Genomic DNA, 70,636 nt, shown 5'->3' on the forward strand with positions numbered 1-70,636 from the left:
TTTCACCGTGTTGACCAGGATGGTCTTGATCTCTTGACCTCGTGATCCACCCGCCTCGGCCTCACAAAGTGCTGGGATTACAGGCGTGAGCCACTGCGCCCGGCCCCTATTTTCTAAATATGTAGCATTAACTGACTTTTTATTCATGCTGAAATTAAAATAGTGCAGGCATCATGTAGTTCCATGGACAACAGCTGTTGCATTCTAATGGGAACCCTGTTTATCTTGTCCTCAGTATGCACCCAAGCCTGTTTCTGTGACTTTTCAGGGCAGACACTCTTCATTCCATGGTCATGGGGCAGCTTCAGATCCAGTTGATTTTCTCTGTTTGTCTGGGCTCCAGCCTTATCCCATTTCCTGAACACACTGGGTACTGTGTGGCCTCAGGGCCTTTGCTGCTTCTGCTCATTGCCCTGCTCCCATCACCAGTCACCAAACAGGCCCACTCCTCCCACAGGCCCCAGTCACCCTGGGCTTGGGGGCCTTCTCCAACCCTGGCACTCCTCACAGGTGTTACCTTGTCATGCTGTCCTCAACTTTGACACAGTACATTTCAACAGAACTCCCTGGTCAGGTCTAGCTCTCCCACTGGCCTATGCATTCAGTGAAACTGTGGATCTTGTCTACAGGTGAATCCAGCCATAGGCCAGCTTTCCAGTCCTGACTCTACAATGGAATCAGCTGGAAGGCTTTCTCAAAGGCCAATTCCAATCATTCCGATTTAATTATTCTGGTCTGGTCATTGTGTTGTGAAAAGTTCCCTGGTGATTCTAACACTAGTCTGGTTTGAGATCCTTGCCTTAGAGGAGTATTATGGGCTTTGCCATGAACTACACTGAGTCCAGGGGGCACCTTGGTCCTGCCCCACCTCACTGGGCCCCTGGGAGGTGGGAGATTAGATTAGATTAGAACTGCCCAGGCTGCAGGCTGGCACTCCCAAGAGAGGGTGTGACTATCCTGAGAGTCCCTTCTCAGAGATTCCAGTGTGACCATCTAGGTTGATCCTGAGCACCAGGAGGTCAGAGGGTCCCAGGTGGTTCTGATGCACAATGTGGGCTGAGACACTGAGCCTGAAGAGGCTCCAAAGCCCAGGGACCTTTTTATTTCTGACAACGGACGAAAGTGCCACAGAATCTCTGGGGCCTAGAGCAGAAGATTGGGACCTGATTTAGGAAAGACTTCTTGAGCTTTGAGATTAGAGAGAAGGGTGTGAATTTAAAAGAAATGGCTTTCACACATTTTCAGGGCTGCTTGTCTTTTCAAGGGTGAGGAAACATGGGTGTTCAGTTTTAAACATTTGGAAAAATCATCTAATTTAGGGGACACTGTTTCAATGTTTGAGTGTAAAAAATTAATATATGATTAATTTTGTCTGGACTTTTGGAAACTGGAAGGGCAACAGTGTAGAATACTGGGGGAAAGTGACTGAAAGTAATGGAAGTGTGAGGTAATGGGGTGTGTGAGGAAGAAGGTCTGCACAGGTCAGAGACCGGACAGGCTTCCCTGGATTAATTTAAATATATATATATTTTTTGTTTGTTTGTTTGTTTCTCTTTTTTTAACCAAAAACTCCTGAGACTATTCCAAGTAAAAAAAAAATTTTTTTTTTTTTGAGACAGAGTTTTGCTCTTGTTGCCCAGGCTGGAGTGCAATGGTGCAATCTCAGCTCACTGCAACCTCCACCTCCCAGGTTCAAGGGATTCTCCCTGCCTCAGCCTCCCAAGTATCTGGGATTACAGGCATGTGCCACCACACCTGACTGATTTTGTATTTTTAGTAAAGATGGGGTTTCTCCATCTTGATCAGGCTGGTCTTGAACTCCCGAGCTCAGGTGATCCTCCCACCTCAGCCTCCCAAAGTGCTGGGATTATAGGCATGAGCCAGCATGCCTGGCCCATATATTTTTTTTAATTAGCCAGGTGTGGTGGCATATGCCAGTAATCCCAGCTACTTGGGAGGCTGAGGCAGGAGAATCAATTGAACTTAGGAGGTGGAAGTTGCAGTGAGCCAAGATCACACCATTGCACTCTAGCCTGGGCGACAAGAGCAAAACTCCATCTCAAAAAAAGAAAAAAAATATACATATTAAAATATATAAGAATATATCTATATAGTATATATTTATACATTACATATTTATAAATATATATATTACATATTTATAAATATTTGTTAATTATTTAAAAATTTTTTAATAATAAAAATTGCAAAGAACTTCCCTAGCTTAGTTAAAAAAAAATAGGACAAGGTGAGCCAATGGTAGTTTCTGATATGCCAAGGAAGTATTTTATTTGCAAATCAAAATGGAGTCTTTCAGGTTCCCTAGTGACAAAGGGAAATCTATCTAAGAGAGACTAAGTGTTATGCAGTGGCGTGATCTCAGCTCACTGCAATCTCCACCTCCCAGGTTCAAGCAATTCTCCTGTCTCAGCCTCCAGAGTAGCTGATATTGCTACTCAGGAGGCAGAGTAGCACACGACCACTAATCTTTGTATTTTTAGTAGAAGCAGGGTTTCACCATGTTGGCCAGGTTGATATCAAACTCCTGACCTCGTGATCTGCCCACCTCGGCCTCCCAAAGTGCTGGGATTACAGGCATGAGCCACTGCGTCCAGCCCATGTCAATTTTCTTTCTTTTTTATTTTTGAGATGGAGTTTCACTTTTGTTGCCCAGGCTGGAGTGCAATAGCACAATCTTGGCTCACTGGAACCTCCGCCTCCCAGGTTCAAGTGATTCTCTTGCCTTAGCCTCTGGAGTAGCTGAGATTACAGGCATGCGCCACCATGCCTGGCTAATTTTGTATTTTTAGTAGAGATAGGGTTTCTCTGTGTCGGTCAGGCTGGTCTCGAACACCCAACCTCAGGTGATCCACCTGCCTTGGCCTCTCCAAGTGCTGTGATTACAGGTGTGAGCCACCATGCCGGCTGTCAATTTTCACCTAAATGGTGTCAAGAGGATCTGAAATAGTAGATAAGAAGCCAGAAAAGAGACCACTCCTGGAGACAAACACACAGGGCAATTCCACTGTGCACACCGAGCCCAGCGTTTCCCATTCCAAAGACACACGAGAGATCGCCCGAGACAGTGCTGAGAGAACAGATCCCATGAGGACATCATGTTCTTCTCTCTGGACCTCAGCCTCGAGGGAGAGGCCACGTTCACTATGAACGAGGCCAGGTCAACTTATCAGGGCTGCTGCTTTGTCCACCTGTTGCTGAGGAACAGCAGGAGGGAGGCATGGGCATGCTCGCATGGCGAGCCCTGTAGGCAGGTGTGGAGGGGGCCCACGGGCAGGGTCCCATGTCAGGGCGCCTTGCCCCGCTGCACAGCGTGATGCGCTGGACTTGCAGAAGTCGCTCCCTTCACAAGTGTGAGCTGGAACACAGAAGAGAAAATCCTCAGGAGACTTGGTCCTCCATTATAGCCCAGGATTCTCTCTGGGGCCCCTCTCTAGGGCAAAGCCTGAAACTTTCAAGCCTAATGGTCCAGTATATGCCTTATAAAGGGAGTGGATTTCACTGTGGTTTAGAGCTGCTTCTATTTTCAAAGTTATGAGAGAAAAGAGGTTGATTAATGGGTACAAATATACAGTTCAGTAGAAGAATAAGACCTAGTGTCGGATACAGCAATAGGGTGACTATACTTTACGACAATCTATGGTATATTTCAGAATAGCTAGGAGAGAATAATTTCACGGTCTCTAACATAAAGAAAAGATAAATAAGGTGAGCAAAAATCCCAATTATACTGATCTAATTTTTACAAATTATATGAATGTATTAAATTATCACATGTCCCCCCCCAAAAAAAATTTTGAAAGAAAATCACCGATTGTTTCAATACTAATCCTGAATAATTCCCACAGCCACAATTTTTGAATTCAAGGAGATCTGGAATGAATAAAGTCATTGGAGAAAAGTAATTGAGAATTAAGTGTGTCACATCTGAATGCTTGTGCACCCCCAAAATTCATGTGTTGAAACCCCACGGCCTAACATGATGGTGTGAGGGGATGAGGCCTCCGGGAGGTGATTAAGACTAGCCGAGTTCATGAGGATGGAGCCCTCGTGCATAGGATTAGGGTCCTTGTAAGAGTCCAAAGGGAGCTTGCTTCCCCTTCACCACCTGAAGAAGGAGCTAGAAAGTGGGCCTTGCCCAGACACTGAATCTACCACAGTCTCATCCGGACTTCCCAGCCTCCACAACATGAGAAATACATTTGTTTTTGTAAGATAGCCAGATTGTGGAATTTCGTTGTAGCCCAAATGGACTAAAGCAAATAGGTAAGCAGTAATATCTGGGTTCCTGGGCAGAAACAGTTTAGTGACAAAATAATATAATATTTTAGGGACAACAACAAAGGTCAGGAAACAGAAGTTGAGAGCAGAGAGAGAACTTATGGTACTCTTAACCCAGCTATGGAAGGAGGAGCAGGTGCAGGGGATAAGACCAGAGAGTGGAGACAGAGGGCCCACTGACACATTTTCAGGCAGTGAATATCGCTGTGCCAGAGCGGAGTACAAGGCCCAGGGGACAGAAGCCAGCCGCCAATGTCAAGGAACAGACCATGAGTTGCAGTGGGTGCTGGGTATCAAGACCTTGGTTTTCTTTCTTTCTTTTTTTTTGAGATGGAGTCTCGCTCTGTCACCCAGGCTGGAGCACAGTGGCACGATCTCGGCTCACTGCAGCCTCTGCCTGTTGGGTTCAAGCAATTCTGCCTCAGTGTCCCCAGTCATTGGGATTACAGGCACATGCCAGCACTGATGGGTTTTTGCCATGTTGGCCAGGCTGATCTCAAACTCCTGACCTCAGGTGATCCACCTGCCTTGGCCTCCCAAAGTGCTGGGATTACAGGCATGAGCCATCGCACCCAGCCTAAGACCTTCCTTTTCAATGAAATAGTCTGAGACTGAGTCTCAGCACTTTCACTTGCTCTGTGAGCTCAGGCACATCCTCTGCTCTCTCTGGGTCCTGGTATCTTCCTCTGCAAAAAAGGAAATCTTACATCTCACCCTCCTGATTGAATCAGGTTCACCCAAGATGCGCTCCCTGACGATTAGCTTAAGGATTTGGGACTTTGATGGCATCAGCCAAATCTCTTCAGGGTGGTACTTAAACCAGTGCTGCATTGGATACCTGGGTAAGGGTGTGACTCACTTCAACTTGGACAAGGATTTGAAAGGATTCTGGGCCCCATAGCCCCAACTGCGAAATAAGAGGTTGTCTTATTAGCCAGGTGCAGTGGCTCATGCCTGTAATCCCAGCACTTTGGGAGGCTGAGGCGGGTGGATCACCTGAGGTCAGGAGTTCGAGACCAGTCTAACCAATATGGTGAAACCCCGTCTCAATAAAATAAATAAATAAATAATAAAAAATAAAAAAAAGAGGTTGTCTTATTTTGCACAAATGAACACCCATGATTTCTGAATTTTTTCTACCTCACTGAGTTTCCAGTGAAACCGGAAGTGCTGAATCAGGTGTAACTGTTCCCCACCTTGGTGTAACTGTAGAACTAACTGCATTTTGTGAAATGCTTTTTCTGCATTAAGATGAACACACTCTCCCCCACCCATTCTATTAAATGTGGTGTGGTTGATTTTCGTATGTGGAACAAATCTTGGACTTCTGGGATAAATCCCACTTGTTCATGATGTGTAATCATTTTAATATGCTGCTATATTTATATTAATTTGGCGAGAAATTGCCTATCCATAGGTGCCAGGGCCTTCAAATTCCGCTCGTATCCTTGCTTTTGTCTCCACTTGTGATTTTGAGTTTCCCCACGTGCCCCCCTCAGGACAGTCCGCGGCTCTGTCTGTTGTAACCCAGCACTGTTGCACTGCGGCTCTGTTGGGATGGTGGCAGGGCGGGTGCATTTTATAATCTTCCAGTTAAATCTGTCAGTGGGCCCGTGTCCAGGCGCTGGGACCTACTCAAGTGTTTCTCCAGCGGTATAACTTTGCCTCCTTGCCCTGTCCTCCCCTCACCAGTTGCAGCATTCCAATCTACTAAAATCCTCAAAGTCTTGACCCATGTTGACAATGTTTCCTATCCCTTAGGTGAGACAGGAAGGTTAGAGAGAGTGGGGGAATGTCCTTCCTCCAGCTAGCATAAGACTCCAGCAAACTCTTTCCCCTAGAGTGTAGGCTTTTATGGAGAACACTCTGGGTGTATTGCACAATGATTCCCCTTCTTCTGCCACAACCCTTAGGGGATATTTCTCAGATCATCACCTTGTGAATCTGTTGGGATTCCTGGAGCTAGTGGCAATGGCGGTATGCTGGACCCATTATGACTATGGCCCCCAGAAGTTTCTCATTCTCAGTCTAGTCCATATTCAGCCTCCAGCAATTCATCAAAATTACCTGTTAGTTTTCCTACCAGTTTATGGCTCCAGTATGCTCTAAGTAAATAGATCACAGCTGTGTCTCTGGATATCCCTGTCTCTCCAGACTTCATTGTCGTGACTTCTCAGAAAGATAGAAGTCACTGATTTTCAGCTTGACCAGCTTTTTCTTGTAAGGATTGGGGTGATGACTTCCAGGCTGTTTACATGTTGTAGTTGAAACTGGGAATTCCAACAAGTTTCTGAGTTTTAGAGACTTAAAGAGAGAATTGAAGATTATGGAATGACAATAAAATCACAAAAATACTTTAACTGCTCAGTTTAAACACTTTAAATGCCGAGGAAGGGAACAATTTCATGATGACTTCAGTGTCAATAGAATGGCCATCAGATGCTGTCTGTGTAGCATCATGCAGAAATGCAGAATATGGGCAGGACATCTTCCATAGATTATTCCAGGCTTTGCTTTAATCTTGAATAAAAATTGTTTGTACTTCTACACATCTACATAAATTTGGATTATATCAACCAAAGGAATACAATCTGCCTTATTAACTCAATTGTTTCTGCAAAAAATTTCATAGTTTTCCAGGTCTCATCTAGAAGGGATAAGATAGCTTTATAAGCACAATTTTTGAAAAGAAAAACACTGCATAGGCCAAAAAAAAATCTAAAATGCCTTTTTACAATATAACCCCAGATGCAAAAATTCATTGTGATTGTTTGCATATGGGGTTATATTGTAAGAAGAGCCATTTTAGATCTTAATAATCTCTAATAGTAAACAGAAAGATTACGTTTTTATTACTGCAGATTTTATTCTGACACTTGAAAATTCATTTGCAATCTTAGAACCAGGAAATAATTTTTGTTGTGTTCAATTGGTCATTTGAGCTGAAAAGATTGATGATGGGGATATACAGTGTGGAAGGTCATTTTAATTTCTGCTATGGTTGGTTTATTTTCATCTGAATTTCCTTTAATCACAAAATTTGTTACTTATCTCTTGTTTTAGTACTAGTTGAGGAAATCATATATCTCTTAGGCTTTGCTGTTAGTATATCCTGGCTTATATCTAACTTTCCAATACGCTCCGTACTGAATGAACAATTGTGTACTGTAGAGAGAGCTTCAAAATATTTTTTCTAATTTGATACCAAATGTTTTGAAAATTAATCATGAAATGTATACTTGCATTTGGGATTCACATATACATAAATAAAAATAAACTATAGGGTAGATCTCATATTAAGTATCCTTAACACAAAATATAAAATATAAAATAAAAAATAGATTACAGTAATCACAATAAATGAAAATACTGATTTTGATCATCTCACAAGAGTGAAGCATAATTACCAATAAATTGAAGCTGAACTATTGAAATGGGTGCAAACTTACAAACTAACAATAAATTGAACTTGATATATGACACAGGAAAGTCAAACTTTATGCATGCCTGCAAGGGAGAACTGTGTTTGCAGGAACGGTATCCCTGAAGAAAGCCAGAGCTGATCTTATCCAAAATTTTGAGAAGCTCAGTGTCTGGGATTGGTGGATTTTCAGAAGCAGGGGTGTTTATGGATTGACAGACTTTCAAGTGTGTTAGTGTGGTCACTGGAATAAGATGGTTGTCGACGGACTAACTTCCAGAAGCACGGTCAGTGGAGGGAGGGACTTGCTGTGGTCTAGGAGCAGCACTAAGTGGCTTTCAGAAGCTGGAGGCTGTCATTGAGTTGACTTCAGAAGCATGGCTAGTGGCAGTGAGGCTGTCACTGATTTTTCAGACCATGTGTACTGATCCAAAGATCTAATTATCGGGGATTATCTATTTACAACTTGGGAATTTGGCCAAAAGAACAGTCTTTTCCTTTCTTTAATATGGAAAACAAGTACTTTTATTCTCACTTCCTTGTCTTCTCTCAAACATGTAGGAGAACGCATAAGAGATTGTTCAGCTCTTTATTTGTGGAGGTACGATTTCCAGCTTGTATTGCCACTTCAGCGATTTAAGTGCCAATTACTGAAGCAGAACAGTAGCTCTAAGTGCCGATGTTTCATTAATGGTGGGGAGAAACCCTGAATACATTTAAGGCATCCTAACAAAGTGAATACAGGATTCAGGACAAAAATCATTAAATACAGGACTTTTGGCAATCCTGAGTCAGCTTTCTTCTCAATGGAAAGCTTTCTTTGATGCCTCCAGGCTCTCTTGATGAGTCTTTTTTCATCCTGTGCATATCTTTACAACATTCTCATATTGCAACACAGTCATAACTTATTTGCCTATTAAAACAACAAAAACCACAATATAATCTGCTTGCTCATTTGCTAGTTCAACTCCATCCCCTTACCCCCAATTCATGGCTTCTTGAAGAAAAGCATGTCTTAAAACTTCTATAGTACCTGCTCCAAAGTTAAGAAGTATTTACTGCTATGAGGAAAAACTTGGGACTGCAACATACCCCCCCGCCAGCCCCTCACCCCGCCAAACTGGGACGGAGCCAAGAGACCAAAGAATGACTCAGACAAATCCAGTTTGATGAGTAGATGAGTTTATTAGGACTTCCATATAGTGCACTTCTGGATGGCAGCAGGACAGCTCTGGAAATCTGCACCACCTCGTACCTCTAACCTGTGTTAAAACTAATTTTCTGGCTCTTTGGCTAATGTGTGTGATTGGACTGTTTCCTTGGTGTGTTCTCAGATAGTCTGGGATGTTTGGGTCCTCAGGGACACTTGCTCCTTGGCTGGGAACCATGGCCTTTGCTTACTGCCCAGCCTTCAGGGTTCAAGCAGTAGATATAATCCCCTAAGTAACCTGGTAGGGGACCTGTCACACTACAATGAGTTTATGAAATAATTCACATCTTATTTGGGTTGCTATAACAAAATACCACATCATATTAGGTAACTAACAAAACATTTCTTACAGTTCTGGAGGCTGGGAAATCCATTTAAGGTGCTAGCAGGTTAGGTGACTAGTTATGGCCATCTTGATTCAAAGCAGCTTATCTTATTGCTGTGCCCTCACAAGGCTGAAGGGTAGAACAAGCTCCCTTGGGGCTCCCTGATAAGGGCACTAATCCCATTAATGAGGGCTCTGCCGTTACAATCTAATCACCTCCCCAAACATCCCACTTCAAATTACCATCACCTTGCAGGTTAGCATTTGGACATACGAATTTGGGGGAGACATAAACATTCAGACCCCAACAATGTCCTTTTCAAGAGTTTGCCACAAATGTTAGGTTTCTTCAAGTTCTTCTGATGTGTTGCTATAAATTTAAAAAATACATATTTAGTAGCTTTAAACCTGAAATAATTGCCTATTTTTCTTTTTAATAAAGTTCAGGGCATATAACTGGTACACCTTCCTAATAAATGATTTGAGAGAAATAAACCAAAGCCAAGTTAAGATATAGCTGAGTAGAAAATTCCCAATTCACAACTACTAGAATAAGAGACCCGATTTTTCTTTTTTAATGAAATCCATGCACAAGTTTGACATCAGGGTAGGAAAAGGACAAACCCCAGACACTGAGAGGTAGTTCATAATTCATTTTTATCTTTTATTTTGGTCCTTTAAAAAGGTACAATTTGATCAACTCATTTGTACGCTATTAAAATGTTATAAAAATATTACCAGTTTGGTGGTCTTCTAATTAGAATTCTAAAGCACGCCTCCCACCCACTTAGATGTTTCTGACGATCATGTGATGACATGTAGCATATACGTCTGTAGGAAGATGGAAAAAGCAAACCCATTTCAAAAATGGCCAAAGTCAATGTCTCCAATTGTAAATTCTTTATCTCAGGTTATTTTTTAAAGTGTCTGACAGGCACACTTTCCTTATAGCTATTACATAGTCAAGGTTTATCCATGGAATTAAATACCTAATGAGGACTATAGTTTTCATATCCATTACATTTCTTACATCACTCTCAAGGATGTATTCTCTGATGAGCTTTGGTTTAAGGCTTTCACATACAAATCTACTTTCTAGGGGTCCTCTTCGATATGAATTTTGTAATGATTAGTAAGGGATGACCTATGGTTGAAAAGTTTCCCACATGTATTACATTCATAGGGTTTCTCTCCAGTATGAATTCTCTGATGTGCAATACGTGATGAGCTTTGTCTAAAAGTTTTCCCACATGTATTACATTTAAAGGGTTTTTCTCCTGTATGAATCCTTCGATGTTGAGTAAGAGCTGAACTTTGGCCAAAAGATATCCCACATTCCTCACATCGATATGGTTTCTCCCCAGTGTGAATTCTCTGGTGATTACTAAGGGATGAGTTACACCTGAATGTTTTCCCACACTCGTTACACTTATAGGGTCTTTCTCCAGTATGCATTCGCTGATGCTGAATGAGCGCTGAACTCTGTCTGAAGGCTTTTCCACATACTTTACATTTACATGGTTTCTCTCCAGTATGAATTCGCTCATGAATAATAAGCGTCGAGTGGGAACTTAAGGCTTTACCACATTCATTACAATTATAAAACTTCTCTCCAGTATGGATTATTCGATGCCTATTAAGTCGTGAAATAGAAGTGAAGCCTTTCCCACATTCATTGCATCTATAGGGCTTTTCTCCAGTGTGAATTCTTTCATGTTGAATAAGAGATGCACTTTGACTGAAGGCTCTCCCACATTCACTACATTTAAAAGGTTTCTCTCCGGTGTGAATTCTCTGATGATAACGAAGGGATGAGCTAGACTTAAAGGTGTTGCCACATTCATTACATAAGTAGGACTTCTTTCTAGAATGAATTCTTTGACATCCAGAAAGGGATGTGTTGCAACTAGATGCCTTCCTACCTGGATTATATTTATAAGGGTTTTCTTCAGCATGAATTTTTTGATGTATAAAAAGGCCTGACCTTCGGCTGAAGGATTTACCACATTCTTTACATCTATAGGATTTCTCTACAGTATGTGTTCTTAGATGTTTATAAAGGGATGTACTGAGAGTAAAGGCTTTCCCACATTCTTTACATATGTAGGGTTTCTCTCCAGTATGTGTTATTTGATGTTGAATAAGAGCTGAACTTTGGCTAAAGGCTTTTGAACATTCTTTACATTTAAATAATTTCTCTCCACTATGGTTTTTCTCATGTTTACGAAGGGATGAAGTGTTAATGAAGGTTTTTTCACACATACTACATTTATAGCGTTTATCTGCTGTAATTTTTGGTTGACTAAGTAAATCTGAATTCTGTTTGAAGCTGTTTCCTTGTATTTCACATTTTGGTGGCGTTTCTTCTCTGGGAAGTATCTGTTGCCTAATAAGCACTGACTTTGGGCTAAAGTTTTGGCTCAATTCAGTATTTTTACGGCTTCTTTCTCTAGAGGGGATTTTTTTGAGGGTGGTTGAAATTATCTGAAAACTTTGCTTTTTGTCCTGCTTTTTCTCTAATCTGCTTTCATATATGTAAGGCTTTTCCAATTTTAAATCCCAAGGTCCATTCCTGTTGGATCTTTTCAGTATCAGTCCCTGAAATGAAGAGTCTTGTGTTTGTGTTGACTTTGTGGTTTTATGACTGCTCTTCAATCCTGGAGGGAAACAAAGAAGATGTTTCATGTGATATCATAGCATTTCACTACCGAGATTAAATGTGTACTTAAACTGACAGCAATTTAAGTACTAGAGTGAGGAAAGAATAAAGCAAACCCATCTAAAGAGGGTGAGAAAATAAGAGTGACCAGAATAATTGGCTAATGAAGAACAGAGAAAGGGGTTATAAGGGGAGCATGAGTTGAGAAAGGAAGTCTGGTGTTAAGATCCAAAACCCATGATGGAATCCTAATTTTTTTTTTGAGACAGTCTCACTCTGTCGTCCAGGCTGGAGTGCAGTAATGCAATCTTGGCTCACTGCAACCTCTGTCTCCCAGGTTCAAGCAATTCTTGTGCCTCAGACTCCTGAGTAGCTAGGATTACAGGCACACACCATCATGCCTGGCTAATTTTTGTATTTTTAGTAGAGATGGGGTTTCATCATGTTGGACAGGCTAGTCTTGAACTCTGGGCCTCAAGCAATTCGCCTACCTTGGCCTCCCAAAGTGCTGGGATTACAGGCGTGAGCTACCACGCCCAGCCTCTGTGTAATTATTCTTGATCTGGAAAGTCCCTCCACCCCATGTCAAATTCCTTTATATCTTTCAGATTCAGTTCAAAAATGGACTCTCTCAATCCTTTGACTCTGAGCAGCCACAGTTCATTCTCCTTACTATAGCACTTACCAGGGCATTAAACATATGTATTAATTTTATAGTATATACACGTTTATTGCAGTTATATATCTTTCTATGTCTGTATATATCTCACTTTCCTTTTCTAACATAACTGTTCTTCACAAGCAGATCAGCAGCATGCCCTATTTTCCTACAGATCCTCTTGACAGCACTCCAATTATATATAAAAGTTGTATGTTTTGTTAATGTGCCCTAATTACTTATATATTCCTAAACTTAATGTCAAATCGTCTTATGTATTTCATATATATATATGAATATGCATATATACACATACACATTTCAGAGATTAGAGAGGTTTCAGGGCCAGTTCAAACAGGAGGAACCTGTTATTGAATTAATCGACAAGAGGTACCACAAGGTAGGCCTAGAGCCAAGAGTTGCAAGCTAGGAAGGCAGACTATTAATGCACCAAGCAAGAGAGGCTACATGGGAGGGCTGAAAAGAGTCAAAGATCAACAAATAAGACAGGTATGAATATATAAGATAAAGCAAGGTTAACATGGAAAAGTAAAGAAAAGAACTGAAGAAATATTAAAATTGGATAAGAACACAATTCAGTAAATACTAAATTCTTTCAGGGGAATGGTTATGCACATAGTCCTAGCATTTTCTCCTGGGGTAGAGGTAACTGTTTAAAGGAACCATTTGTATCTCACTGTATTTGTGATTCCTATTTGACAGTCACTTTCACACCTCTGTACAACTTACTTCTGCTTAATAAACATAATACATTCTGCTTTCCCCTTTTCTTATTAGTGTTCACTTACTAGTTCCCTTTATGGATAACTCTTCTTCCATTCTTTCTTTAAATAATGGTATTCCCTAGGGTTTGGTTTCTTTTTTTTCCACTCCACACATGCTCCTTGACTAATTTTACATGACCCGTATCTTTATACTATTTAATGTAAGGGAAAGCAGAGTTTAATTTTATGCTTAACACCTTCCTAGTTCCTTTTCCATTTCAGTCTTGCTAAATTAAGTGATCAAATTGTAATACATTATTTGGGCCAAATATATGGAGGGGGCAGTGGCAAAATGAAGTGCTTTTCCCTGTGTGTATCAGCCATTGTTTCTAGGTTTAATACATGTGCTGGGAAGAAGGAAGCAAGATTCTGCAACTTGGATTATAGCTTGTAAGGCAACGATACAAACCTGTCTTAGGTCTAGTGTAAAGAAAGGCCCCTCACCTTTGCTAGAGCCCTGAGCATGGGGATCAGGTACTTAAGTGGTATTTTGTTTGCCACGAATTACTATTTCTATGGTAATCTCCTAACTAGTCTTGTCCTCTACCAATTCAGTCTCCACACTGCAGCTGGAATAATCTTTTTTTTTTGAGATACAGTCTCGATCTGTTGCCCAGGCTGGAGTGCAGTGGCATGATCTTCACTCACTGTAACCTCCACCTCCTGGGTTCAAGCAATTCTCCTGTTTTAGCTTCCTGAGTAGCTGGGATTATATGCACGCACCACCACGCCAGGTTTATTTTTGTATTTTTAGTACAGACAAAGTTTCACCATGTTAGGCTGGTCTCGAACTCCTGACCTCGTAATACACTCACCTTGGCCTTCTTAAGTGCTGAGATTACAGGGGTAAGACACCGTGCCTGACTAATCATTCTAAGATCAGTATTTTACTATGTTGCAAACTTCCTTAAAGTCCTCCAATAGATTTTCAATGATTCACATCTGAAGACCAGAGTCCTTAACATGGTGAATATGGTACGATCTGATCTGACCTTTGTCTACCTGTCCTCACCCCTTCTCCCCTGGCTTCTTGCCAGGTATGCTGAACTACATGCAGCTTCAGGAGCACTCCACGATTTTTCCTTGTTTATCTTTACATATGCTGGAGACATCCCTTCCATTTACAAATATTAAGTGCTTACCATGGGCCAGGTAATGTTCTGGGGAATGCAGATAATGTATTGAATAAGACAGGGTTCCAGCCTTCAAGGAGCTTATACCTTGGAGTGTGTACATGGGTGTGCACGTGTGTGTGCGTGTGCGTGCTAGGGAAGGAAGGGGGATGAAGGGACAAATAACAAGTACATACATAAAAGTCATATGAGTATCTGAAGAAAGTGCTCAAGAGCTCCCTGGGCAAAAGAACCAGCAAACACAAAAGCATGGTTGACTAAGGAATAGCAGAGACTGGATGGAGTAAAGTAAGAGGAGGGAAAACGGTGAAATGATAAAATATGAGTGAAGCAGGGCCGGGCACCATGGCTCATGTCTGTAATTCCAGCACTTTGGGAGGCCAAAGCAGGTGGATCACCTGAGGTCAGGAGTTCAAGACCAGTCTGGCCAACATGGTGAAACCCCGTCTCTACTAAATATACAAAAATCAGCCAAGTGTGGTGGTGGGCTCCTGTGATCCCAGCTACTCATGAGGCTGAGGTAAAGAATTGCTTGAACCCAGGAGGCGGAGGTTGGAGTAAGCCAAGATCACAACACTGCACTCCAGCCTGGGTGACAAGAGGGAGACTGCATTTCAAAAAATAAAAAAGTGGGGGACAAATGCTCTAGGGCCCAGGTCATGGTAAGGACTTTGGAATTTGCTATAAGCCTCAGAAGAAGCTACTAGGTAATTATGTGTTCATTTCTGAGTTGGCTGCTGTGTAGACCGACTATCCTGGGGCAACAGTGGAAGCAGGGAGGGGAGAGGTTACTGAAGAAGCTACAGCAGCTCTTCAGGTGAGAAAGCGCTGGAGGTACAGGTGACTACACCAGGCTGTATTGTGAAGGAAGAGCTTGCGGGACCAAGAATAATAAGACTCAGGACTCCCAGGACGTTGAGAAGGAAACAGGAAAGTTAGGGATCATGCCTAGGTTTCCAGTCAGAAGTCTGAGTGCTGGCAGCAGTCACCAAGAATAGGAAGACCAGGAAAGGGGCAAGTCTGAGGGAGCATTCTGTTTCAGGTTTGGTTGTGATGGCTGAGATGCCCTAACAGAGTTGCAGGAAGATATTGAAGTACTAGGTTGTATTTATCATTCTGGAGATCCGGGGAAGGTCAGAGCTACAGACAGGCATTTGGGAGTCAGCAGCATGTGGGTTTTGTTTAAAGCTGAAGAAACTGAAAGGAATCACTTGGACACATTTCAGTGGAGGTTAAAAATATCAGGAGAGTACAGTGTTCTTGAAGCCAAAAGAAGCAAGTACTTCAGGGAGGAGTGAATGATAATTGTGACAAATAATTTGAGGACTAAAAACTTATTCCTGATTGTGGTGAGATGGAGGTTGTTTGGGGTTTACAGTGCTTGCAGTGGAATCCTAAGAGGGACCAACTGCAGGGCAGAGGAAACAACGGGAGGTGAGAAAATAGAAACATTAAGAGTAGAAACCCTTAAAACAGTTTTTAAAGGAGAGTAAGAAAATGAGACATGAGGAGCTTTTATTTTTTTAACAGATATAATTACCTATCAAAAGTTCATTATCAAAACTCATTCCAACTCTAAAGTGCCAGTATTTTAGTCCTGAAATCATGTTTTTCACTGAAGCAGACGTGAGTTTTGGATTGTGGACATCCTAACTTTTCCTTATGATCTGTTTAAAATTTTTTAGAGGCCTACAACAAATAGGTCTCCTGAGGTACAATTCAACCTTTGCTTCCTCCCAGAATCAACCCCAGGCCCCAGCTACCTAATGAACAAGGTTAATACCTAGGTCAGAAGCTGAGAAGCCAGAATTATCTTGCTGATAGCCAGCTCCTGCTATTAGATCTAGACTCTCCTACCTGGACTCTTACTATACCTGGAGAGCGTTTCTTCAACCTCCTCTCTCTAGATGCTTTTATTCGCTCCCACACCTCCTGTATTATGACTATCTTGAAAAATACTTCACAGATTTCTTTCCAACTGCCTGTTAGAATTTCTACTTAAGTATCTTTCTTTTTAAATTCAGCCTGTCCAAATCTGAACCCAGAGCATTCCTTTTCAAATCTTTTTTTTATATGTTTTCCAGTTCAAAATGACATCATCATCTTTTCCGTTACTTTGCCATAAATTCTTAGTTTTATCTCAGAATTTTCTCTTCCCTAGGCAGTCATCAAAAATCTTTGTGTTTTTTTGAGAGACAGGGTCTTGCTCTGTTGCCCAGGCTGGAGTGCAGTGGTGCCATAATAGCTCACTGCAGCCTCAAACTCCTGGACTCAAGTGATTCTCCCACCTCAGCCTTCTGAGCAGCAGGAACCATAGGTGCACACTGCCAAGCTTGGCTAATATTTTTATTTTTTGTAGAGACAGGGTCTTGTTTTGTTGCCCAGTCTGCAAATTCTCTTAAATCTCATCACTAAAATGTCTCTAACAAGCCATCATGAATGTCTAAGTTGGTGATCTCCTTACTGTAGAGTGACTTGCTCCTGATCCTTAAGCCATTCCTTTGACCTGTTTCTCACCTTTCCAGTATTATTTCCCACTGAATTTATACTTCTTAATACACAGAATTGTTCTTATTTCAAAAAGCATTGGTCACTCCTTATTTACTAATTTGCCAAATATTTAAAAACACCTACTATGTATTAGGCTTTATCCTAGGCATCAGTAATATACAGTTCACTATGGATCCAAAAGGAACAGCTGGTTTCTTCAGGGAGTTTACAGTTTGACATTAGAAATAAAGATATTAATAGGTAATCACAATACAACGTGACTATTTTTACAATAGAAACATAAGCTAGAAATGGACGTGAATACGAGCATATTCAACTATCCTTAGACAGTGAGAATGCAGATAGAAAAGGGGTACAGCAGGTGACTGCTGGAGTGTTTTGTAAGAACTGACATATAAGATAGGATGTGAATGGAACCGCCCGCCACAGGCTAGATGAAGAGGTAGCACGAGGGCTGAAGGCAGCACCCAAATCTGAATGCAAGCCAGTTTTCCAGACTTATTTGCTGAAGTATCCATCCCTACCTTACCCTATAACTAGTCAGAATAATTGAAGCTCCACCTATCCAAATGTCACTTGCATTTGCAGTCTCATAAGGTTTCCTAGAGTCAGAGAACTCAGGGAGCAATCTGCTGGGAATTATATCTAAACCGTGATGGGGGTAGTATTGCCTATTTGTAAACATCCTCCACAATGTTTGTGTTGGTGGTAAAGAGAAAACCTCTTCTAGAAATTTTGTTGTGGTAACTCTTATTTTTAAAGCTTTTAACATAGAAATTTTCAGCATATGAAAAGTAGTGTGAATTGTACAATGAATCTCCAAGCCAGCTTCAATAACCACCAACACTGTTCTATTTATAACTTATTATGGGCTGAATTGTGTCACCCAAAAAAGGTATGAGGAACTCCTAACTTCCAGGACCTCAGAATGTGACCTTATTTTAAATCAAATTAAGATGAAGTCATTGGGGTGAGCACTAATCCAATGTGATTGCTGTCCTTGTAAAATGGGGAAATTTGGACACAGGCATCCAGAGGGAAAGATGATGTGAAGACACAGGGAGAACACAGTGTGAAGACAGAGGCACAGAGAGGACTGATGCAGCTGCAGGCCATGGAGCGTCTCCAAGCTGGCCATCACTACAAGCTAGAGGCAAGGAAGAACTCTACCCAGTCTCAGAGGGAGTAGGGCCTTGCGAATATCCTGATTTTGACCTGCAGCACCGTGAGACAACAGATCTCTACTGTTTTAAGCCATGAAACTTGTGGTACTTCAGTATGGAGCCCTAGCAAACTAATAGAAACCCTTACATCTCTTCCACTAGATTATGCTAAAGCAAATCCCAGACAGCAATTATTTCATCTGCAAAAACATCAAAACTGCTCTTATCACATCCATCAAAATTAACCCTATTGCTCACAATTACTTTTGCCCTTGGGATATATAGCTCTAGTAAGTCAAATTGCTACAACATAAAGGCAATTCAAGTAATACTTTCTGTGGCTAAGCCACCAACCTGGAACACAATTAGGGTTCTTTGTTTCATTTTGCTTTCAATATGAAGGGGGCACATTCTCATTTTTGTTTAATTTTGTTTTATAATCTTATAAAACATTTGTATAGGTCTGAAGTCAAAATTATGAGACCTCAAAAAGTTCTAGATTCTATCTCTGTTCCATTCTTTTTCTTCCTTCACCTTGTAGATAACCACTTTTATTAATCTCCTGTATTTTTTGATTTTATCTTTCTAAAAAATATATAATCATGCGCCACTTAGTGACTGGGATATGTTCTGAGATATGCGTTCTTAGTAATGTTGTCCTGTGCAGTCATCACAGAGTGCACTTACACAAACCTAGACGGTACAGGCTACTACACACCTAGGCTATATGCTATAGCCTATTGCTCGTTGGCTACACCCCATACAGCATGTTACTAAACTGAAAACTGTAGGCGACTGTAACACAATTGTAAGTATTTGCACATCTAAACATATTTAAACATAGAAAAGGGACAGAAAAATACAGTATTACCATCTAAGGGACCAACATCATATATGTGGGCCATCACCGACCGAAACATTATGTGGTCCATGACAGTATAAGCAAATACACACACATTTTTCTTTGTATGCTCTACCCACCTTTCTTAGGTAACAGTGCTATACTTACTGTTCTGTTCTGTACGTGTTCTCACATTCTGGAGATCAGCCCACAGTGGACCTTATACAGGTCTTCCTCATTCCACTTTACAGCTGTGTGGATGTACCACAGTTTATTATCTTGGAGTACCTTAGTTTAGTTCTAGGCCCCCAATTCTTCTCACTCTGCATCTTTCCACAGGAAACTTCAATTGTAGACTCATCCTCTAGGAAAGACATCTCCTGTACTCAACTCCCCCTTACAGACAGCCTGCTCAAAATAGCACCTTAGATGCCTCAAAGTCAACACACCTAAAACCAAACCCACGATTTTTCCCTCCGACCTGGTCAACCCCTTGTCTCTGTAAATGGTACCAGTTCTGAATCAAAACCTTAAGAGTTAACCTTAACATTTCTCTATTCCTCAGTCTCCTAATCTAATCAATTACCAAGACCTGTTTATTCTGCCATCTAAACCTGCCTCATATTCCTCTACTTTGCCCCGTCTACTGCTACTGTCCCATCGTAAGCCTTGCCTCCAATGTCATCTGCCTCTCCTGATTTTCCTTATAGTACATTTTACCTGTCTTCCCTATGGGTTCATTTCTCTGCCTGGCTTCCTGAAATGCTGGGGTTCCTCAAGATTTGGTCTCATGCTCTTTCTTACTCTTATTGTAATATGAACACTCTCCCTAGGCTAAGTCACTCTCCCCCATTATTTTAGTTACCTTATAATTAATCAGGGTCTCCCAAATTTACATTTCATGCTCAGTCTATACTTTGAGGTACAGTACCCCAAAATCAATACTACTTGTCATCACCATTGGGATAACTAGGTCAACCAAAAACAACTCAATTTAATTCCTCTAAAATCAGATTTATATCATCTCCAAATCTGATCTCCTTCTAGTGTTCCTATCTCATTGAATGACATCACCAACCATTACAGAACAAACCAGAAATCAAGCAAGCATCCCTGACAACAATCCCATCTCCCTTTAGTTTGTTTTTATTTTCTTTCTTTTTCTTTTTTAGACAGAGCCTTGCTCTGTCACCAGGCTGGAGTGCAGTGGTGCAATCTCAGCTCACTGCAACCTCTGCCTACTGGGTTCAAGCCATTATTCTGCCTCAGCCTCTGGAGTAGCTGAGACTACAGGCACGCGCCACTACGCCCAGCTAATTTGTGTATTTTTAGTAGAGACGGGATTTCACCATATTGGCCAGGATGGTCTCAATCTCTTGACCTCGTGATCTACCCACCTCTGCCTCCCAAAGTGCTGAGATTACAGGTGTGCGCCACCGTGACCAGCCTTTGTTTTTATTTTATTACCCCATCTCCTTTATCTTCCATGTCTAACAGAAGTCCTGCTGGCTTTATCTCCCAGATATCTCTGGGACTGGTTCACTTCTTTCTGTCCCTAACGCCGCTAACCTAGTTCAAGTTATTCATGCATTCATTGTATAACTGGAAGCCTACTCTGGCCAGGGACTGTTTTAGGTTTTCAGAAATGCGAGTGAATTAAAGAGGCAACACCTTCTACAGAAGCTAACGATGCAGAGGAAGATACAGATCATGAAGAAATAAGTACTATTACACAGTGCTAAGCACAGGGAGGGAAAATAAAGCATGCCGAGGACACAGTGTGGAGTCTGGAGGGCTGTGTGTCAGATGAGCTATGCCTGTGTGAGTAGAAGCCTGTGCAGCACAAGGAAGTGAGCCACATGGGCACATGACTGCCACAAAGAACAGTCCCAGACAGAAAAAAGCAGTGGCAGAAGCCCTAAGTGGAGGCCTGCTTGAACCTCCCTGACAAACTGCAGGGCTGCCAAGGGTAATTAGACGCCTCGAATAAAAGGCAGGGTAGAAGTAGTTGAGGGTGAAGAGGTAGCCAGGGTCAGACCAGGTAGTGTATTTCTCCCACAGAAGTGTTAAAAAGACAGACAAGTGTGGTTCCCATATCAAAAAATCTCAACTTTCTTCAGAGAGGAGAAAGCTTTCCCTAGCACAGGGGCTGTGGAGACCAAGGCTGCTGCCCTGCAGCTCCTCACTGGGCCCATGGCACAGCGGGCTATCACTGAGTCTTCTGGACATGACAAGCCCTGGCACTGCAGCTGTCAGCCTTTCCACATGGGCTGCATGCTGGTGCCAGCAGAACACAGCCTGGGCCTGCCCTGGGCTACTTATGGCTCCTCAGAGCCTGTGCTTGGCTCTCAAGCACCAACCAAACCTTGTGACAGAGTCCGTGGCTCCCTCGGGTGCCTGTTCTGCCTTCTCCTCTCTGGCTTTGCTTCTCCAGACCTTCACAAACACCATTTCTTAGGCGGAGCAACTCTCCGTATTCTCAGATCCTGGGCCCTGCCTCAGGGAAGCCTTTGCTGACGCCACCTGCCTGCTCTGTGCTCTCACAGCACCGACTGTCTTTCCCATGTGGTCCTCACTGGAACGCATCCTTCTATGCCTTGTGTGCAAAGAGTGTGTTCACCCTGTTCCCTCACTAGATCGTGTGCTCCAGGAGTGCAAGACCTGTGTCCCTTTCTGCCCAATTCTATACCACCAGTGCTCAGCAAGGATCACTCATCACTGACCAAAGGACAGCAAAGCCGTGGGTGAGGGTTCATCCTTGATCACCCACAGCCAGAGTCCCCCAGTTCAGCAGCTCTCAGTATCCAACTGCCACAATGGTCCCTCCCTGTTTCTCTCTTCTGATTACTCCTTGGACTCTGTCACCAATTCCTCCTGCTTAAGTGCCTCACAAATGCTGGTTTCCTGGGATTTAGGCCTCTCCTCAGCCCCCTACCCAGCTACCTCTAGGCTTCCAATGCCCCTGTCATGCTGATGGCTCCCTGACTTGAGTCTCGGCACTGTCACTTACCTGGCCTGTCACTTATACACCTGCCCACCAGCAATCTCCACCTACTTCACTTGCATCTCAAGTGAAATTCATCCCACACCCAACTCCTCCTGTACCCTGATCATGCAGGTGCCTCCTCGTCCCTCACAAACCATGGTAAGTGCCTTTGTCTGGTACCTTCCATGTCCTGCCTCCCTCCATGACTGCAATCGCTCTGCAAGGCTTCCTGCCTCTTGTTTTGCTTCACTTTTTTTTTTTGGAGATGGAGTCTTGCTCTGTCACCCAGGCTGGAGTGATGTGGCGCGATTGTGGCTCACCGGAACCCACCTCCCAGGTTCAAGTGATTCTCCTGCTTCAGCCTCCTGAGTAGCTGGGATTACAGACGCCCATCACCACGCCTGTCTAATTTTTGTATTCTTAGTAGATACGGGGTTTCGCCATGTTGGCCAGGTTGGTCACAAACTTCTGACCTCAAGTGATCCACCCACCTCAGCTTCCCAAAGTGCTGGGATTACAGGCATGAGCCACCACGCCTGGAGTTTTGCCTCACTTTCAGTCATGATGTGTGGGGATCGTTCCCATGTGAGACCCCTTGTAAGCTGGGTATCGCCATATGGTGAGCTTGAGCCCAGACACAGGCCTCGTTGGAGGAAGTCGAGCTATGGGAAAGTAAGAATTACAAGAAGGATTGACTTAAAAGAAAACTTTACTAGACGATTACAGGATGAGTTGTGGTCATGGAAGACATTGTGTTCCTGAAACAAACATACTTTATGACTTTGTTTTTTTACTTATGTGTAGAAACTCATTGTAAGGACAGAAACTCATTGTAAGGGTAGAAACTCATTATAAGGGTAGATAAATGTGTTTACTGCCTAGCTTGTGACTCCTGTAAATCGTTAACATAGATAGACATCTGTTCCCTTACCAAGATAATGAAAAGACACCTGACCCATCTAAAATATACCCGATTGTGTATCTAACTTTTCCATCATCCATATCTGATGTAAGTCAGTTTGTTAATTTACTTTAAGATTCTTTGTTCCCCTTTCATCTCCTGAAACAGCATTTTGGCTGACATAAGTCATCATGTATATAACTAGAACCCTGTGCACAATAAAGCTGCTGCTTAGGCATTGCCTATCCAGCCCTCCAAACCCCGTCTGTCTTTCTTTCTTCTCTTCCGCACACTCCCCCATTCAGGTTGGGATCTTCTTGCTGGCCAAGAGTCCCCGGCAGACGTGCCATTCCCGACAATGATGCTTCCAAAGTGACCATTCTTATAAATTCAAATCACATTAAGAATGTCATGAATATATTCTCTTTGTGAAAAATTAAAACGTTACATATAAATAACATTCTCTTTCATGGGACCCATCCTCCATCCTATTCCAAGTAACTAATGTCACCAGCTAAGTGTGTCCTCCTTAACATTCTCTCTGGGCTTACGTGTACATTACACATGCACATAATTTTCATTAAACATAAATGGTGACATCGTAAAAATGCTCTGTAACTTGCAGGGAGCTCTGTGCATGTCCCTGGGCTCTCGTTTTCAGGGTGGTGATGCTTGCCAGAGGAAGGACACACTGCTGTTCTTACACTGATGGAAGCTCAACTGTTTCTAATTCAGACCAATTTTTCTAAGATACCAAGGACCATATGATTCCCTGCCCAACTCCTTCAATGATTTCCAGGGCTCCGTGGGACAGTTTCCACCTCTCAGAACTGTGCCAAAGCACTCACCACGTGGCCCTTTCCTAGCTTTCTAGGCTATTTCCTCCCTTACCTCCTCCTTTTCCCAAATACACACCCTGAGCTCAGCCAGAGTGAATTATTCGAAATTCCTTAAATATACGATGTTTGCTTAATGAATACATGAAAATACAGCCCTCTCCTGAAATAACAGGGAAGAGCAAGAAGAGATTCTGGGAGATTTATGGTGAAGTGCTTACACGGGAATAATTGCATCTAAGAGCCTGGGCTTCCCTTTCCCCACCACTTCCGAAGGTCTGAGAATCCTCAAGGGAGTTTCCCAACCAACACTCCAGGCTGTACCTCCTTCTTATTAACCAGAGTTGCCTGCCACGATTCCCGGGCACCTTGGGCCACCCACTTACTTAGACAGGGGCTGCCAGAACTGTCTTTCTCCACCTTCCAGGGGTCTTCTCCTTGCTGCAACAGGGAGATCACTTTTGGTTTGGTAAACGGGAGCCCTGTACGCAGACAAAAAAGCAAAACAAAACAAATCAGGCTTTTTGTTTTGACAGTTATCCCAAATTTAAACACAAAACTCATAGGATGGTACAAAGAGCTTCTGTGTAGTGCTTCAGTTGTGCCCCCAGGAGGTAAGGGGGTAGGGTAAGGAAAAGACAAGTGATTTGTAGGACAGGACTTTGGCATAATTAATTATATGTTAACAAAATATAATATACATGCCGTATTGGTAATTAATAGTGTGCCATTAGCTTTCTACAGAAGAGGGAATGTTAGATACAGAGACTGATTAAAATTTGTAAGTAGGTTATTTATGAAAAGGATTATGTACAGGTAGTTTGTTTAAAAGGAGAAAACACTATCTGACTTCCTTTTAAGGATGGCAACATTCAGCAAACTACGGGCCATGGGCCAAATCCAGACCACTGCCTGTTTATGTATGGCCTTGTACAAAGAATGGTGGACAAAAAGAGAAATAAATATGTTACAGAGACCATTTTGAAGCCTAAAGTCTTTACTACGTGGCTTTTTATAGTCAAAGTTTGCTGATCCCTGGAAAAGACAAGTGGGAAAGGCAAGTGGTAGGCCTAGAATCTGAATGAAGCCCTCCTTGAGAGATGAGCAAACTACAGAACAATCATTGGGAAATGATGCCTGAAACATGAAGAAACTCTGAATGTGCAATTACATGAAGGGAGGGGAATGATTATCAATACCACCTCTTCCATTCCCAGACACAGGGGCAATTCAATGCCTGTAAGGAGGAGTATGTTTTTAATATTTATTTATAAAGATCTGATTTGTACAATCCTCAAACTCAGCTCAAGTTTTTCAATGACCAACCGCTTTTATTCAGGGAAGGGTGTGCTGAGATAGCCCAACTTTTGAATTCTGTTTCCAAAAGGGAAATTTCCTTACCCAGTGAGACCAGGTTCCTATAGTTTTCCAGCATCACATCCCGGTACAAGTTTCTCTGAGAAGGAGCCAGCTTCCTCCACTCATCCCGGGTAAAGAGCACAGCCACATCCTCGAATGTCAGGGACACCTGTAAGGACAAGCCGTTCCAGCTCACCCAGGACCACCCTCAGAGTGGAGAGGGCAGTGGTGGGGAAGACAGGCTACCCAAGAAATGCTTCTGATACTATTCAAGCTTCTGAAGGTTCCAGGTCATTCATTTAATGAACGACTGGCCAGTAACAAAGATATACTGAGCAGCACACAGTGAGAGCCAGGCCTTTTACAGTCACTGTAAGAGATGGGTAGAGGGATTACGGCTATCAGTGGAAGTGTTAATTAGAATATTCTTTCTGATGGTGATTTGATAATATATATTAGAAGACTTAAGTATCAATTACTGTTTGTACTGTAATGAACAGTGCAATAAAGTACACACACAAACATATTCATGTTTGTAAGAGCAAAAAAACCAGGAACAATTAAATACTTAATGATGGAGGTTAGGTTAAATAAGGAACTCTCTGTGTGCTTACTCAAGCTTAAGGACAGTAATGATGAAAAGTAAAACAGCTGTAATTTACTGAAGGCTTTCTACAGGCCAAGTACTGTTCTAAGAGCTTTATGTTAATTTGGAGGGTATAACCTTTATTTAATATTTACAACAATTCTGTGAAGCAGGTACTATTATTGTTACCACTTTACACAAGAGAAAAAGTCACAGACAGGATAAGCAATTTGTCCAGGTCACAGAGTCACTGACCAGCTTTGTGACTTGTGACTTGTACACATTTTTTTTTTCTTTGAGACAGAGTTTGGCCCTTGTTGCCCAGGCTGGAGTGCAATGGCATGATCTCGGCCCACTATAACCTCCGCCTCCTGGGTTCAAGCGATTCTCTTGCTTCAGCCTCTCAAGTAGCTGAAATTAAAGACACCCACCAACATGCCTGGCTAATTCTTGTATTTTTAGTAGAGATGGGGTTTCACCATGTTGGCCAGGCTGGTCTCGAACTCCTGACTTCAGGTGATCTGTCTGCCTCAGCCTCTCAAAGTGCTGGGATTACAGGCGTGAGCCACTACAGCCAACTGACTTGTACAAATTTTTTATCCTCTCTGTGACTGTGTTTTTTCCTGTGTAATTCAAATCCAGGCAGATGTCTGACTGAGCCTCCATTCTTAACTACTCTGTAAAACTGCCTTTTAATGTCTGCCCCTTAGCATTAAGAAATAAAGGTGGACAGTGATGATGGTTGCACAACAATGTGAAAGTATTTAAGATGCCACTGAATTATACACTTAAAAAATTAAAACCGTAGGCCGGGCGCAGTGGCTCATGCCTGTAATCCCAGCACTTTGGGAGGCCGAGGTGGGTGGATCACGAGGTCAAGAGATCAAGACCATCCTTGCCAACATGGTGAAACCCCATCTCTACTAAAAATACAAAAATTAGCTGAGCGCAGTGGCGCGTGCCTGTAGTCCCAGCTACTCGGGAGGTTGAGGCAGGAGAATTGCTTGAACCCGGGAGGCGGAGGTTGCAGTGAGCCGAGATCACACCACTGCACTCCAGCCTAGCGCCTGGCAATGGAGTGAGACACTGTCTCAAAAAAAAAAAAAAATTAAAACGGTAAATTTTATGTTATATATTTTTTGCCACAATTTAAAAAAAGGTTAAAATGGTAAAATACATACATACATATACACACAAATAAATGCGTATAGAAAATGATTCGGGCTGTATACAGTGGCGCACACCTGTAATCCAGCATTTTGGGAGGCTGAGGCGGGTGAATTACCTGAGGTCAGGAGTTCGAGACCAGCCTGGCCAACGTGGTGAAACCCCGTCTTTACTAAAAACACACAAAAAAGACGGGTGTGGTGGTGGTCGCCCGTAATCTCAGCTATTTGGGAGGCTGAGGTATGAGAATTGCTTGAACCCGGGAGGCAGAGGTTGCAGTGAGTCGAGATCGTGCCACTGCCTGGGTGAAAGAACGAGACTCAGGAAAAAAAAAAAAAAAAGAAGAAGAACCACCAAGACATATAGATGGGGAAGGTGGGTGGTTCTCCTCACATAATCTACCACTGATGGGGGCGGACCAGCTCCTCCAAAGGAAAAGGACTTGGGCGCCATCCTGGCTGAAGATGGTTCCGGGTGAGGAACTTCAATTAGTGGGAAAATCTACCCACTGGGATCTGAGAGGGCGATGAGCTCACCTGGGGCCTCGCTTCCCGCTGCCCAGCAGCCATGTCCTCTTTCTGGGCTCTTTCCTGATGACCGTGCAGTCTTCAGAAGGCCGATCTGAGGGGAAAAAAAGGAGCCAAGAGGAAGCCCCTTCTTGCTTTCCAGCCCTGGGATCCTCAGCTCTGGATCCGACCCCGTGCGCCCTCAGAGGGAGGAGCCAAGAGCCCGCGGAGAAGCAGCGCTGGGCCGCCTGTTCAGGCCCAGGTCTCGACGGCTTCGGGCTTCCAGACGGGATGCTGGACCCGCGGCAGCAGCAGCAAGCTGAGCCCGCTAGGACCAGGGCCCACCCCGAGCCGCTGAGTCCCTCGGCGCCAGGTGGCACTGCCAGGACCCACTGCACCGCTCAGGAAACTGAGGTAGCGCCAGGGCACCTGCCCCGTTCACGCCCCTACAAGGCTGGCCCGGGATTCCCAACACGACGGCCCCGGGGACGACTTCCCTCCACCTAAAGCCTTTTTCCACCTGGTTCCTCTGCCTCCCGCCAAGGAATCATCTCCCGACTTCCACAGAAAACGGCTTTGAAGAGGAAAGCGTCAGGTGTCCCGAGTAGGGGGGGGCGGCACCGCTGGAGACAGACACGGAAACCGGGGACCCAGCTGCGTCCGCCCTGCGCTCGGGGTCCCAGCGCCCCGAGTCCGCGAGGCCCACACGGCGCGGACAGGGCGGACCCCGGAGTAAATGCCTGTCCCCGCATCCACTGCGGGCGGCTGCTAGCCCGACGCGGGGGCACCGGCAGTGGCGTGGTGCGGCCCGCTGGGGACGAGAGTCCAGGGCCCGAAGCGGGGGCCGGTGACAGACGCGGGGGTGCCCGCCCGCGCCCACAAAGGCCCTCGGAGCCGCGGCCACCGCAGGTCGTCCCCGTGCCCGGCGCCGCCTCCTCCCGGCCCGCTCGCCTCTGTCGCTCACCTCCCCAGACTAGGGCGTTCCCGGGCCTCGCCTCCCGGCCGCGCGCCGCAGGCGGGAGGCTCAGGAACCAACCGGCCCGGCTACAGCGGCGCGACCCGGCTCCGCCCCGGCGGCGTCAAGCCGAGAGCGGCGCGCCAGCGACCAGGAGGGGCGGGGTGGCCGCTGAGGCCTCTGGGAAATGGAGTCCACGGGAGGACGCTGGCCTTCTGGGAAGTGTAGTTCCACGCGTTTGAGGCGGGGTCCTGGCTGAGCCGTTAGGCGCCAACACGCCACGAGAGGGCCCCTGTGAGCTGTCGGGCCTCGGGTTCCTGGTTCTTCGGAAGAGAAGGGGAGGTTCGCAGAGGAAGTAACTTGCAACTCTGTGTCTGTGTGAATTTCGGAGAGGGCGTGGGCGGCACCAGACAACCGCCCAGAATAGACCCATTTCCCCTCAGCTATTAACCAGAGAGGCAGTTAGCACCTGCAGTGCAGCAAGCACAGTTGCAAGTGGTTTCAAATGTATCAATGAATGAAACAAACGTCATTGCCGTGGAGAACATTTTTTGTGGGGTAGGAAGCAGACAATAAGCCATAAACATAAAGCATTTTGGGGGATAAATGTGACGAGACAAAGGGTATGTGGACGGGTTTCCTCGCTGAGGTGAGAGTGGGCGAGGACTCGCAGGGGGGGGGGGGGGAGGTTCCAGCTACTGTGAAGACGATGGATGGGTATGTGTATATATATATATAAATTGTACTTTAGGCTCTGGGGTACATGTGCACATCTGCATCCTGCAGGATTGTTGCATAGGTACATACATGCCCTGGTGGTTTGCTGTCTTCACCCCCGCTCCATCGCCTATATCAGGCATTTCTCCCAGTGTTATCCCTCCCTGTCCTCCCTGCCCCCCACTGTCCCTCCCCTCCCCTCCCCTCCACGCCCCCCACCTCCTCCACCTAGCCCAGTGAGTGTTCTTTCCTTCCCTGTGCCCAAGTGTTCTCATTGTTCCCCCCCCCCCCCCCCCCGCCTATGAGTGAAAACATGCGGTGTTTGGTTTTGTGTTCCTGTATCAGTTTGCTGAGAATGATGGTTTCTGTATTCATCCATGTCTCTAAAAGAAGACATTTAAGCAGCCAACATATGAACAAATGCTCATCATCATTGGTCATTGCAAATCAAAACCACATTGAGTTATTATCTCACACCACTTAGAATGGTGATCATTAAAAAATCTGGAGACAAGAAAAATAAAAAATAAAAAAATTCTGGAGACAACAGATGCTGAAGAGGATGTGGAGAAATAGGAACACTTTTACACTGTTGGTGGGAGGGTAAATTAGTTCAACCATTATGGGAGACAGTGTGGTTATCCCTCAAGGATCTAGAAATAGAAATTCCATTTGACCCAGCAATCTCATTACTGTGTATATACCCAAAGGATTATAAATCATTCTATTATAAAGACATATGCACACATATGTTCGTTGCATGCTGTTTACAATAGCAAAGACCTGGAACCAACCCAAATGTCCATCAATGATAGACTGGACAAAGAAAATGTGGCACATATACACCATGGAATACTGTGAAGCCATAAAAAATGACGAGTTCGTGTCCTTTGTATAATTTGATACCAGTTGTCTATTTTGGCTTTTGTTGCCAATGCTTTTAGTGTTTTAGTCATGAAGCCCTTGCCTGTGCCTATGTCCTGAATGGTTTTGCCTAGGTTTTCTTCTAGGGTTTTTATGGTGTTAGTTCTTATGTTTAAATCTTAATCCATCTGGAGTTAATTTTTGTATAAGGTGTAAGGATGCTCCTACATTGGATGCATATATATTTAGGATAGTTAGCTCTTCTTGTTGCATTGATCATTTTACCATTATGTAATGCCCTTCTTTGTCTCTTTTGATCTTTGTTGGTCGAGTTTCTGCTTTCTGCCCATGGCTAGCCAGTTTTCCCAACACCATTTATTAAACAGGGACCCTTTCTCTGTTGCTTGTTTTTGTCAGGTTTGTCAAAGATCAGATGGTTGTAGATTTGTGGTGTTGCTTCCAAGGCTTCGGTTCTGTTCCATTGGTCTATGTAAGGCCGGCTGCCTCACCGGGAGTTAAATGGACACACTTATCTCTCCCTGTGCCAGCCTCTCCATGCTGGCTCCCCACACCCACTCCTATCTGGTCTCTATGCAGGCTCCACACACCCACTCCTGCATTCCTCACTCAACCCCTTCAAAATTTAAAAAGCCCGCCAAAGATTTGTCCAACAGCAGCTTAACATTGACCTCCCCAGCCGGTCAACCCACCAGTAGTCCCGCCTGGCAACCAATGGCAGCTCGCCTCATCAGCACCTTGACTTCCCCTCACTAATGAAACTGTCTGCTCTCTGTTTCCCTAATAATCAATCAACCCTCCTCACCAATGAAGCTGTCTGCTCTTTGTTTCCCTAAAGACCAATCAATTACCTCCACTCCCTATAAAACCCTGCACCCTGAGAAGCCCAGTGTGACTTCTCTGGCCCCTTCCCAGACCACAGAACCTCTCCCGGGAGCTGAATAAATTGGATTCTCATTTTCTCACACTGGCCTCAGTTTCCTCATTTTGACTCAGCAATATACCTTACAGTAATTAGGTCACTCATAGGTGGAGGAGCGTGTACCTACCGTGGGAGTGCCGCACAGTGCACCTGACTTCCCCGGCACACACTGGTCCCCTGACTGGTGCAATCTTGGCTCACTGCAACCTCTGCCTCCCAGAGTGATTCTCCTGCCTCAGCCTCCCAAGTAGCTGGGATTACAGGCACCCACCATGCCCACCTAATTTCATATTTTTAGTAGAGATGGAGTTTCACCATGTTGGCTAGGATGGTCTCGATCTCCTAACCTCGTGATCCACCCACCTCAGCCTCCCAAAGTGCTGGGATTACAGGCGTGAGCCACCATGCCCTGCCTGTTTTCATTTTTGGTTCATTCATTCATTCAACATACTCACTGAACAGTCTTCCATTATGAACAAAAAGGTACTGGTCTTGGAAGCGTTCAACAGTCAGAGGAGACAATCAGCCATAAACATAGTATGTAAGAAAATTAAATATAAGTAAGTGCTGTGGAAAAAAGAAAACTTGGAGCAGGCTAAAAGAACCAGGGGTGAGGGTCAGGCGTGGTGGTTCACACCTATACTCCCAACACTTTGGGAGGCCAACGTGGGCGGATTGCTTGAGTTCAGGAGTCTGAGACCAGCCTGAGCAACAGAGCAAGACCTTATCTCTACAAAAAAAAAAAAAAATGCAAAAATTAGCCAGGCATGGTGGCATGTGCCTATAGGTGCAGCTACTTGGGAGGCTGAAGCAGGAGGATCACTTAAGCCTGGAAGATGGAGGCTGCAGTGAACTGTGATTGTGCCACTGCACTCCAGCCTAAGTGACAGAGCAAGATCCCATCTCTAAAGAAAAAACAAAAAAAAGACTGGGGGTTGGGGTGTCAGGCTGCAGAATTAAATGGGTGGCTGGGGCTGGCCAAGAAGGGGAGACCTGAGCCGAGACGGGAGGAGGTGAGACGAGAGATGTAGGGAGGCAAAGCCCCTGGGGGAGGCTCACCGCATGACCGCAAAAAGGACAGGAGAGGTGTGATCAAGAGAGAACTCAGGCCCCTGCAAGCCACCATAAGGACTCCGGGCTCTTACTCTGGGAGAACTATGGAGATGTTCCATGGTTTTGAGCCCAGAGAAGTGACTTGATCTGACACAGTTTAAATACATCACTTTGGATTCAGTGTTGAGGATACACTGCAGGGGAGGAGGGAGAAACAGCTATCTGGCAAGAGAGGGTGTTGAACAACGAGAACACATGGACACAGGGAGGGGAGCCTCACACACTGGGGTCTGTTGGGGGGAAATAGGGGAGGGACAGCGGAAGGCAGCAAATAACGCTGCCATGTGTGTACCTATGCAACAATCTTGCATGTTCTTCATGCCATAGCAGAAAAATAAAGTACTTTCATATAGCGGCCCATCATCAGGATTGTTCTTTGGGAGACTATATTATGTCGTATTCAGCTGTTATGGAGTTTAAAAGCACAATGTGAACATCAGGCTTTTGGCTTATTTTAAATGTGCCAACAGACACATTTAAAAGCAGTCTGAACATAGTCTTCCGTGACCTGGGCGAGTGTGGTGACAAAGGACAGGTAGATGGAGACGCAGCAGAGGGAGGCAGAAGGGCCTTCCCACTCCGCCAGCTTCCTGGGGCCGTGCATTTCCTTCCCCTTGTACAGTTCTTTGTCGGCTTACACTGCCAGGCCCCGCAGGACTTGGCAGCTGCTAAGAGAAGCGGAGCACCTGGGGACTCACCGACACATTCCTCCTGCGTGAGCTCTGGGGTGGAGGCCAACCCTGAGGACTCAGTGTGCATCCTGGAAGGCTTCTCTGTGACTGCACTCAGCATTCTTCAGCACCTGGTGTGCCACAGCGGAGCAGTCGTCTGCCTATTACTGTCAGGAGTGGGGGCAGATTCTGCTGCTGGGGAAGGAAACAAGAGCCTGGTTCACAGGCGTAGTGATGGAGATATGACCTCAGCCCCAGTGGGGGTTGCTGATGACCAAGGACGGCACCCACTGTTGAAGATGCTTCTTCACCTGCTGGCTTTCTCTTCTGCAGCAGCAGGTCACCTTCAAGCCAGTGTCCTGAGCCAGTGCCTTAAGGTTTTGGTGAAATTAGCCAAAAACACTTCCTCTGATTTCTTGCCCAGGTTCCAATGTGTGTTCCAAGTGCTGCCAAAGTGCCTCAGCGCAGAGACACCCCTGCCTGGCGTGCTGCTGGCTGCTGAGCTCCCTTCCCTTCTGGCGGACCGCGAGGGGCTGGTGCCTCAGCTCTTCCCATTCGGAAGGCTGCCTCCTGCTGCTGCTGCACATGGCACATCACATCACGGCCTGACAGAGTGGCCTCGGAGACACAGTGGCTTGAGCTAGAGCAAGAGGTGGTGTGGCTCCTGGCCAAGCTTGGTGTGCAGAGCCCCTTGCCCCCAGTCACTGGCTCCAACTGCCAGTGTAATGTGGAGGTGGTCAGAGCACTCACGGCGATGTTGCAGACAGTGGCTGACAGTGCGGAGGGCAGGGGGGTCCCCAAGGACCGACCAGCAAAGGCGGACAGTGCGCTGTCTGCGGGACACGGTGCTGCTGCTGCATGGCCTGTCCCAGAAGGACAAGCTCTTCATGACGCACTGCGTGGAGGTCCTGCATCAGTATGACCAGGTGATGCCGGGGATCAGCATGCTCATCTGAGGGCTTCCTGACGTGACCGACTGTGAAGAGGCAGCCCTGGACGACTTCTGTGCCGCGAAGACCGATGTGGATGACCCCGAGGTGGAGTGTGGCTGAGGCCGCGAGCGTCCAGCCACATGATGGCGCCAGCACCACTCCTTTCTTCACCACATCACCCGATTAAAGCAGTGCCTGGCAGGAACTGCCCAGAGGAAAAAAAAAAAGAGAGAGAGAAGACAAGGATGAAGATGAAGGCTCTCCAGGGGGCTGCAATCCTGCAGGTGGCAATGGTGGTGACTTCCAGACTAGTCTTCTAATGTGAACCTGCTGCCGGCCTGACCGTTCCGTCCAGGAGCAAGCTGGGGTCTGAGAGGGAGGTAGGCCCTACCAAGAGCAAGCATGGCATGTTAGTCCTCAGCCTGAAGGGCAAACAGAGGGTCTCAGCTATGGAAACGAGACCTAAGACCCTTAAAGATTTTACACCCAAGTGTCCTGGTTAACTTGAAGCACCTGAGCTGGGCACACATGCGTCTTTGCCTCCCCAGCAGGCCCCCCACGCGGGACGATCTGTTATTCAGGAACCAGGGCTGCACTTCAGCTCTAATGTTTTGACACCTAGCAGCGTTATCCTTCACGTTCTCTCTTGAGTACCACCTCGACTTGGTGGCTCCATCTGATCACTGCAGACTCAATGGCATAGATGACTGACTTATCTATAGAACCTAATTAGCACACCTCCTTTCACAGATGAACCCCCGCAAGGCTGGAGGCGGCACTGCTGCGGCCCAGATTCTTCTGCACAAAGTGTCTGTCCTGGTCATGGTGGACAGAGGGTGACATCATAGGAGCGGCCCGCTGGCCCCCTGGGGGGGATTTAACAGCAGCAGCAGCAACAGAAATGTCTCTAACAAGGAAAAAGCTGGCTGTGACTTTCTGTACAAAGCAAAAGGTTTTTTTTTTTTGTTTTGTTTTGTTTTTTTGCTTTTTGCAGAGCACTGAGCTTTATTTACAAACTTCTACAGAATTCTCTCACCCTCCACCTCAGGGTCCTCCCTCTGTGGACCCCAGGCAGCAGACAAGCCTGAGCCCACCAACCAGCCCAACCTAGGACAGCGGGGTCTGAGCTGGTGGAGAGAGGGGACAGGCTGGAGGCGGTGGGAATGCTGTCCTCCTCCAGGGGTCAGTCCTCAGGGCCAAGAGACCTGGAGCGCTGCCCAGATTGGGGTGGGGGGCGCAGCACGTGCATTGGCAAGGCCAGGCAAAAAGGGCTGCTGCCTGACAGCTTCTGGTGCTGGGCCTCCTCCACTGGGCCAGTGGAGACAGACGACCAGAGGTCCAGGCGCTTGGGGGCTGAGCTTTTCTCGGACTTTGGAGGGAGAACGTCCCAGCCCAGCAGGCAGTGCCGGGGCAGGGCCAGCGTGTCCGAGGTGTCGAAGCTCTTCTGCAGGTGGATGCGGTACCGGTGCAGGGGGTCCAGGATCGACATGGGGATGCTTACCCTGACCTGCGCCGGCTGCGCCAGGGTCCCAGAGCCCTGCTGGTCCCGCGGTGTCCTGCAGAGGCGGCAGGGGGTGCCGGGATCCACAGGCACCGGGAACAGGCGCCGGTTGACACGGTAACAGTACACACATTCACGGTCTTCCTCCACACTGCTGCGGCTGCCGCTGCTCTCATCCGGGCCTAGGAACTGGGGTTCAGGGTGGCTGCAGATACACTCCTCCTTGTTGGTTTCCCGAAACTCCTGCAGTTTCGAGAAGAAGTCCTCCGGCTAGCTTAAGATGGAAGAGCGGGTGTCCAGAGACCCTGCAATCCAGTCATAGTCCAGGTACGGCCGGTGGCGCCAGCTCCTCTCAGGCACTGCAGACTCCTCAGAGAAGGTCACCCTGGGCTTGGACAGCTTGCTCTGTTGACCCAGGATGGACCTTAGGGCCTGTGCCTCCTGGGGCCCCGGATCACCCGGCCCCACTGATGGCTCTGGGTCCCTCAGGCTTGAGGTGCTCAGCGAGGGTGCTGAGTGGGGTCTTGGTCAGCCCTGGGGCTCCTGATGCTGGCCCTTGGCAGGTGGGAGAGAGGCCACCCTCGAGCTGGCCACTTCACAGGGGTCCCCTCGGCAGGCATCTGGTGGGCGCCACACCGGGCACCGGCCCCGTGAGCAGGAGGTGCTCGAGGAAGTTGAGGATGTCTCTGGGGTCGATGGAGTCTCTGAGTTGTAGCTGCTGCTGGATTCTGGGCTTGACTCTGAGGCTGCCTCGCCCACAGCTGCCTCGGGAGCTCCGGGTTGAGCAGCCGCAGCTGCGCCAGGGCCTCAGCCTCCCATCCTGGGCCTCCCGTAGCAGGTGTCACTGGCCCCTGGGCCGCAGGATGTCCTCAAGGCTGGGTTCCAGGCCCAGCTCTTCTACCGCGCGTAAGTCCCCCGCAGCTGCTGGAGCTGCTCCCAGTCGCCCGCTGGGGGCGGGGCCTCCTTTTTTTTTTTTTTTTTTTTCCCAGCATCAGCAGCGCCCCCTCCCGGCTGCGGTTTTCTCATCTGTAATAATGCCTCCCCCTGGGGCAGGTAGCGGGGCACAGTGTAGAAGGAATCTGCTCCAAAAACAGCCCTGGCTTGGGCGGGCAGAAGGGTTAGGGGACCTGTGACCGGTGCAGGGGCACAGGGCCTGAGCTGGGAAGGGCACCATGCTGGGCTCAACATCTTGCCCTTGACGTCCTGGCGTTTATGGGTTTTGATCGAGGGGGCTCCACATTTTCATATTTTCATTCTGCATGGGGCCCTGCAAGGGACGGACCCGTGCCAGGCTACTGGCTTTCCTCCCTTCAGCAGCTGGCATCATCTGCTAAAAACACAAAGGTGGCCGGGCACAGTGGCTCACGCCTGTAATGCCAGCACTTTGGGAGGCCGAGGAGGGCAGATTACCTGAGGTCAGGAGTTTGAGACCACCCTGGCCAACATGGTGAAGCCCCATCTCTACTAAAAATACAAAAATTAGCCTGATGTGGTGATGCACGCCTGTAATCCCAGCTACTCGGGAGGCTGAGGCAGGAGAATCGCTTGAACCCCGGGGGGCGGAGGTTGCGGAAAGCCGAGATGGCGCCATTGCACTCCAACCTGGGCAAAAAGAGCGGAACTCCATCTGAAAAAGAAAAAGAGAAAAAAAGACAGAAAGAAAGAAAGAAACACTTCCCAGTAACATCACCTCCATCAGTGAACTGACGGCAAATCTGGCTTTGAGCCAGAGGAACCAAGGAACTCTGTTTCCAAGCACCTATGTGAACACCTCTCTTTTTGCCAATAAAAGCTTCCTCTCTTACCTTTCCCTCACTGGGTGCCCCTGTGGCTTGCCATAGTGCATTCTAGATTATAATCCTATTTTCTATCCACAACAAATTCAGCACCTTTGGAGATAGTTTTCTCTGAAGTCTTTTTTTAGGTTGACTTGATCCGGTGTCAGGAGCACCCCGGAGGCAAGATGGCTTTTGGAAGGGCCTGGCGGCACCTGGGGCCCGGGAGGTGCCACAGTTAAGCCCTTTGCGCTCTCCACCGCCCCGGGTCACCTTTTCTTGCCCAGGTAAATCTTCTTTCAGGTCGAGCTTCCGCCCTTCGATAGCAGCATACTGTTGGCCTTATTTGGGGTCTGCGCTGGCTAAGGCGCCTTCACAAAGAATCTTTCATCCCTTCTAGGGCTGGAAAAGACTTTTTCTCTTTTCTGGCAAGTCCTTTCTGGCAACAAAGTTTCTCTTCTGGTCCTGGTGAGTGCAGTTGGGGTTTCAGTTTTTGTGTGCGTGTGCCTACTTCCATTTGTTGCTAGACTTCTCCTCTCTATTTCTGAATATCTTTCCTTTATAAAAATGGTGGGCTCGGCCGGGTGCGTGGCTCACACCTGTAATCCCAGTACTTGGGAGGCCAAGGCGGGCAAATCACTTGAGGTGAGGAATTCAAGACGAGCCTGACCAACATAGTGAAACCTCGTCTCTACTAAAAATACAAAAATTAGCCAGGCGTGGTGGTGCGTGCCTGTAATCCCAGCTACTCGGGAGGCTGAGGCAGGAGAATAGCTTGGACCCAGGAGGCAGAGGTTGCAGTGAGCCGAGATTGCGCCACTGCACTCCAGCCTGGGCGACAGCGCAAGACTACGTCTTAAAAAAAAAAAAAAAAAAAAAAGGTGGACTTGAGGCCACCCTTTAAGAAATCTTACGGCTGTCACCACCTTTCTATGAGGGACCCTAGTCTCCGGAGAAAAAGCCGCCTGTGTTGAGGATAAACTGGTACGCGGATGACCACCAGGGGGCCTGCCAGTCTAGAAAAAAATCTGTGCGTCTAGGGGAAATCTAGTTACAGGTCTTAGAGCACACGCTGTCTGCCAAGTGAGACAAACATCCTGGCCCAAGGACACTGTAAAACAAACCACCAGTCAACCCCCTAGCATTCTCCAACAGGGCTTACAGGATTTTTCTTTTGCTCTTGAGAGATTAATAAGAAGCAGAAGGAGATCCCCCAAATTCCAAAAGATGCAATAATCATTCCCCTTCTGGGACTCCAGCTGGCTACATGTTCTAAAATGGTGGTCCTCTCTAGCGCACATTTAAAAAGCAGTGTATGGGCCTGGCGCGGTGGCTCACGCCTGTAATCCCAGCATTTTGGGAGGCTGAGGCAGGTGGATCACCTGAGGTCAGGAGTTTGAGACCAGCCTGGCCAATATGGCGAAACTCCCATCTTTACTAAAAATACAAGTTAGCCAGGCGTGATGGTGGGTGCCTGTAATCCCAGCTACTCGGGAGGCTGAGGCAGGAGAATCCCTTGAACCAGGGAGGCAGAGATTGCAGTGAGCTAAGACGGAGGCACTGCACTCCTTGGGTGACAGAGCCAGACTCTGTCAAAAAAAGAAGGAAGGGATGGATGGAGGGAGGGAGGTCAATGGGTGGACAGATGGCTAATTTTGTTCTTCGATGAAAAAAAATTTATTCCTTTGTTCTTCATTATGGAGGTCTTTTGAGTTCCCCAAACTTGTCTTTCTTAGGACAAAATTAGAATACCGTGGTCCTAAAATCAAACTATCTGAATGAGAGGCATACTTCAATTGATACCTTGAAGCATCTAAGTGCATCCAGGATTCTGAAATTGCCTCCTGATCTCAGGCTAGGCGTGGTGACTCATGCCTGTAATCCCAGCACTTTGGGAAGCTGAGGCTGGCGGATCACGTGAGATCAGAGAAGTTTGAGACCAGCCTGGCCAACATGGTGAAACCCTGTCTCTACTAAAAATACAAAAATTAGCCAGGGATGTTGGTAGGCTCTTGTAATCCCAGCACTCTGGGAGGCCAAGGCAGGCGGATCACTTGAGCTCAGGAGTTCAAGACCAGCCTGACCAACATGGTGAAACCCCTATCTCTACTAAAAATACAAAATTAGCCAGGCATAGTGATGCATGCCTGTAATTCCAGCTACTCAAGAGGTTGAGGCAGGAGAATCGCTTGAACTCGGGAGGCAGAGGTTGCACTGAGCCAAGATTGTGCCAATGTGCTCCAGACTGGGCGACAGAGTCAGACCCTGATTCAAAAAAAAAAGAAAAAATTGCCTCCTGATCTCAAAATTAACTGAGAGACCTTAAGGTCCCAGGCTCTTTTCTCTCCAGAAGAGACTTTCCTTCTCTGTCCTCTGTCTGCTTTGGCTGAACTGCCATTCCCTCTGATTCCTCAGCTCTCAGCACCCCTGAACCTTTCCCTTTAAACTCACAAATGATTCTTCTACACCCAAATTTAATTTGGTTCCACAGAGCATGGCTGAAGTTCAAGCCGTTGCCAAGGAACTCCCAAAGGCCATTGAAGACCCTCACCGATTTGCTGATGAGTTCAGCACAGTGCTCGGGTTTATCAGCTGGTGTTTCTAACCTACGCCAGTTGGGTCGCATACTTTTTGGTGAAGGCCAGGCTTGACACCGGATGGCCGAGTCTTGTTGGCATGACCCTGAGGAAGAGTTAGGCAAAAATGCCAAAGACTAAGAAAAAGTCCGAGGCATGGCAAAACAAACACCACACACACACGCAAACATGCACACACACATGCGCACACACGCACTCATACGCACACGCACACACACAACAAACACCCCAAAAGTCTATTCTTGAGTATTTTCCTACAACCTTAGACTGGAATAAAATCCAGGCCTGTACCCAAGAACCTGACGAGCCCATTTACAGCTACTACAGTCGGCCCTAGAGTATATTTAAAGAAAATTCTGGATGACCCATGGATGTTGAATCTACTCAAGTAGGCTTTAATTCTGTTTGTGAACCGCTCTTCTAGAAAACTTTCCCAGCTTGTCAAGAGGGCCTGCCTGGAATGGGAAACTATGCCCACTTCTGATCTAGTTAATTTGGCAAATCAGCCTGCCCACACACGCGAGGCCAGTGCCTGTTTAGCTGCAGGGAAAAGGAAGAACCTTGTGGCCAGGCAAGTGGCTCATGCCTGTAATCCCAGCAGGGCTGAGGCGAAAGGATCGTCTCAGGTCAGGAGTTTGAGACTAGCCTGACCAACATGGGGAAACCCTGTCTCTATCAAGAATACAAAAATTAGCCGGATGTAGTGGCAGATGCCTGTAAGCCTATCCAATTGGGAGGCTGAGGCAGGAGAATCGCTTGAAACTGGGAGGCAGAGGTTGCAGTGAGCTGAGCTCACACTCCAGCCTGGACCACAGAGCGAGACAGACAGAAAGAAAGTAACATGGGGGGAGAAGGAAGGAAGGAAGGAGGGAGGGAGGGAGGGAGGAGAGAGAAAGAAAAGAAAGAAAGAGAGAGAGAAAGGAAGAAAGGAAAGAAGGGAGAGAGAAAGAAAAAGAAAGAAAGAAGAAAAGAAAACCTTGTGGCTGGTACAACATTGTTTCTGCTTCAGACAAGTGTGGGGCTCCCTGACTTATGCCTAGGCCTCCCGACATAACAACAGGAAAAGAGATAAATCCTGGCTCTGCCACAGAAGAGAGAATTTCCAGTTCTCTCACTTAATCATTTGGGTGAAACCAATTTGGGAATGAGGTCTTCATTGTTCTGAGAACTAAAAATCTTCAGCCTCCTATCTGACTGCGTGGACCCCACCCCCTCCCTGGTCTTGGCCAAGAAGATCCCAAAGAAGCCTTAAAAGCTGAATTTTTAGCCAAAACTGGAGAGGAGGCCAGATATACCTCATTATACTCTTTCCCTTTCGTGGTTTAGATTCAACAACAGCCCAGCATTGAGGTTAAAGTAGATGGTAATACTGAGAGAACTGACTCTTGGTGGCATCAAGATACTAAATTATAAACAGGACCTAAGGCCATGCCAGGCAAGGGCTGAGTCATGCAGCCCTGCAGTCAAAGAAGAAACAGTGTTGTAACTGGGCAAGGTTTTTCTTTTTCTCCGCAGGTAAACAAGCATTGACCTCAAGCTGTGCAATACTGAAACAATTGCAGCTCGTGGAGGCTGGAGGCTGACTGACTGACCCTGCCCCCTTCAACCTGCCAGAGCTACAGCTTTCACTGGGCAGGAGACTGACTTCAGCAGCTTTCTCCTGATGAGAGTCCCGAACCCGGTTCTGGTTACACTGGCTACACGTTTGAGAGCCTTCCTGTCCACGCTTCACCTTTTGACACATCGGCTTAATTGTGATGTATTTAAATGTTGACTCTACTTCCAAGTGAACATGGGTCATATGTAACATGCATGTTTGTTCACCCTCCATGCACACAACACCCTTCTTGAATACAACTTGCTAAATATGTATACTTGGCCAACCTTTTCAGCCATAAATTCCTGTTCCATCTACCTTGTCCTCCCAGCCCCCCAGTGTCTGTTTCTGGTGTCTGCTGGAAGTGGAGGCTGTACTTTCTGGCCTGTCCGAATGGTCACCAAACTCTCCTTTCTGAATTTACAAATGTGTGATTTTTAAGTTGTCCAGAGCTACTATCAGTCCCTAACCCGAGGAGCCTCGATCAGCCCCCACTGAAGTGTAACAAAAAGATACAAATGGCAGGCGTTTCCAACGGGCCTTTAGCTGCATTGTTTCACAGCACATTCCTTTCTGCCTTGACCCTCTTCAAGACACCCACTCTTTTTCCTACTGCCCTGTCCACCTCCTAGGATGTGATTTTCTGGAAAAATATTATGCTGGAATTTCTGTTTTCCAAAAGTTGGGGTTGGGGCGGTGGTGATAATTTTGGAATAATGTTTACTCCATAATGTATTAAGGTTCCCTCTTTTATTGGTTCTGTTTCAGGACCCTCTGTTCTGCTCTGTTAATCCTCTTTACTATTAAATATTTCTGCCCAAATCTGTCTTTGGTGGCTCATGCCTGTAATGACAGCACTTTGGGAGGCCTTGGCTGGCAGATCACCCGAGGTCAGGAGTTCCAAAACAGCCTGACCAGGATGGCAAAACCCTGTCTCTACTAAAAATAAAAAAATTAGCCGGTGTGGTGGCACACGCCTGTAATCCCAGCTACTTGGGAGGTTGAGGCAGGAGAATCACTTGAACCCGGGAGGCAGAGATTGCAGTGAGCCGAGGTCACACCACTGCACTCTGGCCTGGGTGACAGAGCAGGACTCTATCTCAAAAAAAAAAAAAAAACAAAACAAGAAGCAAAAATTCCACCTCTAAAACCCTTTTGATATTTGGGAGGACAAATTCCTTCCTCTTGTTTTTTGTTTGTCTGATTATTTGTTGGTTTGTTTTTAAAATAATTTTGGCTTTTTTGCACCTTTACTTTTCCATACATATTTTAAAATCAGGCATTGAAAATCTATGACAAATCTTTTAGATTTTGACTGAAATTATATCAAGTATAGATTAACTTGCGGGAGAATTGACACCCTTCAATATTGAGTATTCTGTCAATGGAGTATCTTCTAATTTGTTTGAGTTATCTTTCATGTCCTTCAGTATAATTTTTTTTTGAGATGAAGTCTTGCTCAGTTGCACAAATTGGAGTGCAGTGGCACAATCTTGGCTCACTGCAATGTCTGCCTCCTGGGTTCAAGCAATTCTCCTGCCTTAGCCTCCTGAGTAGCTGGGATTACAGGTGCACACCACCATGTTCAGCAATTTTTTTTTTTTTTTTTTGTATTTCTAGTAGAGGCAGGGTTTCACCATGTTGGCCAGGCTGGTCTCGAACCCTTGACCTCAAGCGATCCACCTGCATTGGCCTCCCAAAGGTCTGGGTTTACAGATGTGAACCACTGTGCCTGGCCTAGTATCATTTTTATAACTTCTTTATCCTCTAAATTTCTTTTTCTTTTTCTTTTTTTGAGATGGAGTCTTGCTCCATACCCCAAGCTGGAGTGCAGTGGCACAATCTCAGCTCACTGCAACCTTCGCTTCCTGAGTCCCGGTTCGAGCAATTCTCCTACCTCAGCTTCCCAAGTAGCTGGGACTACAGGCATGAGCCACCATGTCCAGCTAATTTTTGTATTTTTTAAAATAGAGACAGGGTTTCACCATGTTGGCCAGTCTGGTCTTGAACTCTTGACCTCGTGATCCACCTGCCTCAGCCTCCCAAAGTGCTGGGATTACAGGTGTGAGCCACTGAGCCCGGCCTATTCTCTAAATTTCTGACAAATGTTTGGTAATATCGCTAGTTATGTACTATTATGAATTTTTTTCTGTTGCATTATTTAATTGGCTATTGTTGGTATATATAAATGCAATTGATTTTGTTTTTAATCTTGTATTTTGAAATGTGTTGATCTGTCTTGTTCTAACAGTTTTATGTACATGCTCTTGAATGCTTTATATGACAAAGATATGATCTACAAATAATGAAAACAATTTTCTTTCTTTCAAATCCTTATACCTCTTATTTTTTTCTTGTCTAGTTGGATTGGCTGGGACATCCAGCACAGTGCTGCATAGAGGGAGTAAAGGCAGCCAGCCCTGTGTTTCTTCAGATTTTAGGAGAATGCTAATTACATTTTGTCATTTAAGAATGGCAAGTATTTGACAGATCACTTTTATCAAAATATCTTGTAGGTTTCAATGGATAGCCTTTATTAAATGTTTTACTAATAGCTCTATCATTTAAAAATTTTGAATAAGGCTGGGTGTAGTGGCTCATACCTGTAATCCCAGCACTTTGGGAGGTTGAAGTGGGTGGGTCACTTAAGGCCAGAGTTTGAGACCAGCTTGGCCATTATGGCAAAATCCTGTCTCTACCAAAAACACAAAAATTAGCCAGGAGTGGTGACATGCACCTGTAATCTCAGCTACTGGGGAGGCTGAGGCATGAGAGTTGCTTGAACCCAGGAGGCAGAGGCTGCTGTGAGCTGAGATCGTGCCACTGCATTCCAGCTGGGCAACAGAGTGAGACTTGTCTCACAAAAAATAGTTTAGGCCAGGCGTGGTAGCTCACGCCTGTAATCCCAGCACTCTGGAAGGCTGAAGCAGGCAGATTACCTGAGACCAAGAGTTCGATACCAGCCTGGCCAACATGGTGAAACCCTGTCTCTATTAAAAATAGAAAAATTAGCTGGGCCTGGTGGCAGGCACCTGTAGTCCCAGCTACTCAGGAGGCTGAGGCAGGAGATCACGTGAACCTTCGAGGCAGAGGTTGCAGTGATTCTGAGACTACACCACTGCATTCCAGCCTGGGTGACAGAATGAGACTTTGTCTCAAAACAAAAATTGAATAAATGTTGAGTTTTATCAAATACTAGATAATCATATGGCTATTTAATTGGTTGATGTGATAAATTATCTTAATATGAGCCTATTCTCTTCTTTTTGCTAAGGTTAACATCTGACTTCTAGGACCTCATTCTACTCATATATCTAATGTATTTCCTTATTTCAATATACTAATGTCTTTGCATTCTCTTTTCTGAACAGATGAGCTAAACAAAAACTTGAGTTCCTTTCTCTGATAGAGTCTTCATAAGGCATTCTTCATATCTGCCTGAACACAGAAGGAAAGTTCTAGTATTGTGATCATTTTGCAAATAATGAAGATGAGGCTTCCAGTGATGAAATAACTTGTTCATGGTCACACAGCAAGTAAGGGCTGGTTCTAGAATTTGAATTCAGACAACCCAACTTGCAGGATGTTCTAGGATCAGAGTGTCCTTAAGGGACAGAATTTCTTTCCTGTCCAAAAAGTGTTGTGCAGCATCACAGTTGACTAGGTAGGGACGGTGTCCTGATGGGGCTGGAGTTTCCTGAGGTGTCAGAGGCACTGGAAGGCCTAAGTAACTGGATGACTAGAATGCTCTAGGAATCAGAGTGACTTGGTACACTAAGCTATTCCTCTGGGCAGCACGGGCATTGTAGTGAGACTGCATCTGATTAGCTGGATGTGGTGGTGCGTCCCTGTTGTCCCAGCCATTCAGGAGGCTGAAGTGGAAGAACCACTTGAGCCCAGGAGTGTGAGGCTGCAGTGTGTTATGATCACACCACTGCACTCCAGCCTGGGTGACAGAGCAAGATCTTATCTCAAAAAAAGTGTATACATATATGTGTGTGTACACACACACACACACACGATCCGACCCTATAGGGTCGAATAACCTATAGGGTGTTCATATGCTCAGAGTCAGCTAGGATTTATGGTATTCAGGGCAATCAGTGTGTCCTCATAGAGACCTGATCCACTGGAGACTCGGGGGTCCTTGTATGGTCAGAGTAGTGTCTTGTGGGTTTGCCTTGTAGGATCCTTTTTTTTTTTTTAGACCGAGTCTCACTCTGTCACCCAGGCTGGAGTGCAATGGCATGATCTTGGTTCACCGTAACCTCTACCTCCCAGGTTCAAGCAATTCTCCAGTCTGAGCTTCCCGAGTAGCTGAGACTACAGGTGCATGCCACCATGCCTGGCTACTTTTCTTTGTATTTTTAGGAGACAGGGTTTCACCATGTTGGCCAGGCTAGTCTCGGACTCCTCACCTCAAGTTATCCACCTGCTTCAGCCTCCCAAAGTGCTGGGATTACAGGCATGAGCCACCATGGCTGGCATCTTGTAGGATTCTAAAAGGTCAGAGGACCCTGGGGAACAGGGTATTTAGAGGATTCCAAGAAACCACATAGGATCATATGAGATCTTAACAGTGAAAGTCAGAGAGTCTGGGCGACTTAGAGAATCCTGGGAAGGCAGGGGCATTGGAGAGACAGGGCATCAAGGGAGGCAGGTGTTCTGGGCCTACAGGCATTTTTTTTTTTTTTTTTTTTTGAGATGGAGTTTCGCTCTTGTTACCCAGGCTGGAGTGCAATGGCATGATCTCGGCTCACCATAACCTCCGCCTCCTGGGTTCAGGCAATTCTCCTGCCTCAGCCTCCTGAGTAGCTGGGATTACAGGCACACGCCACCATGCCCAGCTAATTTTTTGTATTAGTAGAGACGGGGTTTCACCATGTTGACCAGGATGGTCTCGATCTCTTGACCTCATGATCCACCCGCCTCGGCCTCCCAAAGTGCTGGGATTACAGGCTTGAGCCACCGCGCCCGGCCCCCTACAGGCATTTTTATCATGTCAGAACACTTGAAGTATCCTTACATCATCACCAGCTTTGAGGTCAGCCTGTTCTGGAAGATCACACTGCTCGCATGCGTGTTTTGAAGGTTGGTCTGTCTGTGTGATTCAGAGACTCCTAGATGTTCTGGGAGTCGGAGTTGTGAAGATTTCCAGGTGGGACAGCATAGCCTTTTGGTATCTGAATGTGAGAGATCAAGGTTTTCTGGAGCTCGGGTGGTCCTTGAAGGTTTGGGTAGACTTGAATGGACCTGTCATGGAGTAGAGTGTCAAGGTATTCTTGTACAATCAGAGCATTTTCAGGAAATCGGGTTCTAGATGAGCAGAGTGTGCTAGGCAGGGGTGAGCGTATGCAGGAAGTCACCATGTTCTGGCAGTTCTGGGGATATGTATTCTGCGGAGTGTCTTGCAGGGAATAGAACCTTGAGAGGACAGAATTTCTTGAGGGTTAGAATAATCGCCTGTTGGATTCAGGGGGTCCTAGTTGAAGCTGTGCTGGGCTGTCTGCGTGTTGGGAAGGCGAGGAGTGACAGTGATTAGGGTGCTTACTGACAGCTCTAGGGCTGAGACGTCCAGAGCACACTGGAAGGTTGGAGAGTGCTGGCATTAAGACATCGCATGTGTTAAAGGCATGCTGGATGGTCAGAGTGCTTTGGTAGGCCAGGAGACCTCTTTACTTCGTCAGCATGTCCTGCAGGCCAGGCGAGTGTGGTCAGGGTACTTCCTGGCTTGGGAAGAACCACACTGAGTGGTTTTTCAGTGTCAGTATTCACTTTGGAAGATTCAAGCAAACTGGGGGCTCTGAATTGGCAGGAAGGCAAGAGGCCCTTGACTGTCCAGACTCTGTAAGGTCAGGAATTCCTTAAAAGGTTAGAATTTCCCAAATCTCACCATGTCCTTGTGGTCTGGGTGTCTTAGAGGGTCATGGAGTCCATGTGAGCCCAAGCTATCGTGCTGACTATCAGGTACTGAGGTCAGTGCACCTTCGAGGGTCTGTGTGTCCTAGAGAGTGAATGCATCCTCAGTGTTCTTGGGATTCAGGGACCTGACAGGGCCAGAATGGGTACTCCCAGGCAGCAAGGTGCATTGTAATTCAGTTTTCTCTTGTGAGTCCGAGCTGACTGCATGTCACTGGGTCTTGCTAGATTAGGACTGCTGTGGGCTTCATGGTGCTCTAGGTGGTCGTAGTGTGTCCTAGGGTAGGAGGAGAAGGATTGGTATTAGAGCGGTGCTTCTCAACTTCACTGTTGGTATGGACTGAACGTTTGTGTCCCTCCAAAATTCATTTTGAAGTTCTAACACCCAATGTGATGGTATTTGAAAGGTGGGGATTTGGGGAGGTGATTAGGTTTAGATGAGTTCATGGGGGTGAGACCCCATGATGGGATTAGTGCCCTTACAGGCAGAGGAAGAGAAACCAGAGCTGGTTCTTTCTCCACCATGTGAAGGCAAGTGAGAAGGTAGCCACCTGCAAGCCAGGAAGAGAGCCCTCACAGGTAAGCCTAATAGGCCGACCCCTTGATCTTAGACTTCCCAGCCTCCAGAACTGTGAGCAATAAGTCTACTGTTTCAGCCACACAGTCTATGCTATTTTGTCAAGGCAGCCCCAGCTGAGTAAGATCCACGTACACTCGGTTCTCCTGGAGATCTTGTTACAGTGCAGACTGTGACTCGGTGGGATGGAGGTGGGGCCCTGGGTTCCGTTACTGCTGCTGCTGATCCATGGACCACACTGTAAGCACTGAGATCCTAAAGGATTATGATTTCCTGTCTTGAATCATCAGGATGTTTCTAAAGGACCTGTATGATGGCATGACTGTGGGAATCAGACTGTCCTGTGGGCACAGTGTGTCCAGGGGGGTCCGTGTGTCCTCATCAGGTCCGTGTGGCCTGAGAAGTAGAGGCGAAGTGTTTGGGTGTCAGTGTGTCCTGGGCTGTCACACTGTTCTTAAATGGCCAGGGTGTCCTGGGGATGTCAGAATGTACTTCCTGGGTCTAAGTAACCTCAAGGGGCAGAGGACTATGGGACTGGGCTGTCCTGACTGCTCAGGGATTCCCGGTGTCAGGATCTCCTTGAAGAATCAGAATGTAGTGTGTCACGGGAATCTCAGTCTCTTTCTGAGTCCTGAAGTCTGAGGTGGAGTGGGGGTCAGGATGCATCTGGAATGCAGGTGTTCCTTAGGTCAGGGTTTTCAGAGGGTCCAGGTGACCTTGGAAGGTCACGGTGTCCTGGGAGTCCTGGGTGAATGAGGAGGTGGTGTTTGAGGGAGGAAATCAGAAAGTACTTGAGAGCTAAGGTGTCCTGGAGGCCCATTCTCTGGAGTGGGTTCAGGTTGGCCTGAGCGGTGGCTGGTGCATTCTGAACTAGCAGGGTATCTGAGAGGGGCCAGCATGCACTTGTGACTTCTCCTTTCTTAATTTCCTGGAAACAGGTCCTTGGGTGTCACCCCCATGCTGAGATGCCAGGCAGGCCCCGATCCTGGGTCCCCTTCCCCCACTCTTTGTTCCTCTCCCCACAGTGGGGTTCTGAGGAGGGGTCTCAGGAGGAATGCATTTTCTCCTCCTCTCCCTGCCTGCTCCCAGGAGGGGATTTAAAAGGACAAAAGAATCCAGTCCTCTGGGAATACGAGCCCTTGGCCTCAGTCCCTGGACCCTCCGACAGAACACCTTCCCTCATCCGGCTTGTGATCCTCCCTGAGCAAGGGGGCTCTGGTGACCGTGTGGTGATTGGATGGGCCCACAGGGGCGAGGAGGAGGTGACTCCTCCAAGACTGAGGAGTGGTATGGGAAAATAGGCAGCTGACAGAACAGAGCAGCATCCCGGTGGAGAGAAGGGGCAGGCAGAGAATAGTAGAGTCAGAAACAAAGCAACCTGTGAGGCCGAGCCAGGAGAATGAGATGACACTCAAGCCAAGGAATGGGGAATTAGGAAATAATTAGAAAAAAAGCAGAGACAGTAAAAAAGTCAGAGAGAGCTACCTGCACCTACACACATATTCAGAGACAGAGACCCAGGGAGTGGCATACCCAGAGGGAGAAGTGGGGACAGAACAGGTGTGGGGAGGACCTGCCGAAGCCGAGAAATCTCCAGTCAGAGATTCAGGGACACTTGGTCCCCACGGTGAGCCATGGAAGCAGAAAGGAGGAGCCAGCCAGGGAAGCCGAAGAAGGGGCGAGTCTGCAGCAGCCTCTCGCTGGAGAGACACCCGGCCGCTGGGACCCTGACCACCATGGTGGGTGAGTGACTGTCCCAGTGTGCATGGGTCCCTGAGGACGCAGCGGGTGTGAGGCTCAAAGCATAGGCTCCGTGAAGAAGGTTAGGAGGAGAAATTAAAAACAGAATCTAGGCCGGGCGCGGTGGCTCACGCCTGTAATCCCAGCACTTTGGGAGGCCGAGGTGGGCGGATCACAAGGTCGAGTTCAAGACCAGACTGGCCAACATGGTGAAACCCTGTCTCTACTAAAAAACTGAAAAATTAGCTGGGCGTGGTGGCTCGTGCTTGTAATCCCAGTTACTTGGGAGACTGAGGTAGGAGAATTGCTTGAACCAGGACCCGGGAGGTGGAGATTGCCGTGAGCCAAGATCGCACCACTGCACTCCAGCCTGGGCTACAGAGCGAGACTCCATCTCAAAAGAAAACCAAAAACCAGAATCTAGCATGTGAAAACTGTGGGAACCTTTGGAAGTAAGGGACTGGAGCACCCCTTGGCTTTATAGACTGGGGAACTGAGCCTCTGGCAGGAGGGGCGGCCGAACAGCTCGCATCGCAGTGGGGGTGTGAGACAGCTGCCTCTGTCCCCTCACTGCTGACCTCAGAGTGCGTTAGCCCAGGGCACTACCTTCTCTGATGAAGGGATCTGGAGGGGCCAGGGCTTTGGGGCCAGGGAGAGCAGGCTCAGTCTGTGTGTCCCCATGGTGGACAGTGAGCTTTAGGAGGGGCCGCACCCTTGGGTCCCCATGGGGATAGTGCCTCAGCTCCAGACATCTTTTCTTGGTGTGCGCCCTCCAGGTGTGTCCTTTTCCCTCCCCATTCTCTCCTCCCAGCCGCTCTCAGACTAATTAGTGTGGGGGCTTAGGGAGCCTGTGGGGAGGAGAGGCAAGCCTTTCCCACGAGCTCAGGTTCCTGCAGCCTGGTGGCTGGGCCAGGGCAGGGGTAGGAAGAAGATGAAAAGCAAGTAGGGAGGGTGTGTCTGGGTGGAAGAGGGGGGTGCTCATCTTCCCAGGTAAGGGGTGCAAGAGGATGGCAGCAGTCTGAAGAAGGCGCAAGTTGAACATGAGCCTCGCCAGCAGGGGACAAGCACTGGTGTCTTCCGTGAGCAGCTGGGATGGTTGCTGGGTGCAGGTCCAGGCAGCAGACCCGCAGAGTGAGCCTCAGGTGGTCGTGTGTGTCCAGACAGGTGAATGCACATGGCAGGGCATGTGTCTGGAGGTGCAATAGGAAGTGGGCAGATGACAGAGTTGCCAGGTAGACAGGGCATGAGGCCCTGGGGCCAGGAATGAGTCTGAGGGTGTGCCCTATGTAGACAGCACAGCCTGGTGTCAGGGACTAAGAGGCAACCAGGCTGAGCAGGGTGCAGGAACCAGGCTATGGCAGTTAAAAGATTCCTGGTGGGGCAAGGCAAATGAGAGTGAGGCAGGGCTGGGTGTGGTGGTTCAGGCCTATCGTCCCAGCACTTTAAAAGGCCGACATGGGAGGACTGCTTGAGGCCAGGAGTTGAGACCAGCCTGGGCAACAGAGCAAGACCCCATTCTAAAAATATATTTTTTTAATTGGTTAGGTGCGTTGGTGCACACCTGTAGTCCCAGCTACTCGGGAGGCTAAGGCAGTGGGATCACTGGAGCCTAGGGGTTTGAGGCTGCAGTAAGCTGTGATCACATCACTGCACTCAAGCCTGGGTGACAGAGTGAGACTCGGTCTCAAAAAAAGAGAAAATAAGGAAAGAGTGGAGCTGCACAGGAAGCGCTGAGCGGAATCCAGGACCGGCGCGTGGTCCAGCACCGAGGCGCGCCCTCCTCAGAAGCCGCTTCTCCCTTCTCTCCCTCCTCAGACTCCAGCGCTCCACCCTCCAGGAAGCCCCCCGATGCAGGAGTCGGGAGACCAAGGTTCTCCCCGCAAGGAGGACAGAGGGGCCACCCGCACTCCCGGCGTCGCCACCGCACCACCTTCAGCGCAGTGCAGCTGGAACAGCTGGAGTCAGCCTTTGGGAGGAACCAGTACCCGGACATCTGGGCCCGAGAGAGTCTCGCCCGGGACACTGGTCTCAGTGAGGCCCGAATCCAGGTGATGCTCAGGATCCCTCCTCCCTCGGGGAAGAAATGCGGATTTCTTTGGTGCTGTCATAGAATGTTAGGCATTATGACCCTAAGCTGAATGGTCACCAGAACACAGGCCTCATCTGACCGCCAGCATCAGAGCATCTGCCTTGAGAATATCCCTTGAGTTCAACCCGAGCTGTAAGCTAATCTAACTTGAATTTCAACGCCTTCCCCCAATTTTTAATAGTGATGCCGATTCCGGCTGGGTGACGTGCTCACACCTGTAATCCCAGCACTTTGGGAGGCCAAGCTGGGTGGATCACCTGAGGTCAGGAGGTCGAGACCAGCCTGGCCAACATGGCGAAATCCCATCTCTACTAAAAATACAAAAAACATTAGCCGGGCATGGTGGCGGGTGCCTGTAACCCCAGCTACTCGGGGGGCTGAGGCAGGAGGATTGCTTGGACCTAGGAGGCTGAGATTGCGGTGAGCTGAGATCACGCCACTGCACTCCAGCCTGGGCGACAAGAGCGAAACTTCGTCTCAAAAGAAAAAAAAGAACCACAATAATGATGCCAATTCCAACAGAAATTCAATCCTAACTGTTCACACATATGGAACCTTGTCCCTAACCATAGCCTTGAAACTCATCCGGCCCGATGCTCCCTCAATCCTAACCACAGAGTTGGTTAGCCGTAAGGGTAAACCCTACCCTAAATCCAAACTTGTCTATAATTAGATTTATCCGCAGTCTTAATGGCTAAACCTAACCCTAGGGGAAACTTCCCATTCTTGGGGGAAGGGAAATGTCATTGTTACCAGAGTCATCTCCTTGTTGGAAGCTGACATTTCTTACCCGCCCAGAGTGGTATAAATGGGTACATTTGGATGCAGGTTGGGGATAAGTCTGTGGGTTCCTGAATCAGCAGACCAGGCTCAGCCAGGCCTTGTGGAAGGGCTTTACCTCCTCTGGCCATGCTGAAGAGGCCTGCTCCCCGTCCCTGCACCTCTTGTCATTGGAGCAGGGTGTCTGTCACCACCTGCTTGAGGCGTGGGCTCTGATGTGTTTGCTCGCCCCTTTCAGGTCTGGTTCCAGAACCGCAGAGCTAAGCAGCGGAAGCAAGAGCGCTCACTGCTCCAGCCCCTGGCCCATCTGTCTCCTGCCACCTTCTCCAGCTTCCTGCCAGAGTCCCCTGCTGGCCCCTACTCCTACACAACGCCACCTCCACCAGTGACCTGCTTCCCTCACCCCTACAGCCACGCCTTCCCATCCCAGCCCTCCACAGGAGGCACCTTTGCTCTGCCACACCAGTCTGAGGACTGGTATCCTACCTTGAGCCCAACCTCTGCCGGCCATCTGCCCTGCCCCCCGCCCCCTCCCGTGCTCTCCCTCAGCCTTGAGCCATCCAAGTCCTGGAACTAAGGTCAAACAAGCACAGCTGATCCCCAGCCTGTGGCTCTCGTGAAAACAACAAGAAAATGGGGTGGCTTCCTTTTCTTCTATGGGTGAAGCAGATGTATGGTGAGGGTCAGCTCAGCGATTGGAAATTTAAAAATGGGAGATCATGGTGAATTCTCAGTGCAGTGATTAATGGAGGACATCTGGGGAGGTGAGCTACTGGAAGAGGCAGGGAAAGATGTCTCCATGGAGCTGCCTGGTGAAGGGTGATATTGATGGAGACAGTTGCTGGTGAGTAGAGACAACTGAAGGGCTAGGATGTTGGGCCTTCCTTAATTGAGATCGTGATTGAAGAACATCCAGCTCTTTCTGGCTGATTTCAGTGAGGCTTTTGACTTAGAGTCTACCTATACATCCCTTCCCCATCGCCCACCCGCCATCCCAATCAGCCACTCACTTTTGTTTATTCATCTCTTGAGAGCGTCCCCTCCTTTCCGTTCCAGCAGACCCTTGGCTTTTTCTGGCTCTATATTTCCTGACTTATTGTCCGCATCGATTCCCTTAGCTCTAGTCTGTCCCACTTCCAACAAACCTGTGGAATTTCTGAACATCAAGGAATGCTCTCCAATGTCTTATAAAAAATACATAAATAAGATTTGATTAGTTTGGCCTGTAGAAGTCTTCAGCATCTGCCTTCGACTAACTTTTTTTTTTTTTTTTTTTTTTTTTTTTGAGACGGAGTTTCGCTCTTGTTATCCAGGCTGGAGTGCAATGGCGTGATCTCGGCTCACCGCAACCTCCGCCTCCTGGGTTCAGGCAATTCTCCTTCCTCAGCCTCCTGAGTAGCTGGGATTACAGGCACGCACCACCATGCCCAGCTAATTTTTTGTATTAGTAGAGATGGGGTTTCACCATGTTGACCAGGATGGTCTTGATCTCTTGACCTCGTGATCCACCCACCTCGGCCTCCCAAAGTGCTGGGATTATAGGCTTGAGCCACCGCGCCCGGCCTCGACTAACTTTTTAAATCAGTGGCACATTTTAACATATGTGGTTTCTGACAGAGAAGAAACCATTCTATTTAGGGCAAACATTTCTAAGACCAAACCATCTGAGGCTGATAAGGGGTCATTCCCAGGAAGGGACCTGCCTTGTCTGGAAATGCCTTGGTCTGAGCCTTCTCAAAAGAAACACCATGGAGCCTAGTTCACGGCACAATTTTTATGCCATGTTGCTTACGAGGCACTTATTTTACTCATTATTTACTTACTTGTATGCAGACTTACCTCTCTTATTGGCAGGTTCACAGAAGAATATTTTTAACCTTTTTTCTTTTTATTTTTGAGATGGAGTCTCACTCTGTCGCCCAGGCTGGAGTGCAGTGGCAAGATCTCAGCTCACTGCAATCTCTGCCCCCCGGGTTCAAGCAATTCTCCTGCCTCAGCCTCCCGAGTACCTGGGATTATAGGTGTGTGCCACCATGCCTGGCTAATTTTTGTAATTTTAGTAGAGACAGGGTTTCATCATGTTGGCTAGGCTGGCCTCAAACTCCTGACCTCAGGTGATCCACTCACCTTGGCCTCACGAAGTGCTGGGATTACAGGCGTGAGCCACTGCGCCTGGCCAATTTTTAAATGTTTAATATTTACTTCTTGTGTCTCTAGATATGATTTGTATTCTTGGGTCTTTTCCCTCCCCCTTGCATCCCTCTCCTCTCTTCAACTCCTCTCTCCTGTCCCATCCCTGCTACCCATTTACTGGGAAGGAAGTTTCCCTGTGCCTGCAGCCTGGCTCCCCAACCCTCAGCAGGGTTACCTTCTGCAGAAGCAGGGCAAGGGGTAGGGGACAAGGGACCCGGAGGCAGCTTGAAGGAGCTGCAATGGCGTGATCTCAGCTCAATGTAACCTCCACCTCCTGAGTTCAAGCAACTCTCCTGCCTCAGCCAACTGAGGTGCTGGGATTATAGGTGTGCACCACCATGCCCACCTAATTTTTTTTTTTTTTTGAGATGAAGTTTGGCTCTGTCACCCAGGCTAGAGTGCAGTGGCGCAATCTTGGCTCACTGCAGCATCTGTCTCCTGGGTTAAAGCGGTTCTCCTGTCTCAGCCTCATAAGTAGCTGGGACTACGGGAGCCTGCCACCATGGCCAGTTAATTTTCGTATTTTTAGTAGATATGGAGTTTCACCATATTGGTCAGGCTGGTCTGAAACCAGTGACCCCAGGTGATCCGCCCACCCAGGCCTCCGAAAGTTCTGGGATTACAGGCGTGAGCCACTGAGCCCAGCTTCACCTAATTTTTGTATTTTTAGTAGAGACAGGGTTTGACTGTGTTGGCCAAGCTGGTCTCAAACTCCTGACCTCAGGTGATCCACCTGCCTCGGCCTCCCAAAGCGATAAGAGTACAGGTGGGAGCAACCACGCCTGGCCAATAGAAGAATCTTTAAACAAGCCTTTAGTGATGGATACTCAAGTTGTGTGTGTTTTTAAACATATATTATTAAAAAGTCTGGAGTCACAACTCCTGTATTACACATTTGCACTCATACCTAATTATCTCCTTGGGCCAGACTGCCTTCTAGAAAGATTACACTGGTTTGAATTCCACCAAAAGAACCTGAGTATTGGTTTCAGCACGTCCTTGTTAACCTGTACCATTTTTGACAATTTGTTAACTGAGAGTGATGTCTTCTTGTTATTTTAAAATGTTCATTAATTTCTAGAGAGAGTTAAAACAGTTCATGTTTATTGGCAATTTACATTTTTTCTTTCCTGTATTGCTTCTGAGTTATTTGTGTATTTGTATATTGATATAATCATTTTTTATTAGCATTTGAGAGCTCTGTAGATTAGGAATATGAATTCCTATTCATACGTGTTGCAACCTTTTTTTTTTTTTTGAGACAATAGTCTCGCTCTGTCATCCAGGCTGAAGTGCAGTGGCACCATCTTGGCTCACTGCAACCTCTGCCTCCTTGATTCAAACGATTCTCCTGCTTCAATCTCCCTAGTAGCTGGGGCTACAGATGCATGCCATCATGCCCCACTAATTTTGTATTTTTAGTAGAGATGGGGTTTCGCTATGTGGGCCAGGCTGGTCTGGAACTTCTGAGCTCAAGCAATCCACCAGGCTTGGCCTCCCAAAGTGCTGGGACTACAGGAATGAGCACCGAGCCCGGCCACATGTTGCAACTATTTTTGACAGCTGGTTATTTGTCTTTTAGCCTTTCTCAATGAAGGTTTCCTGAGAGAATTAGCAGTAATTCCCTACATCTGTTGTATGTAAGGAATTAACTTCTGTCTTAAACATCTAGAATGGTACCTGTTTTGTAGAACTGGTAGATGTTTTAGAAATTAGTCACTCAGTTCATTTTCTGTGTTGTGCGGTTCAGATGAGGAAACCCAGGTGGGAAATCTGTTATTAGTGGTTTCATCTATCCCACTTTATTATTTTGTTTTCTTTATTATTTGGATCAAAGTGTTATGCTTTGAATCACCTGAAATTTATTTTGCGAGGTGCAGCAAAATAGTCATGGAATTTCTTTCAATCAGCTAAATAGTTATTCCAGTGTCATTTACTTAATAGTCAAACGTCACCCCATTGATTCATAAAATCATAACTTTTCATATACTGAGTTCCCGTATGTATGTATGCATGGGACAGCCAAGGAATCCTCGTTCTTTTTCATCAATCAGTTTCTCCTTTCCGGTTCCAGCACCACAGTGTTCTAATGATTGAAATGTAAGAATTATCCATACCTTTAAAATGCCTAATTTTCTTATCCAAACACAAGGTGTGTCTTGTCGTTTCTTCCAGAATTCTCTTATGTCCTTCAGGAATTAAAAAAAAAAAAAGATTTTTTCGAGACGGAGTCTTGCTCTGTTGTCCAGGCTTGCGTGCAGTGGCAAGGTCAAGGCTCACTGCAACCTCCGCCTCCCAGGTTCAGGCAAGTCTCTTGTCTCAGCCTCTAGAGTAGCTGGGACTACAGGTGCATGCCACCATACCCGGCTAATTTTTCTATTTTTTTTTTTTTTTAGTAGAGACGGGGTTTCACCATGTTGGCCAGGCTGTTCTTGAACTCCTGACCTCAGGTGATCCACCCCCCTCAGTCTCCCAAAGTGCTAAGATTGCAGGCGTGAGCCACCGTGCCTGGCCAAAAAAAAAAAAAAAACCACATGTTAATAGGCATTTTATATATTGCAAAAGTCATATACAATCTTTGTAACGAGTCAACTCAGGAAAAAAAATCATACATACACACACCTGGATTAATCACAAAAACCTCATGTTGAGAAGAATTTTTCTTTTCTTTCTGTTTTTGAGACAGGGTCTCACTCTGGCGCAGTCTTGTTTACCGCAAACTCCGCCTCCCAGGCTTAAGCAATTCTTCTGCCTCAGCCTCCTGAGTAGCTGGGATACAGGCATGCGCCACCACATCCGGCTAATTTTTGTATTTTTAGTAGAGACGGGTTTTCACCATGTTGGCCAGGCTGGTCTCAAACTCCTGACCTTAAATGATCCACCTGCCTCAGCCTCCCAACGTGCTGGGATTACAGGTGTGAGTCACGGTGCCTGGCCAGAATTTTTCCTTAAAAAACAATTTCAATATATCATACCTTTTATATAAGGTGTTTAAATGCGCAAAATAAACATTATTTAAACGTTTAAAAATGCATGGTATTGTTAGAGTGCTGTTTGAGGTGGGCAGGCCTATGCAAACCCACTCCAAAGTCCGAGGAAGCTGAGAGGCCAAAGAAAGAGGCTGACAAATCCAGTTTCTTGGAAAGAAATATTAAACAGGGCCTGACAGCAGAAGCCACATCTGTACCCCGAGCTGTGGCCAGACAAGATGGTGTCTGCCCCTCAAGACTCAGGAGTTCTATACTGGAGGGGAGGAGTTCCCGTGTTTCAGAGGGAATGGATAGGACTTTGCCCTAAGTGCAGATTTACAGTAAGTACCTACTTACCTACTCTTACACAAGGAACCAGCTCGGAGGCATTCCCAGAACGGGGTTAATCAAAAGTCCACTTGGTGGCTTAGCATCCAAAAGAGAATGTCTAGTCCCTCATCTGAGACAGAATTCCTTTAGCCTCCACCAGCGCATGCATAGGAAGTAAACTCACAAGACATGCACACAAATGACGGCACGTTTTAGCAGCGGAGAGTGTAAGGTCTGTTCTCGCCGTGGATAAAACGAAGAAACTGAGGCCAGCACGAAAATAATCTAATGCGAAGGAATTTATTCAGGCTCCCGGGTGAGGTTCTGCGGTCCCACAGGAAGTGCCGGAGAAGTCGCGCTGACTCCTCTCAGACGTGGGGTTTTATAGGGAGTGGAGGCACTTGATTGGTTGTGCCCAAGGTGAGTGGGACAAAATGGCGGGGAGTGGGGCCCGGATGGAACAAAATGGCAGGGAGTGGGGCCCAGATAGGACAAAATGGTAGGCAGACAAAATGGCACGCAGGAAGACAAAATGGCAGGCAGGGAGTGGGGCCTGGATTGGACAAAATGGTATCAGGTAGGTCCTGGCGGGGCTTTTTTTCCCACGGGGGGTGGTGTCCAAGCTCCCGGCGAGGGGAGGGGGTGTGTTCGAGCTCCTGGTGAGGGAGGAGGGTGTGTCTGAGCTCCCTGCGAGGGAGGAGGGTGTGTCTGCGAGGGGAGGGGGTGTGTCTGCGAGGGGAGGGGGTGTGTTCGAGCTCCCGGTGAGGGAGGGGGGTGTGTCCGCGAGGGGAGGGGGTGTGTCCGCGAGGGGAGGGGGCGTGTCCGAGCTCCCAGTGAGGGAGGGGGGGTGTGTCCGCGAGGGGAGGGGGTGTGTCCGCGAGGGGAGGGGGCGTGTCCGAGCTCCCAGTGAGGGAGGGGGGTGTGTCCGCGAGGGGAGGGGGTGTGTCCGAGCTCCCGGTGAGGGAGGGGGGTGTGTCCGCGAGGGGAGGGGGTGTGTCCGAGCTCCCCGCAAGGGAGGTCGGGGAGTGTGCGCGAGCTCCGACGCAACCAGCCTTACAGAGAGCACAATGTGACACAGGAGCTGAGCCCAGGGGCACTCAGTGCTGTCTGGGTGGCTTTGTGTTTTTACACTAGCCCATGCTAATGGCTTTTTCCTTTTTAAAATTAAAAATGGGATCCTGCCGGGCGAGGTGACTCATGCCTGTAATCCCAACACGTTGGGAGGCTGAAGCAGGCAGATCTCGAAGTCAGAAGATCGAGACCATCCTGGTCAACATGGTGAAACCCCATCTCTACTAAAAATACAAAAATTAGCCAGACGGGGTGGCATTTGCCTGTGATCCCAGCTACACGGGAGGCTAAGGCAGGAGAACTGCTTGAACCTGGGAGGCGGAGATTGCAGTGGGCCGAGATTGAGCCACTGCACTCCAGCCTGGCCACAGCCTAAGACTCCATCTCAAAAAATAAAAAATAAATAAAAATGGGATCCTGGGCTGGGCGCGGTGGCTCACGCCTGTAATCCCAGCACTTTGGGAGGCCGAGGTGGGTGGATCACGAGGTCAAAAGATTGAGACCATCCTGGTCAACATGGTGAAACCCCGTCTCTACTAAAAATACAAAAAATTAGCTGGGCATGGTGGCGCGTGCCTGTAATCCCAGCTACTCAGGAGGCTGAGGCAGGAGAATTGCCTGAACCCAGGAGGCGGAGGTTGCAGTGAGCCGAGATCGCGCCATTGCACTCCAGCCTGGGTAACAAGAGTGAAACTCCGTCTCAAAAACAAAACAAAACAAAACAAAACAGGATCCTGCTATGTATATTAACTCCTTAATTCTTTTTAAAATAACAACCTATGGACATCTTGCAAGTGGATCACACAGATTTTACTGTTTTTGTTGCTAAGTGGCTGTTCCATGGGCTGCTCAGCCGTTCCTCTGTCAATCGAGTCAGAGTTTGTTTGGTGTTTCGTTTTGTGCCTCTGCAGTTGTATTGGTAAAGGATTGTTTTTTTAAGGTAAAATCATGACTCACCTAGAGATGCAAAATAATTGTGTACTAAATATTTTACTCAATTCATTGTTAACGAGGCAATAATGTTACAGAATATCCAAGAGACCAGAGAGACCAATGGGTGAAACAGGAGGATTTTAAGGCGGCCACTGGCTCAGAGGATTAGCACCCAGGTCTCAGCTGCAGAGAAAGAAAATGGGGTACTTTTATACATCCAGGATGACGTAGCAGCTAACAGGTTTACAGAAGTCAGAAAAAAGAACTGTTAATTAATTTGCAGCATGTCTTGTGATGTATGTTACATCTGAAAAATAGCCTTTTGAGAAACATTGTACATTCTTTGGGTGTTATCTTGCCCTGTGACCTTGCAGCTGGTTAGCAAGAAAAACAGGAGTCTTGAGATGCCTGGGAACTTTGCTGAGAATGTGGGGAGAACAGATAAGGTAGGTTTTGCAGGGAGTTAGTTAATTTCAAGCAGAGCTGGGGGGTTAGGTTTATATTAAACAGCACATAACACAGCAAAATTTTTTATTATATAGCAACTACAAATTATAAGGTTTTGTTTGCACTATAACACTTTATTGTATAGCAACTATAAATTATAAGGTTTTGTTTGTACTATTACTGCTATTATTTGATTCCCTTCTTCTGTAATGAAGATGTTTAAACCAAAGACAATTCAAAGAACAGGCACATTTATAGATGAATATCAAAGTGAACGTGTAAATGGACACAAAACTGGCGTCTTTCACAGGTGGGGGAAATAGTCAACTAAATCTCCAAGGAACAGAATTTCTGCATGTGCATGTGCTATCTTCTCATTGCAATCAATTAGCCACAATGTTGTAAAACAGCCCAAAGGCCAGAAAGGCCTCAGAGACCCCAGTACCGAAACTGGAAAGGAGGGCCTTAACAATGCAGTTTTCCATCAGAACATTTTCCCCTACTGTTTCCTCTTATACAGGCGCTTTTCTTTTCGTGAGATAGCTGTCCCAAGGTAGGATTGCTGTGTTAAACGTTTGTGCGTTTAAAATGGTAAGAGAGACTGCCTGATTAGCTTGCCACAAAGTGTATTTAGAATGTTGTGTCATCTAATAATAATAATAAAGCCTAGAAAAACGCCCCCTGATATTTAATGACTAAAAGCAAAGCAAAACAAAAAAGACTATAATAAATCTGGAACCAATTTCGTGTATACCGAAAACCAGAGGACTGAGTGTCTTCTAGTTCGACAGCTGTATCAGCACTATTTATTAAATAAACTACCATTCTCACATGGAATCAAACTGATCCGTTTATCATATACATTAAATTTCCACAGGTGTTACAGTCTCTTCCGGGCTTTATTTTGGGGCTGGTTCTCTCAGCAGCTTTTCAGGCTCACGCGACCTGGGGTCTCCCTCGCCCTCCCCACACTCGCCCCTGAGCTGGCCCTGAAAGCGGAGGTCAAATTCTCTGCGCCCTTCCCTTCTACATTCCCTAGTCCTCGCCCACCTCCTCTCCTGCGTTCCTGACCCTCCGACCCCCTGCGGGGGAGGGGAGAGGGCTACAAAAAGGGAGGGGTGCGCACTAAAGGGCCCTTCTCGACGCCCACGCTCCGGAGTTCTGGCGCTGGCAGTGCCCTGGACTGAACAGGCGGGAGGTTTTGGAGCTGAACGCCGCAGCCTGGCGCCCTAGCAATCCACCTTAGGCGATAGGGCAGTGCGCACCCTACCAACTCCCCCGTCTTCCCTTCTCGGGAGAGGAGATGCTTTTAAAGCTTAAAACTGGCAGAGGGGGCCGGGCGCGGTGGCTCACGCCTGTAATCCCAGCACTTTGGGAGGCCAAGGCGGGTGGATCACGAGGTCAAGAGATCGAGACCATCCTGGTCAACATGGTGAAACCCCGTCTCTACTAAAAATACAAAAAATTAGCTGGGCACGGTGGCGCGTGCCTGTAATCCCAGCCACTCAGGAGGCTGAGGCAGGAGAATTGCCTGAACCCAGGAGGCGGAGGTTGCGGTGAGCCGAGATCGCGCCATTGCACTCCAGCCTGGGTAACAAGAGCGAAACTCCGTCTCCAAAAAAAAAAAACCCTGGCAGAGGGTTGGAAGTCGTTGCCCCATTTGCGATTAAAAACATAAAACGACTCTCCTTCAAGCAGCTCCACCCTCGCTCCATCCCGTTCCTGCCAAGGGGAGAATGCAGCTCGGTTGAAGGTGAAGTCATGAATTCGACTTTGCGCTGGGAAATCGCAATCCCGGGTGTTTCAGGGAGGGCCTTTCCCAGCAGGATCCAACTTGGAGTTGAGAAAAGGAAGGACTTGAAGCTGGAAGTGGATGTGCGGGGCAGGAGCTCTGAGTGGCCTGGCTGGTCGCACAGCTCCGGGGGATGCAGCGATCTGGGCGCCCCTCACCACTGAAGACCCCTGGACTGGCGCACGGAGACCTGGCGGGGAGACGCGGTCCCCTGCGCGCCCCTGCGGGCAGAAACCCTCTCATCTTGCTCGGGAGCCGAGGCGGTCGCGTTGCCAGACACACGTTTAACGAGGACAAAGCGGAGCCTTAAAATAGGCAGCTTCTGTGCAAGACCTCGCTTGCCTGGAACGTTCCTTCGAGGGTTCCAGGCAACCCGCGGGGCCCCTCCTGCACCCCAGGAGACACCGGGCCGGCTTTACCCGCTCATCTTCACGGAGCCCGAGGGCAGCGCCTTGCGGTGTGCTCCAGGCACTTCTCGGTCCCGGACTCCGGCCCATCTCCGCGCCGTCGGCCCAGTGAAAACTGCACCTGGCAGCCCGCGGCTGGGACGAGCTCTCCCGGGTCGGAGCTAGCCCGGCTCTACCCGCCAGCGCCTCCCGGCTCTCCCAGGAGCTGCTTCCCCAACGCGCCACGTGTGACGTCCGGGTCTCCAGCTCGGCTCCCCGTGGTACCAGGAGAGAGCTCTCCCAGCTCCAGGGCGGACGGCAGTTCCAAGTCCCGCAGCAGTCTACACCGCTCACCTCCGCAAACCGTACCCCTGCCTGGTTCCCTGGGGACCAAGGCTTGGCCTGCCCTTGGGAAGATGGACTCAGGGAACAGCTGGATGGGCTAGAAGCGGGACCCTGGGCTAGAAGCGGGAGAAGGGGCTGCGGCTCCGGGTGGCTCGTGCCCTGGACCCTGAGAACTACCCACCCTGCTCCCGGCACCACCCGCCCTGCTCCCCAGATAGGCGCTACAGCAGGAGGCCCAGGGCTCTCCAAGGCTGGCCTCAGAGCAGGGGATCTGCCTGCTTTTGGGTGGGCATGACAAGGGCTCCTTTTTTCCAGGTTTTATTGAAATTATCTGAACCTCTCCCCTGAAATTGGAGCACCCACACCCTCTCTTATTAGCTGGAAGAAGCTGAACTCAAGAAGCTCTCTGAGACTCCTCTTTTGAATTTGAGCAAAATTAGCCTGGAAGTCTTCCAAGTTCCCACCCCACCAAGATCACCCCTCCCTCCAGCCTGCCCCTCAACTCACCCCCTCACAACCAGCATCTGGACGGCCAGTGGGCTGCTTACTGCTGTCCCAGCACCCCACAAGCGGCCCAAGGTGGAGGAGGGGAAAGGGTCACAGAATGGCCATTGCCCAGGTGGGTGGTGCCCTGGACCATCTGGGGAGGTTGGGGAGAGAATGACTGTGCGTGTTTGGGGGAGTCTTCGGTATCTGTATATGGCCAGCGTTTTCTAGAGCATATGGGCCCGTGTTGCCCCGGGGTAAGGAGGACACAGGAACTCTGGGAACCAGGACCCGAGGCCTAAGCGCTGGCAAGGTGAAGGGGTCAGGGTGGTAACAGCCAGCTCCCGACCACATCGGCTGTCCAGTTTCAGGGAAGGGACAAGTGCCAGGGTGAAAGAAGTCAGGTCACCTCACCCATCTCCAGAAGGCAAAACCGACCTCCCTGAGCAGCAGTGGACGAACTGTTCAGACCCCGAGTCCACCTTCCCTCCCCTCGTATAACCTCTTCCGCTTTTCTGTCGAACTCCTCAGATAGCACAACTGGAATTCTGATTCTTACAGAATCCTGCAGATACTTATCAGCCACCTACCTAGTGCCAAGCAAGGAGCCAGAAGCTGGAGATTGGATGCAGGAAGTTCCTGCTGGACACTGGACCATAGCCGGGCAGGATCACGTGAGCCCAGGCCAGGCTTCTAGTGGAGATCCTCTCCCTCTCTCCCGTGTCGGAGACTTGGCTCCACTCTGCGGAGGTCCTCTTCTGAGCACACCTGCAGGCACTGCGTTTTGTACATTGCAGGGTGTTGGAGGGGAAGGGAACGTGAGGGTCAGAGAAGCCCTGGCCCAGGGCACCTGCGGAAGCCCGTGGTCCTGGAAGACCTCCTGCTACACACTAATGGGCAGGGGACTTCCCTTGTGTGCTGACCGCCCACAGCCACCACTCTGCAGATCCAACTGTTTTCTGCTTCCTGAGACATCATCCCAGCTAAGCTAAGTGTCTCCAGCAGCCTTGCTGTCCCAGATCCGGGTGGAGGGCAGCAGCAATGGACCTGCCGGGGAACGCTCTTGGCTGCTACAAGCAGTGCCTCCTTGTAGCCTTGGGTGGGGCCCTGGGTGCTGGCAGCTGTCCTTCCTTTGCAAAACCTTAGGTCTGTGGTGCCTCCTGGCTGCTTCTTCCTTGGAGGCTGTGCAAAAGGTCCCAGGCACTCTTTGCTCCTCTCTGGGGACCATGTTGGAGGCGAGGGGTCAGATCCCAGGGGAGGTCCTGTGCCCTGGGGGTGGGAAAGAGAGTGGTGTTGTTGGCAGGAGAAACGGTGTGGTGGGCCAAAGACAGGACTACTGAGCCCTCGTGAGGCAGCGGCTGTGCATTTCCCCGGATGCCTGAACGCCTTGCTCATTTGGGATGGGGTGCAAGTGTCAGGTGGTTCAGGGAGGGAAGGATGGCAGGGCTGCTGCTCCTACCCTCTGACTTCTCTGGCCTTTGAAGCAACTTGTCAAACTTCCCATTCCCCTGGCAGAGCCATCCATCCATCCACCATCCATCCACCATCCATCCATCCATCCATGCACCCATTTGTCCATCCATCCACCATCCACCTGTCCACCATCCATCTTTTTATCCATCCATTCCACAAATATAAATCGAGCCCCTGCCCTATGCCACTGTTGTTCTAGGCACAAGGGATACTTCAGCAAGCCATTCATTCTATTTGGGGGATAAACAATAACTAAGCAAATAATGAAGCAGACAATAACGATAATGCTGTGCTGCAATAAATAATGGATCCACACGCCCCAGGACAGCGCCACGCACACCATGATGTACAAGAGGGATGCACAGGAGGGCCAGAGCCCCGGCCCCTCCCGCATCCTCCTCAGCTGTCCCCATGCCGGCACTGACATCCCGCTACCCACTGAGCAGTCCAGAGACCTGGGAGTCCCCAGACTCCTTTCCTCCTCACACTCCCGCATGACCTCAGCAAGTCCAGGGCAGGTGAGGTCACGTCACACACCCAGTCTTCCTTCCCACCATGCCCAGCCCATGCCATCATCATGCCCACTCCCGCCACAACAAAGCCGCCTAACATCCATCTGCTTCAGCTTGTGCTCGGCACAGCAGCTGCCCACGTTTCTCAAGTACGACCAGGTCACACTGCTCTTGGGATTAAAACCTGCAGCCAAACTAGAATCTGAAGTGGCCACCGGCGCCCATGAGGCCTGGCCTGACCGGGCCCCTGGTCGAGCCCCACCCTGCGCCACTTCTCTCCAGCCCTGGTTCTCCTCTCTAAGCCCCACCGAGGGGTCGCCTTTCACTCTCAGGGCTCTGCACTTGCAGCTGCCCGTGCTATGAACACGCTCTGCCCGGTCCTTTCACAGCGGGCTCCCTTACTCGTCAGAGGCTCTGGCCTCCCCCTCTAATAGATCCTGCCCCATCTCTCTCCCCTCCTCAAATGGGAGAGCCACCCCCTTTCCAGTCTGGCTTCCACCAACCACTGAGTCTTGGCAAACCAGAAACTCCCCACTGGCTGGAGAAACTGACTCGTCTTATTGGCTGGGGACAGAAAGAGCCTGGCTAAGGCCTGGCCAAGTTGAGGAGCTATGTGAGAAAAAATGGTTCCAGTAAGTGCTGGGAAACCTGCAGTTTGGGGCAGCAGCAAGCTGGGGACAGGCCAAGGCTGAGAATGGGACCATGGGTATTAGGACTCAGTTGTGCCAAAGAACTTGGATCCTGCGTCACCTTGCGTGTCCCCATCCCCCATCTGGAACCAGGGAGAAATGAGCCCCCATGTGCTCTGTGTCTCTGTCTCTGTCTGTGTCTGTCTCTCACACACACACATGCACACACACACACACACACACACACACACACACACGCACAGAGGTCCAAGACCTCCCATGAGGCTGACAATGGCTCAGGGCAGTCGGCGAGGTGGGCAGGAGGGCAGGGCAGGCTAGGGCAGCCAGGGAGGTGGAAGGAAAGAGAACACCCAGGCTTCCTGTGTGCTCTCCACATGCTTTAGAGCCGGCCAGAGCTCTGTAGGGGTCTTGACCTGTTTAATCCTCACAGGCCCTCAATGACGACCACAGAAACCGCCCTTTCCAGAGCATGAACTCTGTGCTCGACTGTTCGAGGTTTCACCTCAGATCTCCACGGGCACTCCACTGATGGTGACTTGGAGCACAGGGGTGGAGTGCCAGGCGGGGCAGGCTTACCAGCTTCTGCCGAGTGCTCGCGGGGGCCTGCGCTTTCTTCGCCTCCTGTCCCACCTCCTGCCTCCTGAAAACACTTCCCAAAGAAACAGTCTCGGTCGATGGACGTTTCGGTACTTTCTACTTTTTGACGACTGTGAATGGTGATGCTAATGAATAACCGTGTAGCAACTTTCGGGTGAAAGCATTTCACTTCTGTTAGGTCGAACTGTTGGGTGGCATAGCAATTCTGCTGACTGTCTGAAGGACTGCCACACTGTTTTCCAAAGCAGCTGCACTGACGTCCCTTCCCACCAGCGGCGAGAGGGCTTGGATTTCACCACATCCTTGCCACCCCTCGTTAGCCCAATGTGTGGTTCCGGCCATCCCAGTGAATGGGAAGTGGTATCTCATTACACCCTGGATTTGCATTGCCCTGGTGTCTTTTCATGTGCTTACTGTGCATAGCTTCTTTGGATATGGACATAGACATAAATACAGATTTTGTGTGTGTGTGTGTGTGTGTGTGTGTGTGTGTGTGTATCACATCATGTGATTGTGGGGGCTGGCAAGTCTGAATTATGTAGAGCACACCTGCAGGCTAGAAATCCAGAGGAGAGTCGTAGTCTTAGTCTGAAATTTGTAGGCTGGAAACCATCAGGGTTTCTACGCTGCAGTCTTGAGGCAAATTGCTGCTGCTTCAGGAAATTTCAATCTTTGCTCTGACTAATTGCATGAGGCCCTCCCTCCCCCTCATGTTATGAAGGGTAATCTGCTTACTCAGTCTCCTGATAAAATGTTTTTTGTTTGTTTGTTTGTTTGTTTGTTTGAGACAGAGTTTCGCTCTTGTTGCCCAGGCTGGAGTGCAGTAGTGCGATCTCCGCTCACCGCAACCTCCACCTCCTGGGTTCAAGCAATTCTTCTGCCTCAGTCTCCCGAGTAGCTGGGATTACAGGCATGCACCACCATGCCAGGCTAATTTTGTATTTTAAATAGACACAGGGTTTCTCCATGTTGGTCAGGCTGGTCTTGAACTCTTGACCTCAGGTGATCTGCCTGTCTCGGCCTCCCAAAGTGCTGGGATTACAGGCGTGAGCCACTGTCTCCGGCCTTAAAATGTTAATCACGTATAAAACATACGATTACAGCAACAGCTAGACTAATTAGCCTAGCCAAGATGACAAAATTAACCCTCGCGTGTATACACACATAGGTGAGCATCCACACATGGATTTTTGTGCTCTGGCCACTGAGAAGGCCTAGAAGCAACAATGCCCCAGTAGCAGTGAGCACACAGCACCCAGCTCTTGTTTTCTGATGCCATTCTCCAGTGAAAAGAACCAGAGATCCCTGGAGAATGGTTGGCTTCTAGCACTGGGCCAGGAAATACACAAGATGAACCTGGAGCATCAGAAAGTCAGGAAATGGTAAAACAAGTAAACGAACCAAACGACCCATCAACCCCCTAGGATAAGGCTGTGTCAAAGAGACATGGGGCTCAACTGGAAGGGTTCCCAGCGGCCAACACAATACATCAGGTGGTATTGGATTACAGCCCAGAGTATACCATCAGTGTCCATGAGCCAGTATTTATATGAATATAAATAAATTACTGAATACAGAAATTAATGAAGGAGAAGGACAAATATTCTGTGGAGGAAAATTCCAAACAGGTTATGTACCTACCCCACCCTTGAGAGAGAATGTAGATCCCCACTCCTGAAGTGGGAGCTGTGCTTAATGACTTCCTTCCGAGGAGTACAGTGTGGAAGTGGGGAGGAGTCACTGCATAGCAGGGACACCTGACGAGCACCATCCCAGCCAGGTGGTCAAGGTCAGCATCCACAGTGGTAAGCCCAGCACTATCCCCAGTAGCAAAGTCATGAATGAATCCATGTGCCTATCAAGGGTGGATTGGATTAAGAAAATGTGGCATATATACACCGTGGAATACTATACAGCCATCAAAAAGAACAAAATGGTGTCCTTTGCAGCAACGTGGATGGAAACACCTGAAAACACCTCCCAAATAAACACTCCCAGCTGATGGACATTTCGGTACTTTCCATTTTTTGAAAACACCTCCCAATAAAAAATGGAGGCCATTATCCTAAGTGAATTAACACAGGGACAGAAAATAAAATACCGTATGTTCTCACTTATAAGTGGGAGCTGAATCTTGGGTTCACAGGGACATAAAGATAGGAACAGTAGTCACTGGAAGCTGGGCACCGTGGCTCGCGACTGTAATCCCAGCACTTTGGGAGGCCGATGTGGGCTGATTACTTGAGGTCAGGAGTTCGAGACCAGCCTGACCAACATGGTGAAACCCCATCTCTACTAAAAACACAAAAAGTAGCTGAGTGTGGTGGCACATGCCCATAATCCCAGCTACTTGGGAGGCTGAGGTAGGAGAATCACTTGAACCCGGGAGGTGGAGGTTGTATGGCACCGAGATCATGCCACTACACTTCAACCTGGATGACAGAGACTCTGTCTCAAAAAAAAAATGACTGGGGACTCAAAAAGTGGGGAGAGCAGGAGCAGGGGAAGGGCTGGAAAACTGCTTGCTGGGTACTGTGTTCACTGTTTGAGTGACAGGTTCACTAGAAGCCCAAACCTCAGCACCACACAGTTTATCCATGTAACAAACCTGCACACGTACCCACTGAATCCAAAATTAAAAAAAAAAAAAAAAAAAAGTGGCTGGGTGCAGTGGCTCATGCCTGTAATCCCAGCACTTTGGGAGGCCGAGGCGGGCAGATCATGAGGTCAGGAGTTCAAGACCAGACTGGCCAACATGGTGAAACCCCGTTTCTACTAAAAAATACAAAAATTAGCGGGGCATGGTGGCTCATGTCTGTAATCCCAGCTACTTCGGAGACCGAGGTAGGAGAATTGCTTGAACCGGGACCTGGGAGGTGGAGGTTGCAGTGAGCCAAGATTGCGCCACTGCACTCCAGCCTGGGCTACAGAGCAAGACTCCATCTCAAAAAAAAAAAAAAAAAAAGAAAAATGGGATAAGCCATGTTAATAGCAGATACCCTTGGTGTGATGTGATGTGATGTGATGAGGGTGACATTTTCCCTGCGGGCTTCCTCCCCATGACACAGGGACCACCCCAGCTGTGTTACAGTCCCGGCCCTGGACAGTATTGAGGCCCCGAGCCCCCAGCACTTGTGTGTACAGCCCCTGTCCCTGGACCACCACACCTAGACAGCTCACCTTATTTTGACGTACAGCTGAGCATCGTGCTGGGAGGTAGCCATGGTACAGCCTGTAAGTAGGGCTGTAAATAGTCCAGCCCCAGCAGCACGTGCTGGTCCAGCCAGCTGGCTGCAGGCAAGTTGTTTCTAGAACCAGAGTTTATTTAATGAGAAAAAAAGAAGGGATAGAGAAGTGTGTTCCCAGAACACAACTGCAGCTCCCACAGGCTGGGTGGGGGTCCGGGGCCTGGCTCTGCTGGCTCAGTCACTTTGCTTCTCCTCAAGTTCCCTCTGCGGGACTGCGGGCCACCAGCACGTGCTGCTGGGGCTGGACTATTTACAGCCCTGCTTACAGGCCGTACGTGGCCACCTCCCAGCACAGTGCTCACCAAACCATCTGCTCTCAGTTCCACAGGGCGCTGCTGTTGGTGATTCTACGGCCTCTCCTCCTAGGCTTTGACTGATTCGTCGTTCTTTTGCTGTATTTTTCTTTGTAGGTTTCAGAATTTACTATTTATTAATGATAATTTTGGAAGGATCCTGGGAGAGTGAAAATAAATGAAATGCTCGATCTGCCAAGTTTCACCGGAGGCTCCGCTGATCCTTCCACCATGCTCAAAGCCTGCAGGAAATCTGGGGAATCATCTTTCCTACCCTAAGACCCTGGGGCTTAGCACTGGCCCTGAGGCCCCTGACAGACATAAACTAATCAGCAAATGTGCAGGAAAAATGCGGGAGCTGCAAGATCAAAGTCGGAGTCCCAGTCTCCCTAAAGGCCTGGATTCCCCTAGAAACCCACGGCCCCACTGCCTGGAAGGAGGGATGAGGACCCGAGGGAACGGCTCTGGGCATTAACTGGTCCAGGCAGGAGGTGGCTCCCCATATCCCACCTTTCCAGTCCCAAGGGAGCCTCTCGGGGACCCTCATCACCTTCCCCCACCATCGCAGAGCAGCCCATACCTGGCCTGTATCAAAACACTCTTGGGGGCGGCTGCTCTGGGTGTGTTCCCCTTGCCCTGATGCTCCCTAGAACTCTGGGGAGAAAGGCTCGCCAGGGTCACCCAGAGAGTCCCTGAACCCACATTGTCCCAACACATGAGGCTTCACTCCAGAGGAAACAGGAAAAGGGAGTGAATCCCATGGGCTCCCCTCACATAAGGAAAGCTATATCTGTCACT

General features: G+C 47.9%; 2 protein-coding genes and 2 pseudogenes across 3 annotated transcripts; 2 read left to right on the top strand and 2 right to left on the bottom strand.

Annotated features, from left to right (window-relative positions):
* Window positions 1–9,893: 9,893 nt before the first annotated feature.
* ZNF354A (zinc finger protein 354A) lies at window positions 9,894–27,532 on the bottom strand. 2 transcript variants are annotated; one of them, XM_012451478.3, is made up of 4 exons: window positions 27,377–27,532; window positions 25,130–25,256; window positions 24,115–24,210; window positions 9,894–11,912 (listed from the first exon to the last, which is right to left on the bottom strand). In XM_012451478.3, exons 1-4 carry the CDS (start codon window positions 27,407–27,409, stop codon window positions 10,351–10,353), a joined length of 1,818 nt encoding a protein of 605 aa, XP_012306901.2. In that variant the 5' UTR covers window positions 27,410–27,532; the 3' UTR covers window positions 9,894–10,350. The 2 variants fall into 2 exon arrangements, with proteins under 2 accessions (XP_012306901.2, XP_021531979.2); XM_021676304.2 differs by lacking the exons at window positions 25,130–25,256; window positions 27,377–27,532 and adding an exon at window positions 22,545–22,653 and having other exon boundaries at window positions 10,141–11,912; window positions 24,115–24,204.
* LOC105716755 (ATR-interacting protein-like) lies at window positions 27,434–33,658 on the top strand (annotated as a pseudogene).
* Window positions 33,659–34,728: 1,070 nt separating this feature from the next.
* On the bottom strand, window positions 34,729–41,155 carry LOC105716756 (migration and invasion-inhibitory protein-like; annotated as a pseudogene).
* A 7,670-nt stretch (window positions 41,156–48,825) lies between these two features.
* On the top strand, window positions 48,826–53,135 carry PROP1 (PROP paired-like homeobox 1). Its single transcript, XM_064376536.1, has 3 exons — window positions 48,826–49,247; window positions 51,060–51,292; window positions 52,352–53,135. Exons 1-3 carry the CDS (start codon window positions 49,139–49,141, stop codon window positions 52,688–52,690), a joined length of 681 nt encoding a protein of 226 aa, XP_064232606.1. The 5' UTR covers window positions 48,826–49,138; the 3' UTR covers window positions 52,691–53,135.
* The last annotated feature ends 17,501 nt before the right edge of the window (window positions 53,136–70,636 follow it).

This window comes from Aotus nancymaae, unplaced genomic scaffold (assembly GCF_030222135.1).
Source record: "Aotus nancymaae isolate 86718 unplaced genomic scaffold, 86718_ANA_hifiasm-v0.15.2.pri h1tg000015l_1, whole genome shotgun sequence".
NCBI lineage: Eukaryota > Metazoa > Chordata > Mammalia > Primates > Aotidae > Aotus > Aotus nancymaae.

Bases quoted from the DNA above. Each gene is read 5' to 3' on its own strand.
- PROP1 (XM_064376536.1), top strand. From the start codon at position 49,139: ATGGAAGCAGAAAGGAGGAGCCAGCCAGGGAAGCCGAAGAAGGGGCGA. The intron at 49,248-51,059 runs GTGAGTGACTGT...CTCCCTCCTCAG, and splicing joins GACCCTGACCACCATGGTGG to ACTCCAGCGCTCCACCCTCC. The intron at 51,293-52,351 runs GTGATGCTCAGG...CGCCCCTTTCAG, and splicing joins TCAGTGAGGCCCGAATCCAG to GTCTGGTTCCAGAACCGCAG.
- ZNF354A (XM_012451478.3), bottom strand. From the start codon at position 27,409: ATGGCTGCTGGGCAGCGGGAAGCGAGGCCCCAG. The intron at 24,211-25,129 runs GTAAGGAAATTT...GTCTGCGTACAG, and splicing joins TAGGAACCTGGTCTCACTGG to GGCTCCCGTTTACCAAACCA. The intron at 11,913-24,114 runs GTAAGTGGGTGG...GTTTCCCTCCAG, and splicing joins TTCTGGCAGCCCCTGTCTAA to GATTGAAGAGCAGTCATAAA.